This window comes from Sturnira hondurensis, unplaced genomic scaffold (assembly GCF_014824575.4).
Source record: "Sturnira hondurensis isolate 20B ecotype Veracruz unplaced genomic scaffold, ASM1482457v3 Scaffold0016587, whole genome shotgun sequence".
NCBI lineage: Eukaryota > Metazoa > Chordata > Mammalia > Chiroptera > Phyllostomidae > Sturnira > Sturnira hondurensis.
In genome coordinates, this window is record NW_028089218.1 from 1 (window position 1) to 58073 (window position 58073).

At 42.3% G+C, this 58073-nt stretch overlaps 1 protein-coding gene, 1 long non-coding RNA gene, 1 other non-coding gene and 1 pseudogene across 3 annotated transcripts; 1 reads left to right on the forward strand and 3 right to left on the reverse strand.

Annotated features, from left to right (window-relative positions):
- Positions 1-853: 853 nt before the first annotated feature.
- Positions 854-3892, reverse strand: LOC119001093 (60S ribosomal protein L7-like; annotated as a pseudogene).
- Positions 3893-17915: 14023 nt separating this feature from the next.
- LOC119001051 (uncharacterized) lies at positions 17916-37592 on the forward strand. The gene is made up of 3 exons (XR_005069476.1): positions 17916-18042; positions 30566-30569; positions 37567-37592. It is a non-coding gene; the product is annotated as an uncharacterized LOC119001051 (long non-coding RNA).
- Positions 37593-41068: 3476 nt separating this feature from the next.
- On the reverse strand, positions 41069-51029 carry ALOX15 (arachidonate 15-lipoxygenase). Its single transcript, XM_037066199.1, is given in 16 exon segments — positions 41069-41548; positions 41662-41829; positions 41950-42050; positions 42607-42713; positions 42715-42726; positions 42905-43074; positions 43172-43243; positions 45200-45409; positions 46591-46734; positions 47581-47741; positions 47923-48026; positions 48175-48309; positions 48434-48515; positions 48811-49009; positions 50530-50534; positions 50800-51029. Coding segments are annotated over 16 exon segments (1959 nt in total). The 5' UTR covers positions 50909-51029; the 3' UTR covers positions 41069-41368.
- On the reverse strand, positions 43491-43680 carry LOC119001100 (U2 spliceosomal RNA). Its single transcript, XR_005069483.1, has one exon. It is a non-coding gene; the product is annotated as a U2 spliceosomal RNA (small nuclear RNA).
- Positions 51030-58073: the final 7044 nt, after the last annotated feature.

The following is a 58073-nucleotide window of genomic DNA, read 5'->3' on the forward strand; positions in this document are numbered from 1 at the left end:
TAATCAATAAAATATATTTTCAAAAAAAGAAAAATAAGATAAAAGATGTGAACAGTGAAAGGACAGCAAACTCACAGTTATTAACAACTACACCTAAAACAAAAGCAAACTAAGAGGACAGGTAGATCGGGAGCGGAAGCATAGAAATGGAGATGACATGGAGGGTTAGCAACAGGGGAGTGGGAGGAGGAGAAGGGGGGAGAAGGTACAGAGAATAAGTAGCATAGATGGTAAGTACAAAATAGACAGGGGGGAGGGCAGGAATACTACGGGAAATACAGAATCTAAAGAACTGGTGACACATGGACATGAACGAAAAGTGGGGAATGGTGGGGGAGGGGTGTTCAGGGTGGAGGGGAGTAAAGGGGGGGAATAGGACAACTGTAATTGCATAATCAATAAAATATATTTAAGGTAAAAAGAAAAAGGAAAATAGCCAACACCCACACACACAAAAGAAATACCACAATTTATTTATCCACTTACCTGTTGATGCACATTTGGATTGTTTCCAACTTGGGGCTTTATGAAAATGCTGCTTTGAACAGGATTCACTACTTCTATGAACAGTTATCAAGTGTTTGTGTGGATATGTGTTTTCATTTCTCTTGGGTAAGCATTTAGAAGTGGAATTGCTGAGTCACATGGTAATTATACCTTTAACTTTATAAGAAACTGTCAAACTATTTTTCAAAGTAGTTGTACCATTTTACTTTCTTTTTTTTTTTCAATTTTAAAGCAGCCACTCTTTAGTAACTGACCAGACTACAAAAATGACCATGGTAGATGGTTACGATGGTCATTACAAAAATGATGGTTGATGGTCATTACAAAAATGACCATGGTAGGAGTATTAGTTCATACTCCTAATAAGCCTATTGATCTAGTTCCCTGTTACCAGCAAATCCACCTTCTACAAAATGGGTGGTGTTTTTCTTCATTCCACCTCATGGAGAAGATAATTTGAAGGGCCATAGGAAGTTGTTTGCTTTTTTGAAGGGTTTTTCAACAGTATCGATCTCATGAATCAGATCCTCCATGCAGATGATGCCATATTTACCAAGAGATTGAGCAATCAATTCGTTGTCTATCAAGGCAATTCGTTTTTTGTTGATTTTGCCATAACCAAGCTTGTAGATCAATTTGTTTACTGACTTTAGGATTGAGTACCTCCATGCACATATGCTTCCACAGTCTTCAGCATGTTAATCGAAGCCTTGTTGAGCTTAACAAAGGTGCCATTGAAGATCTGGCAAAGGTGAAGAAGCTGCAGCACCTTTTGGACCTTTGAGCTCATATCATTGATACCTCTGATCCTGACGACAAATGCCAAGTTGGGATCTGCAGGTACATAGAAGCTGCCAGCTTTGCTTGCCATTCTTGCCATCTGAATCTTAGTTCTGTACATCTGCCTATATTCCTTGTGATAGTGCTTAGCTTCTCCATATATAAGCTTCCTCCTTGCCTTTTGAAGTATCTTTTGGGCAAACTTCCTTCTCAGGCGCTTGATCATCAGCTCTGTGAAATTCCTCCACTTTTTCTTAAGGGCTCTGGCACATCAGGGTCCTTCTCTTCTTCTCTTCTGCACCCTCCTTGGTTCCAGCCAGAAAAGGCCCATTTTACTTTCCAATCAGCAATATTCCAGTTTCTCTCCATCATCACCAACACTGGGTATCAACAGTCTTTTAAGTCTTAGTCATTCTAGTTTTAATTTGCATTTCCCTGGTGACCAATGATGTTGAACATCTTTTCATGTGCTAATTTGCCATTCATAGATCTTCTGTGGTAATGTGTCTATTAAAATACTTGGCCTCTTTTGTTTTGGGGGGCTGTTTGTCTTCTTGCTGTGGAGTTACAGAAGTTCTTTTTACATTCAGGATACATTTTTAAAAAAATTATTTTAATTGTTGCTCAAGTACAGTTTTCTGTCTTTCACTCCCATCCCATCCCATCCCACCCCCTTAGTGCTCCCCACCTCCCTTCCATTTCCACCCCCTTTAGTTTTTGTCCATATGTCCTTTATACTTGTTCCTGTAAACCCTTCCCCTTTCCCCCTGAAATTCCCTCTGGTCACCATCAGCCTGTTCTGAATTTCAGTCTCTTTGGTCATATTTTGCTTGCTTGTTTGTTTTGTTGTTTAGGTTCCTGTTAAAGGTGGGATCATATGGTATTTGTCTTTCATTGCCTGGCTTATTTCACTCAGCATAATGCTTTCCAGTTCCATCCATGCTGTTGCAGGGATACAATTTTTTATTTGATGGTTTATGTTTTACTAATATTTTTCCCTGTCTGTGGCTTCCCTTTTCAATGTCTCTGAAGTGTCTTTTCATGAGAATTGTTGCTAATCTCTCAGTGGCCTTACCATCCTGTGTTTGGCCTCTCAGCCTTTTCATTTCCTGTATAACCAATTTCCTTTATTTGGTTCAAAAAACCCAGGGTGGTGTCTGTTTTCCTGACTAGTACAAATAAGGAGTTTATTACCCTTAGTCTAAGATGAGTGACTTGTGGAATGGGGGTTACATGGCATAAACGGACAGCATTAGCAACAAGGGCTCTAAGAGGGCAAATTCCTGTCAAAGGAGGAGTAAGCATTGTAGGTCTCCTCCCTGGTTACACAGAAAGGGAATATACAAAAAGGTAACATCTCTGGGTGGTAGAATTTTGGATGATTTTAATATTATTTTTTCTTCTTTTATGTTTATCCAAATTACCTACATTTTCTACAGAGGGCATGGATTGTTTTGGCATGAACAAAAATTGCCAGCATGCCATATTTAGTAAGCAAAGAAAATGGTGAACATGTTGTCCAAAATAAGATATATACGGAAGTGGCTAACCCCCATAAAAGTACTTTGGCCTCCAAATTATTTCAGTTTTATTGAGGTATAATTGACAAGTAAAACTGTAATATATTTGAAGTGTACACCATGATAATTTGATATATATTTTTACATTGTGAAAGGGTTCCCATAACCGAGTTAACACACCCATCACCTCACATAGTTCCCTTTATTTTTGTGTGTGACATTTAAGTTCTGCTCCCTTAGCAAATTTTAATTATGCAATGCAGTATTATCATCTATAGTAATCATGTTATATATTAGATCCTGAGACCTTATTCATCTTACAACTGAAAATGTGTGCCCTTTTACCAACCTCTCCTAAGTTTTGGAAAATTTATTGATTGACAGATTTAAAGGGATATTAAAATATCCCTTTAAATAGTTAGAATTTTGTGGAAAAGTTAAAGAAATAGGAGAGGGAAGATAAATAGAATGCAAGGTTAAAATAAAACTGCGAAGATGGAGACTGACAAATCATTGGACATAAAATAAACTATTGAAAATTATAGCAAAAAATGATCAAATACTGGATATGAATAATTAACAAGCAGTTTTTGCAGAAGGACCTAGGATGGGAAATAGACATTGCAAGTGAGAACACAGCACAAGCCTGCTTCTATGACACAAACAATCCAATATAAACTGGTGCAAAATGCCTTGAAGAGTCAAAAGAAGACAGTTTCCTGGATATTTAACTGTTTTGATGACCATCAGTGAGCCATAGGAAGACTTGATTTCCACCTTATGCCTGCCAGAACCTCTGTTTAATCAGGGTTGACTAGCTCTCTTAAGTGTTTATTTATTGGGCTCAAGAAGTGCTTTTTGTGAGAAGAGTAAAATTGCTAATTTTGTCCGAAGTGAAACATGAATAAATAAATGCTTTAGCACTTTATCATGAATTAGTATGACCTCAGTGTTGCATGTTTAATGCTATCTTTTATGAACACAGAACAAAGTACCTGTTTGTTTTTACCACCACACTGGGAACAGGCTCTATGATGAAGAGGCATCTCTGGGTGTTCTCCCTCCTGGGAGCTCATCCACTCCATTCTTTCCCCTTTCTTTTTCCTTCTAAGTCCTGAGGATCCCCATGAAGCTTGCAATCAGGACAGCAATGGGCAGCAGAAGCTTGTCCTGGGCTCACTCCCCGAACCTGTCTCCAAAGCCCCCCTCTTCTCTGACTTCCCTGTAAGACAGAGCAGCCCTGCCCAGATTCTCTCCTGCTGCTGCTTCTGTCCTAAACCCTCTCTGGTTTCACTGTCCCTAGGACAGTGTTACATATATGTATATTATATATATTTATACACATACATATTTATATATTTTTATGTTATATATGTTTACATTTTTATTGTGATAAACATATAAAACATAAAATTTACAGCTTTAACCATTTTTTTTATTGATTATACCATTACAGTTGTTCTATTCCCCCCTTCATTCCCCTCCACCCACACACCCCCTCCCCCACCATTCTCCCCCCCTTAGTTTATAACCACGTGTCTCAAGTTCTTTAGATTCTATATTTCCCCTACTATTCTTGCCCTCCCCTGTATCTATTTCTACCTAATGTCTATGCTATTTTCTGTAGTTTCTTCACCCTTCTCCTCCTCTCCTCCCACTCCCCTGTTGCTAACCCTCCATGTGTTCTTCATTTCTATGGTTCCACTCCTGATCTAGCTGTCCTCTTGGTTTGCTTTTGTTTTAGGTGTGGTTGTTAATAACTGAGTTTGCTGTCCTTTCACTGTTCATATTTTTCATCTTTTTTCTTATATAAGTCCCTTTAACATTTCATATGATAAGGGCTTGGTGGTGATGAACTCCTTGAACTTGACCTTATCTGAGAAGCACTTTATCTGTCCTTCCATTCTAAATGAAAGCTTTGCTGGATAGAGCAGTCTTGGATGTAGGTCTTTGGATTTCATGACTTGGAATACTTCCTTCCAGCTTCTTCTTGCCTGTAAGGTCTCTTTTGAGAAATCCGCTGACAGTCTAATGGGAACTCCTTTGTAGGTGACTGTCCCCTTATCTCTTGCTGCTTCTAGGATTCTCTCCTTCATTTTAGCCTTGGCTAATATAATGATGATGTGCCTTGGTGTGTTCCTTCTTGGGTCCATCTTCTTTGGGACTCTCTGAGCTTCCTGGATTTCCTGGAAGTCTATTTCCTTTGCCAGACTGGGGAAGTTCTCTTTTATTATTTGTTCAAATAAGTTTTCCACTCGTGGCTGTTTCTTTCCCCCTTCTGGTACCCCTATAATCAGGATGTTGGAACGTTTAAAGATGTCCTGGAGGTTCCTAAGCCTCTCCTCATTTTTTTTTGAATTCTCATTTCTTCATTCCTTTCTGGTTGGATGTTTTGTTCTCCCTTCTGGTCCATTCCATTGATTTGAGTCCCAGTTTCCTTTCCATCACTATTGGTTTCCTGTGCATCTCCCTTCATTTCAATTAGTTTAGCCTTCATAGGAAGGCTTCAGAGGCCTTCAGAGGAACATCCTCTAATTTGTGACTATAATCAACCAATTTTGTGAGCATCCTGATAAACAGTGCCTTGAACTGTGCGTCTGAGAGGCTGGCAATCTCTCGGAGCCCTAGGTGTTCACCAGAGCAGGGCAACTCAGTCGCTGGGTTGTGACGCTGTATGTGGGAATGGGGTCAAAGAGGAGCAATGACATCCCATCTGCCTGCTCCCGCTGCAGCTGCCACCGTCACCAGAGCCCACGCATTTAATCCCACTGCACTTGAGTATGCCACTGCCGTCAGCCCTCCACCACTGGGTTCGCCCTCTGGGGCCTGCGCGGTCTGTCTCACTGTATGCGAATGTGTGACCTCGGTCAGTCTGCCCCACACCTTGACTGGGTCTGGGCTACAAGCACGCCAAGGTCGGGGGATCTGTCCTGCCTGACCCTGCTCTGCTGCTGGCTCCGCCCTTCTTACCATCCAGGTTGAATGGTTCGTTGTTGTCAGACTTACGTATAATTCAATTTTCTGTTCTTTGGCTGTGTCTTTGTTCTCCAAACCTTTGTTGTATTCAAACTTGGTTGTGGGAGAAGGCACAGTGTTTCCACCTATGCCTCCATCTTGGCGGAAGTCCAGCTTTAACCATTTTAAGTGTACACTTTAGTGGCATCAAGTATATCAATATTGTTGTGCAGCCATTGCCACTATCCATTTCCAGAACTTTTTAATCACTTCAAAGGGACACTGCATTATTAAGCAATCATTCCCCATTCCCTTCTCTAGGGAGAATTCGCTCTATCACCTCTTCTAGATTCCTCTTATCAGTGGAATCATACAATATTTGTTCTTTTGGGCCTGGCTTCTTTCATGGAGCATAATGTTTTCAAGATTCATCCATGCTGTAGCATGTATCAGAATTTCATTCCTTTTTATGGCTTAAAAATATTCCATTATATGGATATACCCATTTTTGCCTATCCATTCATCATTAATGGACACAGGTTGATTCCATCTTTTGGCTACTGGGGGAAGCGATACTGCAAACACCGCTGTAAAAGTGATCTGTTTGAGTCTCTGCTTCATTTCCTTTGGGTATACACACATGCACATCTTAAAATATATTTTTCAATTAAAAAATTTTCAACCCTTTAAAAAACTTATATGTTTTTCTTTTAACTCAACATGTCAATCCTTGATGTCAACTGGAACTTTTAGACCATTTACACTTAATGGAATTATTGATACATTTTGCTTTATATACATCCTCTAATTTTTCAATTTGTCCTGCCCATTCTGTCAAGTTTCCCCCATCCTTCGTTACTTTTTTATGGATTGGTTATCATTTGTTAGACGTATATTAGACCCTCTCACTGCTTTTCTCTTTATCTTATATTTTCCATCTCCTTGTTTCCTTTGATTTTATCCATAGTGATTACTACTGTTTTATCTTCTACTAATTCTTTCCTAAACTGTGTCTAACCTGCTGCCAGATCTATTCACTGAGTTTTAATATCTTGTAGTTTTAAATATGGTATATTTGTTTTACTTAGTTGTTTTTAGATCTACTAGGTTACATGATAGATATATGTGGGTTAGGCCTCTTTATGTTTCTTAGGCAAACAGACCAAACTGAAGTTTAGAACAATATTCAATAAAGGGTTTGAGAATATTGGAAAGAAAATTCCAAACATGGAATTATTTAAACCTGCTTCTAGGTGTGGCCATCTGTAGAACCCTCAGGTCATCTTCAAGAGCTCGCCAGCAAAGGAGACTTCACTTGGGGTGGTTAACACACAGTGCAATATACAGATGATGTGTTATAGAATTGGGCACCTGAAACCTGTATAATTTTATTAGCCAATGTTACCCCAATAAGTTCGATAAAAAGAGATCACTAGTAAATTCATCTCTGCTTTATTCCCAGCCAACATGCACCTCAAGGAGACCATGTTAGTCTTATCACAATGCAAGTGTCCACCAGTACATCTGTCTTGTCTGGAATCTGGGTCTTGATAATTACAGGCTCTGAGAGAAAGGAACTTCCCCTGATTCCAAGTGCAGCATGCCAATACACATTTTCTGCTAGATTTACCTTTTCCTAAGAGGCATTTCACTAAACTCTTTATGTAAATCATCTCACTTAATTTTTACAATAAACCCATGAGGTTATTATGTTATCTCCTTTTGCCAGATGAAGAAATAGATGCTCAGAGAGTTTAAGCCAGTTGCAGTGGTGACACAGCTAGTGAGTGATGGGAGAGCCTTGAACACTTCTCTGTCTGATGTCCACACCTAAGCACTTTCCTTTCTCTACCTTCTACAGGATCTTTAGTCACTCTGAGGTTTTACAGTCCAGGTTAGGCTGATTACATACCTGAACTGGAGACAGTAAGAACACCAGTGGTTGCCCAGGCTTGGGGAGAGGAGCTATGATAATTGGAGCACAGAAGGTTTTTAGGGCAGTGAAAATATGCTGTATGATACTGTAATGATGGATACATGACAGTATGCATTTGCCCATCTCCGTAGAATGAATAACTCCAAGAGAGAATCATGATGCAAATTATGGACTTTGGGGCCAGATGGAGTACTTATAGGACAGATAGATCCAGCACCCAGGTCCTGGACTCTGTCTCAGTCCAGAGCAGGCAGCTCCTCTTCAGCATAGCCTAGATGAGAAATACACCTTGATATATTATACTATGGTCCCAGGGCCACTTGGAATGCAGAGAAGAGGGATCTCAAGCTGCTGGAAACTTCTAATCCCTGCTCTACATGTACTCTGTAGTTGCCTCCTTAGAGAGCCAGGTTCCAGCTTTCACCGCTCACTACTTGTGTGCAGTTGATATCTGGGGTCAGTAATGTCCCCTCCCTCTTTTACCCCATCTCTCCTGCATCCTGCATCCCTACCCTACAGTTGCAGAAAGCTGAACAAAGAGAACTGGAATACAAACTTTTCAGGACACTGCTGAGCGAGGAAACGGTGAGCTAGAATGCTGGTGCCCAGCAGGAACTGTGAAAGAAGGATAAGGAGGGATCCTGGCCCAGACCCCAGTGCTCCTCTATACACCCAGATACACCCAGATCCAGGGATCTTCATGCACTCGGCTTACACTCTGATGGGCCTCCACCTCACTGCTGCCTCCCCATGGTTTCATTTTGGGATTCCTACGGCTCAAGGAGGCAGCCTGTGACCCAGCGAGGCTGATACACACAGGGAAATAGGGAGATGGTAAAAGGATCTGCCTCCACCCTCAGCGGATCTAAGCCACCCGATACCACTGAAGTTACACCTGCTGCCCTGCTTCACACAGGTCTTCAAATACAGCAGCCCCTTCCATAAAAGTTTGAAATGAAAACCTAATCAAATGAAAGCCTGGGTTGTTTGGGGGGGAAGAGGCAGAAGCAAAACCATTTCAAGCCCTGGGGAAGGAAAGTGTGACTCCTCTTACAGGAATGTTACGGTGCAGTTTGGGTACAGGGTATCTCCAGGCTGAGAGAATTCAGAGCAAAGGGAAGGGTCCATTAAACAAGTTTGGCAGAACTTCATTAATGGGTGATGATGTAATGGGATTTGAATTGACAGGAAAGAAAGGAGCAGATGTTCTTATGGGTGTTTGGGTGACTGCATCAGCACAATTGGAAGTGAGAAATTGACACCAGGTGGGTCAGGCAGGAGGGAGCCAATTTTCACTTCCTCTCCTCTTCCCACTGGTCTTCCCCTGCACCCTGGGCAGATATATCTTTGTCATCCTTTTTCATTTACTATTGCATCAGGAGTATTTTCCACATTGTTGATGTTTTCTCAATAAACTTTTATTGTGGAATAATGTTATACTCATATTGATTCCCAGTTTGTCATTTGTCTCATCAATCTGCTTTTATAAATGTTGGATTTTGAGTCATAGTTAGAAAACCTTTCATGGTCTCATTTTTACATATAAGTAATTTATTCTTTTGGAATATATCCTGGCAGGTGGTATGAGGTTTGGAATGTGTAAAATTTTTGTTAATTTAGGAGCTGTAAATTAGTACCTTGTTGATATTTTTCTCTGAATTGATTTGATTCTTGGAGAAGTGAAACATTGTTCTCTGCATTTTTTCCCCTGGTTGTATTTCACCTTATGTCCGTACCTACTTTTTCATACATTAATCTTTGGAATCTCAATAATTTTCTTGCCAACTTGCAAGTATTCTTTATATAATGTAGACAGCATTTATGTATTTATTGCAAACATTCTTCCTAGCCTATTTTTGTTGCCTTATATTTATTATGTTTCACAAAGTTTTAGGTTTTTATACATTAAATATTTATCTCCATGCCTCACTTTGATAGTTCCTATTGCTATGTTTTTATGTCTTATAGAATCAAACTAAAATGGAGTCATTTATGTCAGGGACCAAATGGAGATGGTCAATGCAGGCACATAAAGGAAACAACCTAATCTTACAGGAATGCACAGCTCTCCTCAGAAATTGTCAGAGGACACCAGCCAATCCTCAACTACCAAGTCTCTGGACTTCCTTGTTCTCCTGATTCAGCTACCATGATCCAAATAAGAAAGAGACCATTGGCAACAAATTAGCAGAAAAAGCCAAATAATTTTTCTACTTACCCTATAGAAACCCCTTAGTCTGTGAACAACTAGGAGCTTTGCTCCTGTTGCCAAGTTTCCTGCTTGCAGGTCGAAACCCTCTCAGAATAAAATCTTTCCGTTTGTTTTAATACACATACAGTCTGACATGGCTCAGTTGGTTGGAGCATCATCCTCATGTGCCAAGGTCACATACAGTCTGACAATTTCATCTGCTGTTAATTGCATCTAGTGAAGTGTTTGTTTCAGATGTTGTATTTATCATCTCTAGAAGTTCCATTTGGTTATTTTTATACCTTTTACTTCTCTTCTTATTGTCTTGTAATATATGTAATAGCTGTTTTAAAATCCTTGTCTGCCAATTCCATCATCTATGTCATTCCTCATCTGTTTATACTATTTTCTTTGGATTATGGGCCACATTTTCCTGCTTCTTAGCATTGTTAGTAATTTTTTATCAGATGTCAGCTATTATGAATTTTATATTGTTGAGTAATTGATTGTATTGTATCCCTTTACATCAGACCTTATTCTATCAAATAGTTAATTTACTTGGAGATCTCCTTGATCTTTTTGAGACTTGTTTTTAAGCATTTTGGGGACAGAGCTAAAGTAGCTTGTATTCAAGGCTACTTTAGTCCCACTACTGTAGGAAACTCCCCTGATGTCTTTGCGGAATGCCCCATGTACTTAATGAAGCTCCTCCACTCTGGCAGATGGGTGCTTGAAAAATTTCCAGTCCTGCAAGAGCCCAGGGAATTTTTAACTTACATATCCACAAGTAATTGTTCTCTTTCTGGCAACTGTTTTTTCCCAGCCTCATGAAATTTCACCCTTGGTCAGACTGTGTTCAGCCCAACACTCAGGAAGACCCTGTGCCGATTTCTGGAGCCCTCTCTCAGTGAAGATCCCTCCTCTCTGATGTTCTGCCCCCTGGTTCTGCACTCACCTCCCTGAACTCTGATCTCTGTCCTCAGTTCATTGAAGCTCTGTTTGAGATTCCCCTCCATGTGCTGCAGCCCTGAAATTGCCTCTAGGCAGAAAGCCTGGGCAAGTATAGGGTTCGTAGCACTTGTTTCCTTTTACAATCCCACACTATCTGTTTTCTGATGTTTGAAAATGGACACTGCAACCATTTTGTTGCTGTTATTGTTGTTTTTAGTGGCAGGGGGAGAAGTCACATACTAGCTACCAAATCTTCAGCTTTTTGTATGTTATCTTATTTGTGAGTCTTTCTAATATACAAATCTGAGAAAATGTCCTTCTCTCAGAAATATAATAGCCCTTCCAAGAAAAAAAGAGATGATTTAATAGTGAGAATGAAAGAGTGAATCTAAGAGATACTGTGAAAGGAAGAGTATTAAGATATAGTCTCATGGTTCACAGTGTGTGTGTGTGCATACCTGCGTGAGAGACAATAACAAGACATCAGGATGACCTAATGTTCTAACAAAGATCACAGTGCAACTGAAAATAAGGCTTTCAGCCAAATGAAAGAATCTTGTCCTCATCCTGAGACAATGATATTTTATTGTTTTACAGTTTGAGTAAGAAGGTGAAGGTACATTTCCAAAGAAGACATGACAATGTTTTTAAAAAGTAACAATAAATACAGCCAAGATGGAAATGTAGGTAGACATATTGTGTCTCCTCACACAACCAAAATAAGGACAATAACAACTTAGAAACAAAATAACAACCAGAACTGACAGACAATTGAACTGTACGGAAGTCCAACAGCCAAGGAGTTAAAATAGACACAATCATCCAGACCAGTAGGAGGGGTGGAATCAGGCAGCTGAGCGAAGAGGGGTTGAGGCAAAAAAAAAAAAAAAAAGCAGTGGCACTGGTGCACAAGTCGGCAGCAGGTGGACCCTGGGTGCAAGGTGGCAGCTGGCAGACCCAGTGAGGCAGCGATTGTGAAGCCAGGCATGGTGCGCAAGGCAGATGGCTGACGGAGCGGTCCCACAATCGCATGCAGATAAACCAGGTGAAACTGGGAAGCAAGACAGACCGCACAACCCAGGGTTGAGGGAAATAAAGCCTCAAAACACCTGTGGGGATTCAGGTGCTGGGAGAAACTCCCAGCCTTGCAGGAGAGTTCTTTGAAAAGAGCCACAGGGGCCTAGAACGTACACAAGCCCACCCACACAGGAATTACCACCAGAAAGGCCTAATTTGCTTGGAGGAAGAGGCGGAAGGAACTGAAATCTGACACAGAGAGAAGCAAATGCCATTGTTTCCTCTCAGACCCCCCCCCCCATACAGCATCACAACCCAGAGACTGGGTTGACCCACCCTGGTGAACACCCAAGGCTCTGCCCTCATACCTAACAGGCATGTCAAGACAGAAAAAAAATGACCCAAATGAAAGAACAGATCAAAGCAAATACAACCAAGCAATGAGGAGATAGCCAAGCTTTGAGATGCACAGTTCAAAGCACTGGTGTTTAGGATGCTCACAGAATTGGTTGAATTTGGTCATAAATTAGATGAAAAAAAGAAAGCCATGCTAAGTGAAATGAAGAAAAATGCACAGGGAACCAATACTGATGGGAAGGAAACTGGGACTCAAATCAATGGAATGGACCAGAAGGAAGAAAGAAACAACCAAACAGAAAAGAACAAAGAAACAAGAATTCAGAAAGATGAGGAGAGGCTTATGAACCTCCAGGACATCTTTAAATGTTCCAACATCTGAATTATAGGGATACCAGAAGGAGAAGAGGAAGAACAACAAGTAGAAAAGTTATCTGAATAAATAATAAAGGAGAACTTACCCAATCTGGCAAAGGAAACAGACATCCAGGAAGTCCAGAAGCTCAGAGAGTCCCAAAGAAGTTGGACCCAGGGAGGAACACACCAAGGCACATCATAATTACATATCAAAAATTAAAATGAAGGAGAGACTCCTAGGAGCATCAAGAGAAAAGGGGACAGTAACCTACAATGGACTGTCAGCTGATTTCTCAAAAGAGACCTTACAGGCAAGAAGGGGCTGGAAAGAAGTATTCCAAGTCATGAAATCCAAAGACCTACAGCCAAGATTGCTCTATCCAGCAAAGCTTTCATTTAGAATGGAAGGGCAGATAAAGTACTTCTCAGATAAGGTCAAGTTAAAGGAGTTCATCATCACCAAGCCCATATTATATGAAATGTTAAAGGGACTTATCTAAGAAAAATAAGATAAAAAACATGTATAGTAGCCCTGGCTGGTGTAGCTCAGTGGATTGAGCTTGGGTCTGTGAAGCAAAGGGTCACCGGTTCGATTCCCAGTCAGGGTACATGCCTAGGTTTCAGGACAGGTCCCCAGTGGGGGACCCATGGGGGATAACCACACATTGATGTTTCTCTCCCACTCTTCTCCTTCCTCTCTCCTCTCTCTATAAATAAATAAATAAATAATTAAAATATTTTTAAAAATGTATAGTAAAATGACAACAAACTCACAATGATCAACAACCACAGCTAAAACAAAAACAAAAACAAACTCAGCAAACAACTAGAACAGGAACAGAACCACAGAAATGGAGATTGCAGGAAGGGTTAGCAACAGGGGAGTTGGAGGAGGAGAGATGGGGAAAAGGTACAGAGAATAAGTAGCATAGATGGTCGGTAGAAAATAGACAGGGGGAGGGCAAGAATAGTATGGGAAATGTAGAAACTAAAGAACTTATGACACATGGACATGAACTAAAGGGGGAGAATGTGGGTGGGAGAGGGTGTGCAGGGTGGAAGGGAATGAAGGGGAAAATGGGACAACTGTAATAGCATAATCAATAAAATATATTTTTTAAAAAGTAACACTATATAAACAATGAGATGTTACATAAAAAGCACTGAACTGCAAATAAAAATTTTTGCATATTTGTTTCTGTTCTACAATTTGTTGGCTATGCATCCCTGTAGCTTATCTGAGTGTTACTTTCTTCATTTGTTTCATGGGGAAAATATCTGTTATGCTTACCTCCCAGGAGAAGCTCAAACAAAATAATGCAAGTGAGAGTGCTTTGTAAACCACTTGCATCATCCAGAGGTAAGATATCACTATATGGTTATTATTTTGCTCAGTAAAGATCAAGAAATGAATGTCAGAGTAAAGCTTTGATCAAAGCCAAGTAATCTTGGAGGTCTTCCTGTAGAGGTGTCATTAAAGATAGAAACAATAACTAGGTTATAAGGAACCGATATAGGAACCAGCATAAACAAAACCTCAGAGACAGAAGCAAACTCGCTTTTTATGTGGGTCCCTGGGACAGTTTATTCTCCTCTGCAAAAAAGTAGCTGACCAACACTTTGAGGAAATTAGAGCAGAGAGTTTAAAGGCTGGAGTGGGGAGATTAGGGGTGTGCTAGGGACAGGCAAGGACACTAGCTGAGAAGGAGCTAAGACGGATGGCTGGAGAGGTAGATATAAATATGTGGGAGAGAAAAGTGGTTTATCACCACTATTCTTTGTCTGGAGTGGGAGTGAGTTGTAATTATAAAAGTAATGCCAATTAATTGTAGAAATTCATGTACAACAAAAGGGAAAGTCCTCAACTCTTTTTCACTTAGAAGTGACTGATCCTACTAATTTGGTGTGTGTCCTGTCATGCTGTTTTCCATTGCACACAAAACAAATGTAATACAAACTTACAATGGTACCAGATGACAATGACCTCTCTGCCGTTTGCTTCTTAGTCCTTGCTCTGGTTCTCCTCCTAACAGCCCAGGATGGCTTTCTTCCCTTCTCTTCCTCACTCCTAAGAGCTGTATCTCAAAGCTCAGTCCTTGGATTTCTGCTCTTCCCTCTTCATTCTTTGCTCTTGAAGATCTTCTTGCAGCAGAGTGTCAAGTCTGTATTGCCTACTACCTGCTGGACGTCTTTCTTGATCCCTCATCCACCACGTCTCACTTGGACCTAGTTTATAGCCAAGGTCAACCCTTTATTTAAAAAAAGATTCCTTCTTCAAGCTTCCCAATTTTTATCATTTACATACCCACAAAGACCTGGTGGGTATGTAAAGACCTGGTGGGTATGTAAAAACTCAGAACTCTGGTATTATCTTTGACTTTTGCCTCTCACTAACAACCAGGCCCAAATGTTTCTTTTCCCATAATATTTTTTTGCCTCTAACCCATCTTTTCATTCTCAGTTTTCACCGCCTAGACCATGACAAATAGCTCCCTTCTCTAGTCTATCTCTTATAAGTTTCCATGCCAAACTTTATTGTTTCTCTTCAATAATTAAACAACAATATTTATTGTTTCCCTTCAATGTAGAATTTCTCATCTTACTTACCTGCCACTGTCCCAGTTCCTCATTCTGGCAATTACACCTCTCACACTCTAGCACCAAATTATCTTTCCAGTCTCATCTCCATGACTTCTCTATACCCACTTTCCATTCCAGCCCAAATAATTTAATTATTATTCTTTTATAACAATGTGTATCTGCTGGATCTTTGCTCAGGCCACTAATTCAATCTGATATTCTCATTTCCTTTTTTAATTAAATCATTTTATTGTTATTCTATTACAGTTGTCCCAATTTTGCCTCTTTTGCCTTCCTCCACCCCTCCACCTGCTCCCACAGTCAATTCCCACACTGTTGTCCATGTCCGTGGGTCATTCTATATGTTCTTTGTTTAGTCTCTTCCCCTTCTTTGAACTTGTTCAAGAACTTTTCTTCCCATGTAAAAACTCATTCAAGCCCTATCTCCTCCAAGAAGCATTTTCTCACTGCCTCCACTGTCTGTGACATTGTCCATTCCAAAGCCCACAGACATGATTATTGAAAAACTAGAGTGGTCTTTACATATTATCTCTTTAGATACATGTTTTGCCTCCCTGAGTTTCATGTGTGTTGGGACCCTGCCTTATTCCTCTGTTTGCCTTCAGTGCCTGGCACAGGGCCTGGGCATCATACATGTTCAATAGATTTTATGCACAATAGTTATGCTCAAGAACAGGATGGTTAGGTTTATGGTTTGGAGACAAAGAAGATAAAGTTTGGGAGAGGAAGAAAGGGGAGTGTGAGAAGAGGTAAATAAAATTGTGGCAAGGGATAAAGGAAGCAAGTGGAAGGAGAAGCAGAGATGGATGTTTCGAAATGAAGGTTAAGAGCCTAAGACTGAGTGAAGATCACTCTCCCACCTGGTATTGGTAGGGCCTGGGATTAGAAGCCCTATCTACATGTATGTGGTCCTGAGATGGTTGAGTGAGGACTGAGACAGGCCTCAGGCTAAGTAAAATTAGGTTGACTTCAGTTCCTCAAATCTACTTAGGCAGGCAACCAATGAATTATTTAATTTATTTCTTTCAGAGTTTAAAGAAGCCCCTGCTGGAAAGGCTGGTTGTGTGCTTCACAGAAAAATTAGGGTAAAAACTGGATTCAGCTTCCAACCAAGATGGCAGAATAGGTCATTGCTATGCTCACCTCCTTCTACAACCACATCAAAATTACAACTAAACTACATAACAACCACCATGGAGACCTGCCTGAAGTCTTGTAGAACAGAAGTCCTATAACTAAGGATATGCAGACGAAGCCACGTCAAGACAGGTAGGAAGGGTCACAGAGGGTGGAATGAGCAAGTCCCACACCTGGTGAAAAATCAGAAGAGATATCTCAGCTGCTGAGGTATCCACAGGAGTGAAGCGTACCAGCCCCGCACAAGCTTCCCTAGCCCTGGGTTCCAGTGCCAGAAAGAGGAGTCTTCATAACTTATAGCTATAAAAACCAGCAGGGATTGTGGCTCAGGGGATTGATGCTGAATGAGATGGAGGGCTTCTAGAGACTCAAGTGGTCCTCTTAAAAGACCCACACATGAACTTAAACTTGCTGATGGACTCAATTGCTCGGACCTCCAGTGCTGGGTAGCAGCTCAAAAAGTGCCAGGACATACAGAGAGAAACTGAGTTGTATTGTCTGGTCAAGGCACAGGCTGGAGGGGCAGCTTCCTCCTAAACAGGCGTGCTGGCAAAAGCCATTGGTCCTTTGTTGAGCCAGCCTCCAGGTACAGAAAGGGTCCAAGTCAGAATCTCTGTCAACCTGGCGAACACCATCTCACCTCCTGCCTCCTACCTTAGGGATTCCCTGAGACCCTGTCCAACCCGACCAGTGGGTCCACTTAAGATACTTCCAGTGGCTTTTCCATACAAACATTCTATCTTGGCTTATGCTGCAGACTTTCCTAAAATTTCTTAAAGTTTCACAAACCCCAAACAAGCAGCATCTGTCCTTAGCATGCCCCAGTACCTCCTGTCCCAAACCCAGTACTAGTGGCAGCCAGCTTCAGTTTGCAGCTTAGTCTCTACCAGGCACCTCCAAGCCCAGCACAAGCAGCAACTGTCTGCAGATCACTTTGTAGATCATACCAGCTGGCCCCAGGCAGCAGAAGACCTTGGTCTGCACCAGAGCCACTCCCAAGAGCTCCAGAACCAGAACACCTGGTGGTCAGCATCAGACCACACCAAATGCCACCCAACCACCACTATAAAATGACATGCCCAAAGGGTGGACTCAGCAAGCACCAAAGCCCCAGTAAATGGAATCCTGCTCCATGGGGTCAGCCCTACATAACAGCTCCTCTGCTGTGGTCTTGGCCAGTCCTCATAGCCTGAGGGTCAGTCCTTCCCACTGATGAGCCAACAGCAATCAAGGCTCACGTACAGCAGGATGTCACATGCAAATCACGCAAGGGACATATCTGAAGCAACTGGTCAGGTGACTAGGGAGACTGTGCCACTGGGCCCACAGTGACACCTACTACCTTAAGCCACTCTACTAAGACTCAGAGACATAGCAACTCTACCTAATACATAAAAATAAACACAGGGAGCCTGCCAAAATGAGGAGACAAAGAAACATGGCCCAAATGAAAGAACAGAACAAAACTCCAGAAAAACAAAATGGAGACAAGCATTCTACCAGAGATAGAGTTCAAAGTACTGGTTATTATGATTCTCAATGAACTTAGGGGAAACGTAGACTTCTAGCCAAGATGGAGGTGTAGGTGGAAACACTGTGTCTCCTTGCACAACCAAGTTTAAAGACAACAAAGTTTTAGTAACAAAAATGCAGCCAAAACACAGAAAATTGAACTGTACGGAACTCCAACAACAAAGAACCCTTCAGCCAGACTAGTAAGAGGGGCGGAGTCAGTGGCAGAGCGGGATCAGGCGGGAAAGATCAGCCGGACTGACTCAGGTGTGCAGGCAGAGGTTGGCAAATCCCAGGCGTGGGGTGGCAATGGGTGGACCCAGTGAAGATGCAAGGCGTTGGCTGACCATGGTCATACATTCGTGCATAGATAAATCAAGCAAAGGAGCGAGCAGTGAGACAGACCATGCAGGCTATGGCCCCAGCGACAGGAATTAGAGCCTGAAAGCACCAATTGGAAAGACTTTCAGGATCCAGGTACCAAGAGAGGGTCCCAGGCTCACAGAGAGTTTGTTGGAGAGACTCACAGGCTCCTGGAGGGTGCACAGGCCCATGCACCCGGAAACCAGCACCAGAAAGGCCAAATTTGCTTGTGGGAAGCAGCAGAGGGGACTGAAATCTGGAAGAGAGTGGAACAAACACCATTGCCCCTCTCTGACCCTGTACAGCATCACAACCCAGCCACGTGGGTTGCCCCTCCCTCGTGAACAACTAAGGCTCCACCCCTCACACATAACAGGCACAAACAGACCAAAACATTATGGCTCAAATAGAAGAACAAATCAAAGCCCCAGAGCCAATACTTTTAAATGACCAAGAGATAGCCAACCTCTCAGATGCACAGTTCAAAACACTGGTGATCCAGATGCTCACAGAACTGGTTGATTTTAGTAACAAATTAGAGGAACATATGAAGGCTAAACTAATTGAAATGAAGGGAAATGCACAGGAAACTTGTGTATTATATTTAAACTTCTCCTTTAAATATAAAGCAAAATAATAGTGATGGAAAGGAAATTGGGACTCAAATCAATGCAGTGGACCAGAAGGAAGAAAGAAACACCCAAACAGAAAAGAAGGAAAAAACAAGAATTCAAAAAATGAGGACAGGCTTAGGAACCTCCAAGACATCTTTAATTTCTCCAACATCCGAATTATAGGGGTACCAGAAGGGTAAGAGGAACAGCCACAAGTGGAAAACTTATTTGAACAAATAATAAAGGAGAACTTCCCCAATCTGGCAAAGAACATAGAATTCCAGGAAATCCAGGAAGCTTAGAGAGTCCCAAAGAAATTGGACCTGAGAAGGAACACACCAAGGCACATTATAATTACATTAGCCAAGATTAAAATGAAAGAGAGAATTCTAGAAGCAGCAAGAGATAAGGAGACAGCTGCCTACAAAGGAGTTCCCATCAGACTGTCAGGTGGTTTCTCAAAAGAGACCTTGCAGGCAAGAAGGAGCTGGAAAGAAGTATTCCAAGTCATGAAATCCAAAGACCTACAGCCAAGATTGTTCTATCCAGCAAAGCTTTCATTTAGAATGGAAGGACAGATAAAGTGCTTCTCAGATAAGGTCAAGTTCAAGGAGTTCATCATCACCAAGCCCTTATTATATGAAATGTTAAAGGGACTTATCTAAGAAAAAGAAGATAAAAGATATGAACAGTGAAAGGACAGCAAACTCACAGTTATTAACAACCACACCTAAAACAAAAGCAATCTAAGAGGACAGCTAGATCAGGAGTGGAACCATAGAAATGGAGATCACATGGAGGGTTAGCAACAGGGGCGGGGAAGGAGGAGAAGGGGGGAGAAGGTACAGAGAATAAGTAGCATAGATGGTAGGTAGAAAATAGACAGGGGGAAGGGAAGAGTAGTGTGAGAAATATAGAATCTAAATAACTTGTGACACATGGACATAAACTAAAGGGGAGATGGTGGGGGAGGGATGTGGAGGGTGTAGGGGAATGAAGGGGGGAAATAGGACAACTGTAATGGCATAATCAATAAAATACATTAAAAAGAAAAAAAACAAATTAGAAAAAGTATGCTGGATGAAGCAGAGGTTCAAATGAGCAATTTGGAAGACAAAGTAGAAAAAAGCACCTAATTAGAGCAACAATATGCAAAAAAGACTTAAAAAGAATAAGTATAGTTTAAGAGAATTTTTGGGAGAATATAAAACATAACAATATCCTCATATGGGTACCACAGGGGAAAGAAGTGAGAAAGGGATAGAAAACCTGTTTCAAGAAATAATGATATAAAATTTCTCTAACCTGGTGAAAGAAAAAGTCACACAAGTTCAGGAAGCAAAAGAGCCCCAGTCAGGATGAAACCACAGAGACCCACACTAAGATACATCATAATTAAAATAGCAAAGTTTAAAGATAAAGAATCTTTTATTATTATTACTATTATCATTATTATCTTCATCCAAAGACATTTTTTCATTGCTTTTAGAGAAAGAGAAAGGGAGGGATAGAAACACTGATGTGCCAGAGAAGCATCAATGCAAAGTATATGGGTTGCTTCCCATATGCATCCGGACCAGGGACAGAACCTAGGTATGTGCCCTGGCTGGGAATTGAGCCCACAACATGTCAGTTATGGGACATGCTCCAACCAATTGAGCCACACCAGACAGGGCTTAAAGAGAGAATCTTAAAGGCAGCAAAAGAGAAATAGTTACCAAGAAGAGAGCTTCCATAAACTTCCAGCTGATTTCTCAACAGAAACACTGTAAGCCAGAAGGGATTGGCATGAAGTATTCAAAATAATGAAAAGCAAGGACCTACAGCCAAGACTACTCTATCCAGCAAGGCCATCATTTAAACTGAATGCAAAATAAAGAGCTTCCCAGACCAAGAAAAAAAAAGGACATAGGAAATTATTACTACCAAACGAGCATTGCAAGAAATGTTAAAAGGACTGCTTTAAGGAGAAAGAGAGAGAGAGAGAGAGAGAAAGGAGCATAGGTATAAAGGAAAACTGGTATTAAATAAGTACCTATCAATAATAACCTTACATGTAAATGAATTAAATACTCAAATCAGAAGACCTAGGGTAGCTGAATGAATAAGAAAATATGACCTGTAAATATGCTGTCTATAAGAGACCCACCTCAGAACAAAGGATACACATAGGCTGAACGTAAAGAAATGGAAAAAAAAATCCCATGCAAATGGAAACAAAAACAGCTGGAGTAGGATTACTTACATTTGACAAAATAGACTTCAAAATAAAAGTCATAACAAGAGACAAGGAAGGACACTCTATCATACTAAAGGGATGGATCCAACAAGAGGATTTAAACCTTGTAAACATATTTGCACCTAATATTGGAGCACACAAGTATATAAAAAACTTTAGGTGGACTTTAGAAGAAATACTGACAGCAAAACAGTCATATTAGGGGACTTTAACACCCAGGCATCATCATTGGATAGATCTTCCAGACAAAAAAATCTATGAGGAAATAATGATCTTAAATGACACTAGATCAGGTTTATTTAATTGATATTTACAGGACATTTCATCCCAAAGCAGCAAAATATACATTCTTCTCAAGTGTGCATGGAACGTTCTCAAAGGTAGACCACATGTTAGGGCACAAAATAAGTCTTAACAAATTCAAAAAGATTAAAATCATATCAAGCCTCTTCTCAGACCAAAATTGTGTAAACTAGAAATCAACCTCAATTAAAAAAACTGAAAAACATCCAAACACACAGAGGCTAAATAGTAGGTTTTTAAACAATGAATGGGTTACTAGTGAGATCAAGAAAGAAAAAAAATTACCTGGAAACAAATTAAAATGAATACACAACAACCCAAAATCTAAGGGACACAGCAGAAGCAGTCCAGAGAGGGAAGTTCATAGCATTACAGGCCTACCACAAGAAGCAAGAAAAATCTCCAATAGGACTTCCGCCAAGATGGAGGCATAGGTGGAAACACTGTGCCTCCTCCCACAACCAAGTTTGAATACAACAAAGGTTTGGAGAAACAAAGACACAACTAAAGGACAGAAAATTCAATTATACGGAAATCCGACTACATCTAACCATTCAATGGGGACGGCAAGAGGGGCGGAGCCAGCAGCGAGCAGGGTTGGGCAGGACAGGTCCCCCGACCTAGACGCGCCCAGGCAGCCCGGAACCAATTGGGGTGCGGGGCAGACTGACCGCGGGTGCACATTCACACACAGTGAGACAGACCACGCAGGCCCCAGGGGGTGAGGGCTGATGGTGGTGGCACACTCGCATGCAGTGGGACGAAAAGCGTGGGCCCAGTGACGGCAGCAACTGTGGCACTGGTGAAGGCCGAGGCGGCAGGCGGCAGACAGGACGCCATAGTTCCTCTTTGACCCCGCCCCCACATACAACGTCACAACCCAGCGACTTAGTTGCCCTGTTCTAGTGAACACTTTAGGGCTCTGATCCTGCTACAGAACAGGCACAAACAGCCCAAAAGATGGTGCAAGAAGAACTCAAAGTCCCAGAGCCAATAACTCTAAGCGACTGAGAAATTGCCAGCCTCTCAGAAGCACAATTCAAGACACTATTTATCAGGATGCTCACAGAACTGGTAGATTATAGTCACAAATTAGAGGAACATAGTCACAAATTAGAGGAACATATGAAGGCTAAACTAATTGAAATGAAGGGAGATGCACAGGAAACCAATAGTGATGGAAAGGAAACTGGGACTCAAATCAATGGAATGGACCAGAAGGAAGAACAAAACATCCCACCAGAAAGGAATGAAGAAATGAGAATTCAAAAAAATGAGGAGAGGCTTAGGAACCTCCAGGACATCTTTAAACGTTCCAACATCCGGATTATAGGGGTACCAGAAGGGGGAAAGAAACAGCCACGAGTGGAAAACGTATTTGAACAAATAATAAAGGAGAACTTCCCCAGTCTGGCAAAGGAAATAGACTTCCAGGAAATCCAGGAAGCTCAGAGAGTGCCAAAGAAGTTGGACCCAAGAAGGAACACACCAAGGCACATCATAATTACATTAGCCAAGACCAAAATGAAGGAGAGAATCCTAGAAGCAGCAAGGGATAAGGGGACAGTCACCTACAAAGGAGTACCCATCAGACTGTCAGCGGATTTCTCAAAAGAGACCTTACAGGGAAGAAGGGGCTGGAAAGAAGTATTCCAAGTCATGAAATCCAAAGACCTACAGCCAAGATTGTTCTATCCAGCAAAGCTTTCATTTAGAATGGAAGGACAGATAAAGTGCTTCTCAGATAAGGTCAAGTTCAAGGAGTTCATCATCACCAAGCCCTTATTATATGAAATGCTAAAGGGACTTATATAAGAAAAAGAAGATGAAAAATATTAACAGTGAAAGGACAGCAAACTCACAGTTATTAACAACCACACCTAAAACAAAAGCAAACCAAGGGGACAGCTAGATCAGGAGTGGAACAATAGAAATGAAGAACACATGGAGGGTTAGAAACAGGGGGGTAGGAGGGGGAGAAGGGAGAAGAAGGCACAGAAAATAGCATAGATGGTAGGTAGAAAATAGATAGGGGGGGCGAGAATAGTGGGTTAAATATAGAATCTAAAGAACTTGAGACACGTGGTTATAAACTAAGGAGGGGAGAATGGTGGGGGAGGGAGGGTGCGGGTGGAGGGGAATGAAGGGGGGAATAGAACAACTGTAATGGTATAATCAATAAAATATATTTTTTAAAAAGAAAAATGTCCAATAAACAATTTAACACTACTCCTTGAAGAATTGGAGAAAGAACAACAAGAAAATCCCAGAGTAAGCAGAAGGAAGAAAATAATGAAGATTGGAGTGGAAATAAATGACATAAAATCTAAAAGATACAAAAGATCAATGGAACAAAGAGTTGGTCCTTTGAAAAGGTAAACAAGATTGATGAACCTTTAGCCAGACTCATCAAGAAACAGAGAGAGGGGACCCAAATAAATAAAATAAAAATAAAAGAGGAGAACAACTGACATTACAGAAATAGAAAAGATTGTAAAAAAAAAATACTATTGCCCTGGCCAGTCTGACTCCATTGGTTAGAGCATTGTCCTGTAACCAAAAGGTTACAGTTTGATTCCAGGCCAGGGCCCATACCTAGGTTTCAGGTTCATCCCTGGTCTGGGGGTGTGCAATTCCCAGCCCTGGTCCAGGCGCGTACAATCCCCTGTTGGACGTGTACTATTCCCCATCTGTGTGCATATGGGAGGCAACCAATTGATGCCTCTCTCTCACATCAATGTTTCTCTCCCTTCTCTCTCCCTTCCTCTCTCTCTAAAAGCAATGGAAAATGTCCTTGGGTGAGGATTTTTTTAAAAAAAGAAAAATACTATGAACAACTATATGCCAATTAATTGGACAATCGAGGAGAAATGGAAAAATTCCTAGAAACATACAATTTTCCCAAACTGAATCAGAAAGAATCAGAAAACCTGGATGGACTGATAACAATTAATGAAATAGAAATAATAATAATAATAATCAACTCCCAGCAAGTAAAAGTCCTGGACAAATTGGCTTCACCGGCAAATTTACCCAAACATTCAAAAAAGAACTAACACCTGTCTTCCTCAAACTATTCCATAAAATTCAAGAGGAGAAAAGATCCCCAAGGTCTCTTTATAAGACCAGCATTATCTTAACTGCAAAATCAGACAAAGGAAGAAAAGTGTAGGCCAATATCCCTGATGAACACAGATGCTAAAATCCTCCACAAAATACTAGCAAACGAAATCCAGCAATACATTGAAAAGATCATACACAATGGTATAACATGATGAACCATGAAGACATTTTGCTAAGTGAGATCAGGTAGTCACAAAAGGAAAGATACTGCATGTTTCATTCATATGAGGTACCTAGAGTAGTCAAATTTATGGATAAATAAATTTGAGATAAAAAGTACAGTAGTGGTTGCAAGGGCCTGGTAGGAGGGGAAAATGGAGAGTTTTTTGTTTAAGGGTACAAATTTTCAGTTAAGGAAGATGAAAAAGTTCTGGAGATTGGTGGACCCATGACTGTCAATATACTTAATGCCACTGAACTGTACAGCAAAAAAATTACTATTTAAGATAGTAAATTTTATGCTATCTATGTTTTACCAACAAAGGAAAAAGCAAAAATTTCAGTACTTTATAAAATAAAAAATTTAAGTCAAATGATAAATTAGACTAACCCACAAGAATCCAACACATTAAATGATGAAATGGTAAAGAAAATCAATGAAATAAGAAGACAGGGAAAGCATGCTCATACTAACTCAGGAATAAAATTCTGAACATATGATTTGACATGATTACAATAAATCAGTACCATACTGACTCCTACATACAACACTCGAGTTTTAGAATTGTGAATCAAGTTTATCTTTCCTAATTTCATAAGACCCTAGAATCTTTTTGTATCTATTTCAAAAACATATATAACAGGGTAAAAGCCCAGACCATGTGGAATATATCACATCAGAGCTATTTATTTTGTGATTGTAGGTTGGGTGGTACAAGGATATGTACTGTATATTCTCATATTACTCTTCTAAGAATCGGTTAGTCAAAGACAGGAAATAAAACATGTTGGGATTTGGTGAAGGCTGAAGGAGAGATGAACTTGTAGACAAACAGTTCCTCTGTTCCCTGAACCCCAGCAGCTTCACATGAAACAAAAGAATGGCCAGAGGTCAATGAACTACAACAGGAACCTCTACCAACAGCACAGGTGAAAGACAAAGACAGCATCAAAGGTTTGACAACCGTGATTACCAAGAAACCCTTGGGATTTAAAAAATCAGTAAGTTATGCGAACCACAGGATCGCGGTTCGATTCCCAGTCAGAGCACATGCCTGAGTTGAAGGCCAGTTCCCAGCAGGGGACTCACAAGAGGCAACCATACATTGATATTTCTCTCCCTCTCTCCTTCCCTTCCCCTCTAAAGATAAATAAATAAAATCTTTAAAAAATAAGCGAATAATTACCTCTTTAAAAAAAGAAAAAAATCAGTAAGTTATGAAAAAGCTTAAGAAGTTTCAGTAGCAAACTAAGGGTGGAAGCCACCACCCACCCTCAGGGTCTAATCAAGAATGGGTGATTATGATATAAATCAGCAAGTGTTGATGACACCTGCATTTTGGGTAATTTGGGGGACATGTCATCTCTTTGAACTTGAATGTCTTTATTTACAAAAGGTGGTATAGCAACAGTTACCTCACTGAGTTTTTGCAAGGATTAAATGAAAGTCATTCTATATTTTTGTCTCACCAGAAAACTGAATGTAGCCACTTTTCTTTGAGAGTGTTGGTGGTGCTTCAATTATACAATTGGGAGAATCAATCTGTACTTCCCGCTACTTAAAACAACTGCTGGGAAAGAGATGATGACAAAGAATTGAACATGTTAATGGTCAGTCAAAGTCTCTGCATTTACTTTATGCTGCTCAAACAATAAATGGTCAAGAGATTTGAAATCTTCTGTAAAATAAAATAGGAAATTTTTTTGCTTTCCATTAATAATTGAAATGGCAATGGGGAGACGAGGAGCATTGTGAGAGTGACTAGAATAAACAATGAGAAGAAAGAGTGAGAGACCTGAGCAACATGGCCTGTGTGTACACACGTGTGTGTATATGTGTGTGTGTGTGTGTGTTTGTGGTAGGTAGGGGGAGTACTGGAAATATAGACAGCAGAGTGAAATCCAGCTGTCAGTAATAACCATAAAACATTTCACAATATAAATGCCTTACAGTAAGCTCTACTGTCCTGGCTGTATTAGGTGATGAAACAATCTTCACTCCATTGTGCCAACTTTTAGAAAACTTGTGTGTGTGACTGCATGAGCAATAACATTCTGGGAGAGATAACTTTTAAATTTGGTTTATCAGGGCAGAGCAGAGAACAGAACCAGTAAGCAAGTGACGAGTTAGGTTGAGAAAATGATGGAAAGATATTAGAACAAGAGCTAATGAATTGGTAAAGGGAGCAAGAAAAGAAACTCATGGACACAGACAACAGAATTACCAGAGGGAAGGCAGGTCAGGGGCTGGTGGAAGAGAGCAAACGGGAGATTATGGTAATGAAAGGAGACTAAACTTTGGCTTTTTCTTTCTGTTTTTATTGTTCCTTTTCAAATGCCTTTTTAAATTATATTTTATTGATTATGCTATTACAGTTGTCCCAATTTTTTCCCTTGCCCCACTCCACCCAGCACCCCTAACTCCCTCAGCAGTCCTCACACCATTGTTCATGTTCATGAGTCATGTGGATAAGTTCTTTGGACACTCCCTTTCTTATACTGTATTTTACATCCCTATGGTTATTCTGTTACTTCTTTTTTTTAAGATTTTGTTTATCTATTTATCTTTAGATGGGAAGGAGAGAGGGAGAGAAACATCAATGTATGGTTGCCTTTCATGGGTCCCCTGGTGGGAGTCTGCCTGCAGGGAACCAGCCTGCAACCCAGGCATGTGCCCTGACTGGGAATCGAACTGCGATCCTCTGGTTCGCAGGTCTGTGCTCAATCCACTGAGCTACACCAGCCAGGGCCATACTTGTACTTCTTAATCCCCTCACCTCTTCACCCATTCTCTCCCACTCCCCTCCCATCAACCATCAACACCCTCTCCATATCCATCATTCTGTCTCTGTCCTTCTGGTTTTCTTAGTTTGTTTTTTAGATTCAATTGTTGATAGACTTGTATTCATTGCCATTTTATTGTTCATAGTTTTGATCTTCTATTCTTAAATGAGTCCCTTTAACATTTTATATAGTAATGGTTTGGTGATAGGTGAACTCCTTTAGTTTTTTCTTGCTTGGGAAGCTCTTTATCTGCCTCTCAATTCTAAATGATAGCTTTTCTGGGTAGAGCTATCTTGGCTGTAGGATCCTGCTTTTCAAGACTTTGAATAATTCTTGCTAATCCTTTCTAGCCTGCAAAATTTCTTTTGAGAAATCATATGGCAGTCTTAATGAAAATTTCCATTTAGGTATCTAACTCCTTTTCTCTTGCTGCTTTTAAGATTCTCTCTTTAAATTAACCTTTGGCATTTTATTTTTAAAGTATATATTATTGATTATGCTATTACAGCTTTCCCAATATTTTTCCTTCTCTTTATCCCTCCTTTGCACTATACCCCCCACCCTCTAGCATCCCCCCTTTAATTCATGTCCATGGGTTGTACATATAAGTTCTTTGACTTCTCTGTTTTCTATACCATTCTTAACCTCTTCCTGTCTATTTTATGCCTACCTATTATGCTTCTTATTCCCTGCACTTCCCCCCTCCCTACTTCCCCTCCCTCTCCCTACTGAAAACCCTCCATGTAATCTCCATTTCTCTTGTTCTGTTTCTGTTCCAGTTGTTTGCTTAGTTTTTGTTTTTTTTTTTTAGGTTCAGTTGTTGATAGGTGTGTTTTTTGTCATTTTACTGTTCATAGTTTTTTATCCTCTTCTATTTCTTAGATAAATCCCTTTAACAGTTTGTATAATGAGAGCTTGTTAATAATGAACTCCTTTAACTTTACCTTATCTAGGTAGCAGTTTATCTGCCCTTCCACTCTAAATGATAACTTTGCTGGATAGAGTAATCTTGGATGTAGGTCCTTGCCTTTCATGACTTGGAATACTTCTTTTTAGCCCCTTCTTGTCTGCAAGGTTTCTTTTGAGAAATCAGCTGACAATCTGATGGGAATCCCTCTGTAGGTAACTGTCTCCTTTTCTCTTGCTGCTTTTAATATTCTCTCCTCTTTAATCTTGAGTAATGTAATTATGAGGTGCCTTGATGTGTTCCTCCTTGGGTCCAACTTGTTTGGGACTCTTTGGGCTTCCTGGACTTCCTGGAAGTCTATTTCCTTTGCCAGATTAGGGAAGTTTTCCTTCATTATGTGTTCAAATAAGTTTTCAAATTATTGCTCTTGTTCTTCTCCTCCTGGCACCCCTATGATTCTGATGTTAGAGTGCTTATGGTTGTCCTGGAGATTCCTAATCCTCTCCTCATTTTCTTGTATTCTTGGTTCTTCATTCTCTTCTGATTGGGTGTTCATTTCTTCCTTTTGTTCCAAATCATTGCTCTGAGTCCCAGTTTCCTTCCCTTTACTGTTGGTTTCCTGTATATTTTGCTTTATTTCACTTTGGGTAGCCTTCATTTCTTCCTTCATTTTGCCAAGAGCTCAATCATTTCTGTGAGCATTCTGATTACCAGTATTTTGAACTCTGCATCTGATAGGTTAGCTATCTCCTCATTGTTGGCTCTTTTTCTGGAGTTTTGATCTATTCTTTCTTTGGGGTCATCTTTCTTTGTCTTGGCACACTTTGTCTTGTTATGTTGTTAAGGGAGGGGGCCTTTGGTATTTGCCAAGGCAAATCTTATGTGGCAGTAGAATATTTTAACATGGTATTGTGATTGATGAAATGACACAGAAAAATTCCTACAACTATAAATAATGAACGAATGTCATGCAAGATGGATATAAGGAAGTCATGTTGATTATAGAGAAAAGAAGGGTCAGAAAGCAGCAAGAAGTGTGAGAGATCAAGGCAGGAATTCTCTCTAGATGGAATAGGTTGAGGATATTTGGATGGCAAAGAATTAGTAAAGAGAGAAACATTTAAGATGCAGGACAGGGAAGGTGTAACTGAAGAGGGGACAACATGATGGGGTGGGAGGATGAAATTCAAACCATATATGTAAGAACTGGCTTTGGATGGATAGGGAGACTCTTCCTTTCTAACAGAAGGCAAGGCTTAGAAAATCCTGTGTAGGGATATTGAGGAGGTTCCCATCTCACAGTTTCTATGTTCACTCCACTCCTCCTCCTAGGCCCTGGTGCTGGATGTAGTCTACTCCTCAGGGACCCAGGTATCACAGTCCCTAGAGCTGAGCCAGAATGGCAGCAGCAGGCTTTCTCAGATTTCTCTTTCCATATTGGACAGGCAAGGTTAAATTCCAAATGGCAATGAAGCCCACGTGGGCTGTAGAGGAGAAAAGACTACCAGATTGGGGGCAGAGGTCTCTGTTTATGGTTCTAAGCTCTATTTACATTTATTTTATTGGCTTTTAAAACAATTATAAAGGTTTCAAGTGTATAATTCAGTAACGCATCACATTGCATTGTGCCCTCACGCTCCAAAGTCTAGTCTCTAGGGTTTCTGGCCAAGATGGCAGCATAGGTAAACATAGCTTGCCTCCTCACACAACTACATCAAAATTGCAACAAAATTATAGAACAATCATCACTTAGAACCATTAGAAATTGAGTTGAATGGAAGTCTGACAACTACGGAATTAAAGAAACCACATCATTCAGATTAGTAGGAGGGGCAGACAAGTGGGATGGGCTGGTCCCACATCCATGTGTGGTGGGTAAAAATTCAAGAGGGATACCTCAGAAGTGAGAAGTCCCAGCCCAACACAAGTCTCCCCATCCCAGGGTTCCAGTGCCACAAAGACAAGTCTCCATTACTTCTGGCTGCAAAAACCAGTGGGGACTGAGTTGGTGGGAGAAACTTCTGGAGTCCCAAGCAGTTCCCTTTAAAGAACCCACACACAAACTTACTAACACTCACTATGAGCTCCAGCACCAGGGTAACAGTTCGAAAGGCACTGGTGGCATACAGGGAGGAACTGAGTGTCTGTCATCAAGGCGGGAAATAGGGGTCAGGTTTCTCCCAGACAGAAAGGCAGGCAGAAATCACTGTCCCTTTCTGAGCCCTCCCCCAACAGGGTCACAGAGCGGGTAGGTGAGTGCCATATCGGAGACTCAATCAGCCTGGCTAACACTGTTTACCTCCACCCTGAAGATCTCCTGAGACTCCAACCCACCCAACTCGCAGCCAACCCAAATGTTATCTGTGACTTTTCCACATGAATGGCTGGTCTTGGCTCCTGCTTCACAACTTCCTAAACCCCTCAAACAAGCAACAGTTGGCCTCAGTAGGCCCCCAGCCCCCATACCTCTTGCTAAATGTCCCCAAGCCAAAAGTAGCAGCAACCAACTAGATTCATTCACAGCTTGGCTTCATCTGGGAATCTCCAAGTCCAACACAAGTAGCAGCCATCACATATTGCTTTGTAGCTCAGGTAGGGTGGCCCCTGGCTGAACACAGGTCAGGGCTGATCTTGACCTGCACAACCCAGGAGACCCCAGATTCTATTTACCCAGTGGACAGCTACAGACCACATCAGAACACTACCACCATGCTTCTGCAAAGCTGATCTTCCATGGATGGTGGAGGTTGGTGGCTAGTGGTCACAGCCAGTCCTTGCAGCTGACTGGTCTGGATAAATTCCTCCCATTGGCTTTCCAGCAGTGATCAAGTCTCAACTACAAGAGAAAGGTGTACTTAGCATACATGAATGGCAGACCCTGAGTACCCATCTTGGATTATAGGGGAGGCTATGCCGCTGGACCCTACAGGACACCTACTATATTAGGCCAGGTTACCAAGACAGGGAATCATGGGGGCTCTACCTAATACATAGAAACAAACACAGGGAGACTGCCAAAGTGAGCAGACAAAGAAACATTGCCCAAATGAAAGAACAGATCAAAACTCCAGAAAAAGAACTAAACGACAGGGAAATAAGCAAGCTACAGATGCAGAGTTCAAAACACTGGTTTTAAGGATGCTTATAAGGATGCCTAGTGAGGACCTCAACAGCATAAAAAAGATCCAGTCAAAAATGAAGGATACACTAATTGAAATAAAGAACACTTTAAAGGGAAACAACAGTAGAGTGGATAAAGCTCAGAATCAAATCAATGATTTGGAACATAAGGAAGCAAAAATCAAGCAATCAGAACAAGAAAACAAAGAATCCCCAGAAAACAAGGATAGTGTAAAGTAGCCTCTGGGACAATTTCAAGCATTCTGACATTCACATGATATGAGTGCAGAAGGGGAACAGAAAGAACAAGAAACTGGAAATATATTTGAAAAAATAATGAAATAAAACTTCCCTAATTTGGTGAAGGAAACACATATGCAAGTTCAGGAAGCACAGAGTCCCAAACAAGATGGATACAAAGAGACCCACACCAAGACACATTATAATTAAAATGCCAAAGTTTAATGGTGGGAGAAACTCCCAGTCTCACATGAGAAAGTTCTTTGGAAAGTAGGGCTACAGTGGAGCAAGCGATGGCATTGTTCCCTCTCTGACCCCTCCCCCACAGATAGTGCCACAACACAGCAAAGAGGTTTTTTTGGTGATGCGTGTTTTTTTTAACATGTTCCTTTATCCTCTGTACTTCATATACATTGGTAGTTATACCTATAGATAAAATGAGAATCACTAACAGTTTTATGTTTCAAGATGCCTTCATAGTTGGTGCAAAATATTTCTAACAGAGGCACATAATCATTGGCAATGTCCCCTTTTTGTGAATTTAGCCACCATAGATAACTATTTATTAAATGTGTTATTTTATTAGGGGTTACAAACTCTTGGCGTGCCAACTGCATCATTTCTGCTTCATTTATTATCTTGAATATATCTAAGAAGCGAGATATGACACAAACATGTCTAGACTAGAGGTTTTTGAGAATGTTGAATTGGATATGGGTTAAGGTCATTCTGCTGCTGAGTTATCAAATGTAAGGTATAAGGGGTCAGGCATAGAGGTCTGGTGGAGTGAAGTAGCTGTAGTTCTATGTTGAATCCTTAGCCTTGTGGAGGCTTGCTAGATATTTGGTAATCTCTGTACTCACACAGGGTGAAGACCCAAGAGGGCAGAGAAGCTGGGATAATAGGCTTGCTGCTACAGTATTAGATTCATGGAAAGATGTAAGGCATGCTCTATCAAAACTCAAAGATTCACCTTCTTACTGTGTACATAAATTTTTGGTGGGCCACATTTGTGTGCTTCCCTTTCCTACATATTTTATTATCATTAATACTGAGAGCAGGTTTCACTGTGGCAGCCACACCATGATGAGATGCTTAGGTTTTCTTTTATATTCATTAGGAAGCTCCTAGAAGGAGTTAAGCAGCTAACACACGTCATTCTATTGGAATTAGCGATCTGTTATGGACTCTGAGTGACCCTAGATCTTCCTACTGGGTATGCCAGAAATGCAGAGCCCTGACAGCTCTTTACTTGAGCTATCTATTCAACATTGTTTTTGCAGTGAGCAACCATGAGGCATGTAGTGGTACATTCCTGTAGGCAAATAATGGCCATGAATGTGCTGACCACAAAAGTGGTGAGTGCCCCAAACTCAGCAGTCCTCTCCTGTAATGCAGCACACTGTATGTGCTATCATCCGTCTAGACCCACCTGCATCTCATTCTGAGACTTGGGAGGGCATGAGAAACTGATGGAGACATGAACTCTGGCTATTGCTTTTGCTATGAATCATAAGGTTCCCTTTGTTACTGAGCTTGAAAATTACACATATCTTGTTGGCAAAAATAGTGGTTAAGGGATATATCAAAGTTCAAGCATAGAGGTCTAGAGGAGTGAAGCAGCTATAGTTCCATACTGAATCCTTCTTCTTGCAAAGGCTTGCTAGATGTTCAGTGGTAACTGTACTCAAAACAGAGTGAAGACCCACCAGGGCAGAGATCTTAGAATAATAGGCTTGCTGCAATAGTATTAGATTTGTGGAAAGGTGATAACTTGCTATGCTGCTGGAGATGAAGAGAAAGGGGCCCTCTGGCACCACACTATTGGGGAACAATTTGACAATAATATACATTGGGTTATACTTATTGGAAAACTCACTGAATTGTATACATCAAATATGTACAGATTTTACATGTCAAGCATACCTCAAAATAGTGATTTTCAAAAAATAGCATCTAATATAAAATATATACATTATTTTAGTCTGAAACCTCATTTCTGGGAACCTGTCCTATAACCATAGGACATAAAAGGGTTTATATACAATGGTGTTCATTAAAGCACTCATCACAGTTAATACTGAATGTCCATCAAGAGGGTAATTGTTAAAGCTAGCAAAGGGAATATTTAGATCTCCAACTATTGATCTGAAGATATTCTCATCATATATTGTTAACTGTGGAAAGCAGCTTCCAATAATGTAAAATGTATAGTGTGACCTCTCTTTGTGGGAGAAATTACCCAAACCAATGAAACAATCTTATTAACAGAAAAGAGTGGGCAAACAGAAATAGTAAATATTGTCATTACTCATTTGGGATGGGTGTGTGGATAGAAAACAAAAGGGAAAAAAGGAACACTGTTTAGGTGCATGGACACCAAAAGTTATATTATGAGAAATACTCTAACTTATCCCTGCACTCTGAAGGGTCCCTCATAAGGGCCTTTTCTGGCCCACAATGACAATGGGACTTCCCATAAGACTATCAACTGATTTCTCAAAAGAGACCTTGCAGGTAAGAAGGGGCCAGAAAGAAGTATTCCAGGTCATGAAAGGCAAGGACCTACACCCAAGATTGCTCTATCCAGCAAAGCTTTCATTTAGAATGGAAGGACAGATAAAGTGCTTCTCAGATAAGGTCAAGTTAAAGGAGTTCATCATCGCCAAACCCTTGTGCTAGGAAATGTTCAAGGAACTTATCTAAGAAAAGATGATGATCAAAACTATGAACGATAAAATGACAACAAACTCATAACTATCAACAACTGAACCTAAAAAAAAAACTAAACTAAATAGAAACAAGCTAAGCAGACAACTAGAACAGGAAGAGAGTCACAAAAATGAAGATCACCTGGAGGGTTATTAGCAGGGAGGGGAAGAGGGGAAACGGGGTAAATGTACAGGAAATAAGAAGCATAATTGGTAGGTACAAAACAGATGGGGGGAGGTTAAGAATCATATGGGAAATGGGGAAGCCAATGAACCATATGTATAACCCATGGACATGAACTAAGGTGGGGGAATGCTGGTGGTGCAGGGCAGAGGGGAATAAAGGGGAGAAAAAATGGGACAACTATAATAGCATAATCAATAAAATACATATTAAAAGTGTTGCTATTGATGAAAAGATGGAAGTATAGATCAGAATAGAGAGTTCCAAAATAGACTCACACATTTATGGCAAAGTGATATTCAACAAAGGTGCTAAGGCAACCCAACTAGGGGGAAGAAAAGATCCAAATAGTGTTGGATAACTATAAAACTTCTGCAAGAAAACACAGGAGAAAATCTTTTGCTGGAGTTAGGCAATGATTTCTTATTTGGAACACAAAGAGCATGAAATAATTTTTTTAATTGATAAATTGGAATTCATCAAAACTTAAAACGCTTGCTCTTCAGAAGATGCCATTAAGAAAAAGAACATGCAAACTGGGAGAATATGCAAACTGAGATATATCAGTCATATGACTTGTATATATAATGTGTCTAATATATAAAGAACATTTAGTAATAAATAATAATAAGATAAACTTCTTCACTTTTTTTAAGATTTTATTTATTTATTTATTTATTTATCTTTAGAGGGGAAGGAGAGGGAGAGAAACATCAATGTATGGTTGCCTTTCATGCATCCCCTGCTGGGAGTTGACCTGCAGGGAACCAGCCTGCAACCCAGGCATATGCCCTGACTGGGAATCGAACTGCGATCCTCCGGTTCACAGGCCCGCGCTCAATCCACTGAGCTACACCAGCCAGGGCTAAACTTCTTCACTTTTAAATGGTCAAAAGATCTAAACAGATTTTCTATATGAAGATATAAAAGTGGCTGGTAAATACATGAAAAGATGCTCAATATCACTGGTCCCTACACAGCTTTGTTTGGCTGAAATTACACAGACTCACCATACTAAGTGTTGGAAAGAATGTGGAACAGCTGGAATTCTCAAACACTGCTTGTGGGAATGTAAGAAGGTGCAATAACTTTAGAAGAAACATTAGCAGTGCCTTAAAATGCTAAACATATACGACCATACAACCTACTCTTAGGAATTTACCCCAAAATAAACAAAAATATATATCCACACAAAGATTTGTATATGAAATTTATTTGTCCAGACAGCCCAAACACAGAAATAACCCAAATGACTATCATCCAATGAACAGATACACAGATTGTGGTATATGCCCCAAAAGGTACATTATCCAGCAATAAAAAGAAACTGCAATATGCAATAACGTGGATAAATATTAAACTCGTTATGCTAAATGAAAGAAGCCAAGCAAAAAAGAGTACACATTGCATGATTCCATTTTAATAAAATCCTGAAACATACAAAGTAATTTAGCACAGAAAGCAGATGATGGTTGCCTGAGAACAGGGGTGGAGGAAGGGATGAGTTACAAAAGGACAAAAGAAGCTTTTTGGGGATGATGAGAATGTTCACCATCTTGATTGTAGCAATGGCTGTGTGGACATATACATGTGTCAAAAAATAATCAATTTATACATTCTAAATGCATACAGTTTATTATTCTTTAATTTGGGGGGTTCTGTTTGTTTTTTAATAGAAAAGGGAAGGGAGGGAGAAAGAGAGGGGGAGAAATATCAATGTGTGGTTGCCTCTCACACACCCCCAACTGGGGTCCTGGCCCACAATCCACACATGTTCCCTGAGTGGGAATCAAAACTGTGACCTTTTGGTTTGCAGGATGACACTTAATCCACTCAGCCACACCAGCCAGGGATGTACTTTAATTTTAATTCAGCAAAGTTATACTACCAAAGTGGGAAATTTTTTTAAAGAAAAACTAAAGCTTCTTCTACTTACCTTCCGAACTTGCATTATACTTGATGTTCTTTGGGGAAAGGCAAGCTACAGAAAAACAGTAGGCTATTAAGCTGGTCAAAACAAATATATCCACATAAAAATATCAATTTCTGCTCAAAATAGCCCTGACAGTTATTGTTATTATTACAGTTATTATTATATCACTGTTTACTGGCAACAATTATATTAGTGTACTGTGAGCTGTAGATATCAAAATCATTAAGTGCAGGTTTTCTGGGACCTAAACATATTTCAAGGCTTCCTTCAGGGTAAAAACTGAGCATAATTACTTTAGATTATATTAGAAAAAAACTAAAAATGCATTTTTTAAAATTAAGGGTAATATTGGGAGATATACAGAAAACTAAAATTGGACTTGCCTTTTGACCCAGCAATTCCACTGCTAGGATTGTATCCTAAGAACCCTAAAACACCAATCCCAAAGAACATATGCACCCCAATGTTCATAGCAGCACAATTTACAATAGCCAAGAATTGGAAGCAACCTAGGTGCCCGTCAGTAAATGAATGGATCAAAAAACTATGGTACATATACACAATGGAATTTTATGCTGCAGAAAGAAAGAAGGAGCTTCTACCTTTTGCAACATCATGGGTGGAACTGGAAAGCATTATGCTGAGTGAAATAAGCCAGGTGTTGAAGGACAAATACCATATGATCTCACCTTTAACAGGAATCTAAACAACAAAACAAACAAGCAAGCAAAATATAACCAAAGACACTGAAACAGAGAACAGGCTGACAGTGACCAGAGGGGAGAGGGGAGGGAATTTCAGGGGAAATAGGGGAGGGATTTAGAGGAACATATATAAAGGATACATGGACAACAACTGAGAAGGGTGGAAATGGGAGGGAGGGGAGATGATGGAGGCCAAGATGGAGGTGTAGGTGGAAACACTGTGCCTCCTCACACAACCAAGTTTAAAGATAACAAAGTTTTAGTAACAAAAATTCAACCAAAACACAGAAAATTGAACTGTATGGATGTCCAACAACAACGAACCATTCAGCCAGACAGGTAAGAGGGGCAGAGCCAGCAGCTGGCGGAGTGGGGTTACACAGGAAAATTTGGCCAGACTGACCCAGGCGAGGGCAGCAGTTGGTGGATCCCAGGCATGGAGTTGCAACAGGCAGACCCAATGAGGGCGTAAGGTGGCAGGCTGACTGTCGCCACACATTTGCGTGCAGACAAACCAGGCGAAGGAGCGAGCAGTGAGACAGACTGCACAGGCCCCAGTGGTAGGAAGCAGCAGAGGGGGCTGCCATTACCCCTCTCTGACCCCACCCCCACATACAGCACCACAACCCAGCCATGTGGGTTGCCCCTCCCTGGTGAACACCTAACACTCTGACTCTCATACTTAACAGGTGCGAACAGACCAAAACATTATGGCTCAAGAAGAACTCAAAGCCCCAGAGCCAATAACTCTAAGCGACCAAGAAATAGTCAACCTATCAGATGCACAGTTCAAAATACTGGTGATCAGGATGCTCACAGAACTGGTTGATTATAGTCACAAATTAGAGGAACAAATGAAGACTAAACTAATTGAAATGAAAGGAAATGCACAGGAAACCAATAGTGATGGAAAGGAAACTGGGACTCAAATCAAGGGAGTGGACCAGAAGGAAGAACAAAACATCCAACCAGAAAAGAATAAAGAAACAAGAATTCAAAAAAATGAGGAGAGGCTTAGGAACCTCCAGGACATCTTTAAATGTTCCAACATCCAAATTATAGGGGCACCAGAAGGGGAAGAGGAACAGCCACAGTGGAAAACTTATTTGAACAAATAATAAAGGAGAACTTTCCCAGTCTGGCAAAGGAAATAGACTTCCAGGAAATCCAGGAAGCTCAGAGAGTCCCAAAGAAGTTGGACCCAAGAAGGAGCACACCAAGGCACATCATAACTACATTAGCCAAGACTAAAATGAAGGAGAGAATCGTAGAAGCAGCAAGGGATAAGGGGACAGTCACCTACAATGGAGTACCCATCAGGCTGTCAGTGGATTTCTCAAAAGAAACCTTACAGGCAAGAAGGGGCTGGAAAGAAGTATTCCAAGTCATGAAATCCAAAGACCTACATCCAAGATTGCTTTATCCAGCAAAACTTTCATTTAGAATGGAAGGACAGATAAAGTGCTTCTCAGATAAGGTCAAGTTCAAGGAGTTCATCATCACCAAGCCCTTATTATATGAAATGCTAAAGGGACTTATCTAAGAAAAAGAAGATGAAAAATATGAACAGTGAAAGGACAGCAAACACACAGTTATTAACAACCACACCTAAAACAAAAGCAAACTAAGTGGACAGCTAGATCAGGAGCAGAGCCACAGAAATGGAGATCACATGGAGGGTTAGCAACAAGGGAGTGGGAGGAGGAGAAAGGGGGAGGAGGTACAGAGAATAAGTAGCAGAGATGGTAGGTAGAAAATAGACAGGGGGGAGGGCAAGAATAGTAGGGGAAATATAGAATCTAAAGAACTTGAGACACCTGGTCTTAAACTAAAGGGAGGAAATGGGGGAGGGGTGTGCAGGGTGGAGGAGAATGAAGGGAGGGAAATAAGACAACTGTAATGGCATAATCAATAAAATATATTTAAAAATAAAAAATAACCAGGTTGGGATGAAGTTTCCTTCTTGCCAGATGTATAATTATTCTATTGCTTATTATCTCCAAATTGTGTACTGGAGGTTTGTTTGTGAGAATTTCCCTTGCGCCATCCTGAGAAGGGTTTATTACTAACTTCTATGTTCTGTAACCCTCAATCTTAAGTCTAAGCTTCCTTTGATTCTTAAAAACTTACTGTATTTACATTTACTGATATGTATTATAAGAAAATACATTTGTTAGAATACGTCTGTTGCAAGAAACTAAATTTATTCACCTCAAACAGTGTAAGCCACGATGACCTCATTTTTTATTTTGTAACTTCACTGGAACTTATGGAGTATATTTTCCTTTGTTAGAGAACATCAATACTGTGTGTCGTGGTTTTCTCCCCACAAGCCTGTTTTTTAAAAAAATGTCTCACAAATGCACTTCCAGAAAGCAATGAGATTTGACGTTTTCTCTCTCAGGGACTGAAGAGAAGTGCCCTCAGAATGAGAAGATCCAGCAGGGAACAAATAAAGAAGGTGTAACTCTCCAGGAGAAGGAGTTTTGGCTCCCAAGGAAAAGAGGGTGTGGCCTCCAAGAAGAAGGGGTGTGGCACGCAAGGAGAAAAAGGGGTGTCCTCCAAGGAAAAGGAGCTGCCACTGTGAATGTCTGACTTACAAGACTCTGTCATACCTTTACTTGAAATCCTTCAATGCCTGTTTCCCAAAGGTCAAGTCTAATTTCCTGGTAGGAAACATGTTCTTCCTGATACTGCCCTTCTCACTACTTCTCTCCTAACCCTCATTCCTACCCCCACCGCACCATGTGCGAAACTGCTGGATTTCTGGTGTGAAGACTGTAGTATGCTCTCTTACCTCCACTGTGGGGTCTCCTAAATCCCAGAATTAAATCCTACTCCCACCTCTGAACTATTTGTTTCCTGTTCTTCCTTCAAAAATCAGACCAAGCATCACCCATATGTCTTCTGCCAAATTAAATAGAATCAGAGTCAAGAAGCAACTTTGTTAATAGTATAAAACAACTTTGTCTTATGTGTACTTCTGTCTTCTGTTTTAAAATACCCACATACAATGCCCTCGCTGGTGTGGTTCAGTGAATTGAGTACTGGCCTGTGAGCCAAAGGGTCGCTGGTTCAATTCCTGATCAGGGCACATGCGTGGGTTGTGGGCCTGGTCCCTAGTGGGGGTTGTGCAAGAGGCAACCACACATTGATGTTTCTCTCCCTCTCTTTCTTCCACCCTTCCCCTCTGTCTAAAAATAAATAAATAAAATCTTTAAAAAATAAAATAGCCATGAGATTTTTACTATTTTTCCTGTATTTTTAAAATCTGGAGCCTCCCAACTGGTAAACTGCAAATGGGTTATAAATATGGATCCCTCAGACTGAAGCCCCAAGTTCAACTACCTCCAACTGAAATCAGCTTCTTCAGTTTAATAAGTTTACTTCCATTTGCCATTTTCTAAGTGAGCCACAAAGTAAAAATCTTGAGAACTGCTGTGTCAGTGTTTTGCTCTGTGCTGTGTTTGGATTCAGAACATGTTAAATCCCATCACTTAAAGACTTGATACATGTTTTTGCCAGTGTTTGATTTAGGATAGTTTGATCTAATTTCTTTTCTTTCATTAGTCTAAAATACCATTTTATTGTTGTTAAACTCAGACAAGTTTCAAAATCATAAGAAACATGGAGTAGTATGTATCATTAGTTTAGTCCATTCTTTTTTAAAAAATATTTTATTTATTTATCTTTGGAGAGGAAGGGAAGGAGAGAAATATCAATGTATGGTTGCCTCTCATGAGTCCCCTGCTGGGGACTGGCCGGCAACCCAGGCATGTGCCCTGACTGGGAATCAAACCGCAATCATGTGGTTTGCAGGCCTGCATTCAATCCACTGAGCTACACCAGCCAGGGCGAGTTTAGTCCATTCTTGAAACAGCTTACATAAACGTGATTATCATCTGCCCTTCAGGAGACCCCAGTGATGAGGGAGGGAGGGAGGACAATAGGAAAAGTGGGAGAAATAAAGGGGAAATGAGGTCCCTAGGTGGTTTGTCTAGGGTAAAACATATTCACTGTGGGCATACCCAAGGAAAAGGTGACTCTCTAGGGAAGGTGGACATAGAAAGCAGTGTGATTGAAGATGGTGAGACTAAAATCACCAAGGGATGGGGTTGTGGGTTGGATGGAAGGGGGCCGAGACCATCGAAGGTTGAAGGCACTCACAAGGCCACACTGTTTTCCACTATACTGGGTTGCAAGTACTTGTAGGGCATGTCCAGCTTTGCACTGTGGATCTTGATCTCCTCACCCAGGGCAGCCAGCTCCTCCCTGAACTTGTTCAGCACAGCTTTGTTCTCAGAGCCAGAAAAATACTCCTCCTTGTGCTGGCCCAGAGCCACCTGGGGACAAAAAAGAAATGGCAACTGAGAGCCTAGGACCCCCTCCCCCTCGCTGGGTTGCCACATCTCCCACAGCTGCCCCCTCCTTGGAGACCAGACCACCTGGGTCTCACCATAACTTGCTGGAATCTGCCCAGTTGCCAAGTAAGGGACATCTGGAGAGAAGCCTGATGAAAGTTAGGTGGAGTTGCCATCACCGTCTCCGTGGTCACATCCTTGGTGGTTGGTGGAGGCAGCCACATCATGCAGGGTCCATCAGGGACCCAAGCATACCAGTCCAGCTAAGGAGGGACAGATATCTAAATCAATGTCTGCTAAAAACAAAAACTCCTTAGTCATCTGCACACAGTCCCCTCCCCCACTCCAGGTGCAAATGCCCATTGTCCCCTTGTAATAACTACCTGGCCCAGGTGGACTGAGAAGTGCTGGCCAGTGCAGATAAAGATGCACATGGTGACAAAGTGGCAAAGTTGGTCCTGGGACTCCAAGGAGGTGGGAAACCCTGCAAGAGGTAAGGAGAGTTAGAAGCTGTGAGGCCAGGAATAGAAGCAAAACTCAGAGAGCCTGAGCAGGAATAAGAGAGGGAGAAAGGTTGTCAAGGACTCTCAGGAACTGTAAGAACTGACATGGGTGTGAGTTGGGATTGGGAAAAGGGGGAGATCTTCTGGGAGGGCCCCACTCAGTGGGGTCCTGGTATGGCTGATACTGGCTCTCAAAGAGTCAATTATATTAAATGTTCAGGTATTTAACAAGCTGGTTGACATCAGAATGGTAGCTATGGTGGAAACATTTACACCATGGAAATGGGCAAACACCACAAATCAGGGCTCTTTCCCCCCCAGGGAGCCAGTTGTTAAACATATATGAGCAACCACTGGTCCCACAGCATCTGGGACCTAGAGGGGTTCTTATTGCATAAGAAACTGAAAGGGCCTTTGGACATTTTAATAGGGGTTGCACATTCTTCTGGGAGGTTTCATAGAAGCAGGGAGGACTCTGAGGGATGTTCCAAGGGGGAATCTCTCAGATTGGAGGTCTCAGTACAGGGCTCAATTCACCTTGGTCCTGGGCCCCTTGCAGGCCAATTTCAGTGATCTCTCAACACCAGGCCTGCAGTTCAAGATCCTGTTTCACTGCCTCATCTGTTTTACAGTGAAGGTTCAGTTCCTTCCACATAGCTGCCGGCCAAGGGGTTGGACCAAGAGAACTGAAGCTGACAGTGAGCCTCTTTTTGCCCTTTGCTCTTTGCCTACATGATCAGGTCAGGGCTCCCAGACCCCTAACACAGACCTCCTGTTCTCCCAAGCCTCTTCCTTCCTGCCCACCCCCACCAGCCCTGCCTTCCCCCTGCCTCACTGAGAGATGATTTCCCAGAGCCTCAGAGCATCATGGGCATAGAAGGAAGACTTGACTCCCAAAAGCCCCCGATCAGCCAGGTCATCAGGAGGGCACAATGATCTATAGGTTATTAAGGGTCCAGCTCACCTAAGCAGCTCCACATGGCCTCCCCCACCAGTGCTTACCACCTGTGAAGCAAGGATGGGCAGGATCAGGCAGGTCCACCTGCCACAGGCCAGAGCCAGAGGGAGCATATGCTCCAGATTCTCCCTTCTCTCTTCATACCTGATAAAAAACGCCCATGTTACAGATCAGCCCAGTCCTTGCCCACACATTAACTTGGTGGGGGATTATTAGCTGGAAGGAGAGAGCAGGGAAGGGCAAAATCAGAAGAGAGCTGTGGCAAGTCCCTGTAGGAAACTGGAGGAGTTGAAGGGCAGAAAAGATACAGGGCCCCCAGGCAAAGCAGAAACATGAAGTTCAGTGGTCTCTTGACACGAAGAGTGTTCAGTTGGTTTGTAATTTATTCCACAAACCATTGACTTATTGCTCTCTGATAACTGGTAGAAATCATTCTCCTTTCCTTTGTGTGTGTGTGTGTGTGTGTGTGTGTACTGTTCCTGGGAGTACTGCAAAACTAGGTCAATTGTGGAATAGTCTGAGCAAGCTCCTATTCCATCTCCCAGCTCCAAAAATCCATTTAAGATAATGTACTCAAATAAAGAATGTACCAGATATTAAACTGATAAGAACAGATACTAAACTTGATCTTAGCCAAAAGGCTGAGAATCCATCCTCTTCTTTTCGCATAAGACCGTTAGAGATCTAGCTCAATGCTTCAAAACCCTTTTCCATTATCGTTCCAATAAAGAGCTTTTCCAGTTATTTTTCCTTTTCTCCTCTCGTGAGATTTTAATGCTACAGATATACTGTATCTGTTACGTACTGTGTGTGTATATGTGTGTGTATATATATATATATTTGCACTGTGTGTGTATATATATATATATATATACACACACAGAAAGCCTGATAAATATATATATATATATATATATATATATATATATATATATGCTTTATCCATAAAAATTATTCATTTGTCCATGGTCCTGGGTCCACTTTAGCCCCTTGAGGGGCATAATTGCCTTCACTGAGAATGCATGCTCTAACCTGCCTACCTTCTGAACTCCATCTCCTACCTTCTTCCTTTTGTCCCATTATGTTCACCTTTGTACTGTTTTTCAAGCATGCCAAACTCGTTCCTGCCTTGAGACCTTTGCACTCTTCTAAGCTGGTCTCTCTGCTTGGAACAATGTGTACTTCGATCATCTCAGGGCTGGGTCCTCATGGTCTCATTCTCTACGGCATCTCATCAAAGGAGCCTTTCCTGGCCACCCAATCTAAACTCGCATCACATCACTCTGCTTTCATTCCCTGCATTGTACTTATCACAGCTGATTCGGCATCGTGTAATCTTTATTGCCTGTTAGCCCTCATTGAAAATGAAAATCCTCAAAGATCAGGACCTTGCCTGTCTTGCTTATTAACACAGGCATCTGGAAGGGTTCTTGACCAATTGGAGACACCCAAGAAAAATAGTTACTGGGTGAATGAATACTTGGTTCAAATGTCTATAAAACAACAACAACAACAAATTTTAAAAAAAACAGGCCACTGTTGTTGACCTGAACCTATGTGTTACTATTTTTTAAGATTTTTATTTATTTATTTTTAGAGAGGGGAAGGGAGGGAGAAAGAGAGGGAGAGAAACATTGATGTGTGAGAGATACATTGACTGGTTGCCTCTCTCACACCCTCAACTGGGGACCAGGCTCACAACCCAGGCATGTGCCCTGACTAGGAATCAACTGGCAACCACTTGGTTTGCCGACAAACACTCAATCTACTGAGTCACACCAGCCAGTACTATGTGTTATGACGTTAGAACCAGTCAAAACTGGCTGGAAAAGTCTTTTATGTTGACAAGGACCCTTTTTTGGGATGGAACCCTTGGTCATTTGTTTGTACTGTTGATATACTGTATGCTCATCTATCTGTGCTTTATAGTTAAAAAGAGTAAGACTTCTCACTCCTCCTCCCCACACCCTCACCTTGCCAATGAATCATTTTCACTCCTCTGGAGGTAAAGTCACCCTGTTAAAGATGCAGAGCAAGCCATGCTGCCTCATCTTTCACTGGTTGACTTTCCCCACACCCTGAGATTCCATACAGAGGTTGTCTCCAGAGGCAGGACTGTGCCATGGGGCAGAGGGCAGTGGGCAGGCAGGAGAGCAGGTGATAAGGTATTACCTTGAAGACAGGATGTATTGATGGAAGGTATCTCATGGTGGCCACAGCAATAAGTTCAGCCATCAAATGTGCCCTCAGAAAATGAGACTGCAGTTTGTGAAGCTGAAAGTCAGAGCTACAGACCCAGCATTTGGCTAAGAGCCAGGCCATCAGGGGATCCTTGGGTAGGCAAAGTGGTGGTAGGGGCAAGTCCTCACTTGGCAATTGGAGCTGGAGCAAGGATAAGAGTGTGGGGGAAAGAGGGATGAGTGCCAGTTGCTCAGCACATTCCCCCTCCTTCATATATTTAACCCCTCTTTCCTCCCTGAATTTGCTTAGCTTTCTCCATCTCACTGCTGCTACTCCCAAAGCCACTGTTCCTTCTCCTCCCTTTCCTACCTACTCAGTGCATTAACATTGTACAGGCTGCTCTATCCCTGGACTTCTGTAGAAACTCCTCTTCCACTGACTTCCTGGCCTTCACTTCCCCTTTCAGTCTCCTCAATGTGAACAAGATTCAGATGCTCTGCTTCCTTTATGCCACATTTTTCTTCAGAAAGTTCAGCATCTCTCTCATCTTCCAGTACTGCCAGTACTCAGCTAAGTCTCCAGTTCTCAGCTAGTCACTAGCTGGATGTGACAATTTGAATGTCTCCCCATTACCCATAGTTGGCCAAACAAAAGCCCACCTGAGCATCTTTTTCTCTTTTTCATCCTATTTCTGCAGGTGTCTTGCCTAACTCTACATTTTCTCTCTCCTTAAATTCAGGCCAGTTTAATTTTCTTTTGTATACCTATCCATCTTTCCTCTGCACCCCACAGGTATTTCCCACATGTGAGCCCAACACCTGTATCTTGAACAATTGCTGTAGCGTGTCACCCTAACCTCTGTATCTAGCATCTCCCTTTTCTGATCTGTCCTAAACTAAATGACCCATAGAATGCACCCACAACATCTTTCATAACAGCCTACACCAGCTTCCTGTGTTTATACTCCTTGGCTTGGCATCCATGGCTCTTTACAGTCTGGGCCCTCTCACCTCACATTATTCCCCACCACTCCAGTCCAACTGTCCCCTGGTAATCTAACTTCTCACACCTCAACCTCTCTGCCCAATCCACCTTCCCCTGCTAGAAGGTCGTGCCTCTCCCACAAAGCTCCCATGGGCCCTCCCCAGACTGTCTACATACTCAGGAATTTCCTCAGCACTGGAGGGTATTTAGATTTTTCCAATCTGTCTCTCCAGCTAGACTGTCCTTTCCTCTTTTGTCCATTTCTTCCTTTAATGTCATCCCCAGTGCTTAAGCACAGGTGACTGACTCCTCAGTGAATCTGGGTGAGGGGCTGAGCTGAGGGACTGAGCTGTGAGGCAGAGCTGAGCATGGGGAGCAGAAATCCTGGGTCCTTTCACCTGGATGACCATGGGCAAGAGTGTCCCATCAGGATGCAGTTTCAGCATGACCAGAGGGGCTTCCAGGTACTGCTGTTTACACAGGATGACATTAGCCTTGATCCCACCCAGCAGAGAGAAGTCGGCTTCAAACAGTGTGCCTCCCTGGATGGGGCAGAGGGCAAGGGTTACCAGCATAATGCATCTTCCCACCTTGATTCCCCAAAAGAAGAGGAAAAAGAAGGAAACTAATTTATCTCCATCACATACTTTCTACCAGGTAATGAGTCACATGCTGATTGCCTCACATAATTCTTTTTTTTTAAGATTTTATTTATTTATCTTTAGAGGGGAAAGGAAGGAGAGAAGGAGAGAAATATCAATGTATGGTTGTTTCTTGTGAGTCCCCTGCTAGGAACTGGCCTGCAACCCAGGCATGTGCCCTGACTGGGAATCGAACTGCGATCGTCTGGTTCGCAAGCCCATGCTCAATCCACTGAGCTACACCAGCCAGGGTCATAATTCTTAAACATACTTGAATTAGCCCCAGTTTTATAAAAGAGGGAACAGATGAGAAAAAAAAAAGATAGGCATCATGCCTGAAGTCACGCCACTTAAAACAGTGGAGCCAGGGTTCACACCCAAGTCTGTCTCACCCTATAATCCATGAATATTATCTCCAAACTGATCCCTGTCCACTCTTAAGAGCCCCGCCCTTGACCTGGTTCTCTTACTCCACACTCCCTCAATCCCTGGCATCAAGGCCCAGTTATTTCTTCATTTTGACTATCTCTATTACCCATCACACTCTTCCTCCACAATATCTGTTTCTTATTCAAGGAGGAATGCCATGTGGCTGCACATCTCCAGGATCACTCAAGATTTCCCCTGTAGAATTCTCTCTTGCCCTCCCTCGGCAAGCTGGGCTCACAGTGGACCTCGAAGCAGCACAAGCACTGACCGCACTCCCTTTTCACTGTGTGGCCTCCTGTGGACTGTTTATGTCCATACCTGGAGTTCCTTCTGCAGCTGGGTCTACAGCTCCCCCATCCTTGGAGGAAACACTAGGCAGGCAGGAAGGTGACTAGAGCACCTTACCAACATGGGGTTGGCACCATGGAGAAACTGGTACCCAAATAAGGCATCTTCCTTCCAGGAGTCCCACGCCTGAACTGGGGATGGCAGTTATGGAGCACGTTGTGAGATCAAAGCTCCTGGTTCTTCCAATTCCCACCAAACTATCCCTTTTTGACCCCAGCTTACCAGAGGGACCCAGACCTCATATCTTCCAGCTCTGGCTCCCTAGATGGGTGGTAAGGGTCCTGGGAGAAGTACTGGGGTAGGTATACCGACCAGCCAGCTTGCTCTGACCACACCAGAAAATCCTGTTGAAGTCATCCAGATCATTCCACTTAACCAGAACATTTAAAGAGTCTTTGACAACTAGTTCAGCCAAACTTCAGGGAAGGATAAGCAAAGTGTTTGAGTTATTCTGAGTCAAGATGACAACCATAAGCACCCACCTGGGACTAGTCCAGCCCTGTGCAGTCCATAGGATTCCCTTGGCCTCCACTGGACCAGGACACCTCCTTCTCATCCAGTCACCCTTGTTCTCATCCCTTGGCCATTGAAGTCTCAAAGTCAATTCTTTTGTCCTCCAGAAATCTCTCATCTAGTGGGAGGTCAGATAAATTTGCTCTGAGCACATTCAGGATTAATCCTTCCTTCCACATACCCCATCTGTGGTGCAGAAATGATATCAGGTATTGATTGGAGGAAGGGCCAGGACTCATCTCTGGATGAGTCTCCTCCATCTCATCTCCTCCATCTCCAGGAGGAGTCGCAGGGTAGGGGTGATGCTAACCGGTACAGCATCTTTCTGTCTTTCAGCTCCTCCTCCCTGTATTTCTTGAATAGGCCTTGAGGGTCCCCTACCAATGTGTGACCTAGAAATGGGGAGGAAGGGATGGACCACGAGGCTTCTTCTGAAAGCCTCTCCCCTGCACCTACCAGGAGTGCCTTCTCAGACCATCCTTGACAGGGAAAGGGTCTGACCCTTCAGCATCGGGCCCCTCCCCAGGTTCCATGCTGCTGCGTGCCAACTCCAGCAACTGCTTCTTCCCAAAACCAGAAAGACCAGGCCCTCCTGTTTTTGCCCCAATGCCCTGATTCCTCTTCTCCTCTCCCCCACCCCCAGCTTCTCCTGTGCCCCAGAGGCCTCACACCCCAACCTGTACTCACCAGTGCCCTCTGGTAGGCTCTGGACGCCATCACCCACCACCCAGAGGGAATAGGGGAACCTGAACTCATTCCCACTGGCCCCAGGGCCCTGCACAGCAATTCAGTTGCAGAACCAGTTGTCACCCTTTAAGAAGTACCGCTTGCACGTTTTTACGAACAGTAGTGGCCCCAGGTACTCCTTCACATCCACCTCGAATTCCTTCTCCTGCAGGCGACAGAAGAGGCTCGGTCAGCATCCCTGACGATCACTGGAAGGGGTACTGGAACTGATCTCAGGGCCCGCCCACAGACCCATCCAGGCCTTTCTGCTGGGACTCTGGGAAGGTGGCGCAAAAGGAGCCAAAAAGAGAAAGGGGGCTCAATGACCAGGGTCGACTTCATCCACCCGGGGTGAGACGGAGGAGGGAAGATGCACTCCTTCCTGCCCTTTTTCCTCTCTGTACTCGTTGATTGTACCAAGCGCTGAGCTGGGCGGTGGTCACCCACGCCACACGCTAGGCGAGTGCGCAGTTGTGCCTCGAGATACACTGTGGACCAGGCAGTTACAGCGGTGAGACCCCGGCGCCCCCCCCCCCACCTNATGACCAGGGTCGACTTCATCCACCCGGGGTGAGACGGAGGAGGGAAGATGCACTCCTTCCTGCCCTTTTTCCTCTCTGTACTCGTTGATTGTACCAAGCGCTGAGCTGGGCGGTGGTCACCGACGCCACACGCTAGGCGAGTGCGCAGTTGTGCCTAGAGATACACTGTGGACCAGGCAGTTACAGCGGTGAGACCCTGGCGCCCCCCCCCCCACCTCCTCCAAGGCTGAGTTCGATAAAGGCCCCCACCTGGCCTGGGGGCAGGCTTCCTGGAGGACATTCTGTCTAAGTGGAGACCTCTAGATGCGAAGGATTTAGCCAGGGAAAGTGTGAGAGAGGAAAAGTTTGGTGAAATGCGTGCCTTGGAGAGGAAGTGAGAAAGCAGAGGCTGAGCGAGGGCAAGCAGCGATGTGGAGCAGAGCACAGAGCGTGTAGGGGATGCGCACAACTAAATCGGGGGCAGTATCGAAGGTAAAGCCAAGGCTTTGGAGTTAGTCCTGAAAACAAGCAGAAGCCATTCAAATGTTTTAGGCAGGAGGGGTGTGTTAAGGATGGAAGATGTCTGGAAGAAGTCGTTCTAGCTGCAAGAAGGGCTTGGAAGGGCAGAAGAGGAAGCGGTAAGGTGGGGGAAGGGGCTGAAGGAGGCGTGGGCTCAAGGGGACTCTGGTGGTCGGGGGTGGGTCGGACATCTGGAAACGGATGCCGGAGATGTCCGGGGTCCAGATTCTTGGTTGTCTAGGGGCGAACAGAGTGGGAGGCGCGAGTGACACCTAGGGGAGGCAAGGAGAGAGGTGTGCCAGGTGGGACGACGGGAGGACCTCGCTGAGGCGTGTTCCTTTGAGGCAACTGTGGGGCAGACATCTGGGTCGGGGGAGTTGGAGAGAGCCAGATGGGCAGTGGAAATTTGGGGATGGGAATTTCGGAAGAAAAAAGTAACAGGAGCTGGGGCGAATACCAGGTGGATGTGACGCGAGAGAAGAAGCCGATCAGGAATTTCAGCTCTTAGCTTCTCGCTGACCCCCTCCTTAATTCCTCCACCCCACTCAGCCCCAGTGGTAAAGTCCGAGAAGTCGGAGATTTAGCAACAGCAGAGGAGGTTTGAAATAGCTTTTAAGAATAAAGGAAACAGGAGAAGTACAGACTCTCCAGGGTCCCTGAGTTTCAAAGAGAGAGCGCTCTGTGAATAACGGGCCTGCAGGAGCGCCCTTCCCCTCCACTCCCAGGAAGCCAGTGGCTGGAGCCTTTATTGAACACTTGTGGCTTGCCACGCGCCACCCCAAGCGCTCTGCCCTGCGGTCTCCAAGCGCTCTTAGCTCAGGGGATGTTTCCCTGCGCCCCCAACCCGCCCCGGTATCTGACGGCCTCCGGGTTGCGGGGCGCAGTCACCGCTGGACTCCGGCCAGCTCACCTTGCCCTTTTGCTGGCCGAAGGGGCGTCCCGAGGGAGGCAGCCACCTGGTTGTTGGAGCCCGAGTAGTTCGAGAACCCAGTGGACACACGGACGTGGTAGACACCCATCTTGTCCAAAGACGTTCCGTTTCCTGCCTTCTGACCTTCTGAAAGGGGAGAAGAGTGGATGGGCCTAATAAAAGGGCTCAAGACCCCGCCCTTCGAAACCTTGCTGGGGTCCGGGATGTGGAGGTCTCCAACCAAGCCTCCTGCCCACAAGCTCTGAACGGAGGGGCCCTGGCTGGGATACCAAGTACAGACTATTGTCTTTGTGGGAGGAGGAGGGAATGGGGAAGTAGAAGAGGATATGGGCAGAAAACATGCAGAAAGAAAGGAATTGTCGCCTAAACTAGCAGGCAGATGGGGTGCGCATGTGTGTGCCGGCCTCACAGGTTGGTCAACCCCTGCCAACTGTCACGGCTGTAGGGGTGGATGAGGAGACAAGGAGGCCTGGTCTGCAGCAGCGTTTGAGGAAGATACAGTCAGGCCACCAAACCAACTTGGCTGAGTTTGAACACCTGTCTATTCCCTATGTAAAGCTCCGGGTTCATTCCTTTCTAGCTTTCAAGTACCTGTCTCTCTGTTGCCTGCAGGATGAAAATCCAAACTTTTTGTCATTCAAAGCTCTTGCTAACCTGGCCTGCCCTCCACGTCATCCCACTCTACCCCATTCTTATCTCCGGCCTCCCCTCTTTGGGCTGGAGCCCTGTGCTTCCCAGAACCCACCATGTTGCTTCCTTGCAGTCCTTGTTCTTAGAAAACTCTATTCAGCCTTCTAAACCCGAGTTAGGCTCCAATTTTTCAGAGAATTCTTCCCTGGCCATTCCACCCCTCCCTGCTGCCCTCAGCAGGACTAATCAGCTTTCTTTGTACTGCTCTCACACTGCGCATGCTTCTCTAGATAATATTGCACACTTAATACTACAGTAATTTGTTGGTATGTCCATACCCACACCAAGAAGAGATCCTCCAAGGCAGAGAACACATTTCCAGCACAAATTACTCACTTTTGTTTATCCTGGATTTATCACAGCATCAGGCTTGCGAGTGTCAACCTTTGCTGAAACATGCTGCACTGAAAGATCAGTTATAAGTAAGTCCTTCCCTTGGAGAAAACAAAGGTAAATAAAAAAACTCCCAGACAATGTAGATAATAAGAGAAGAGTGAAACAAACTCTGGTACCACCATGGTATAGAGTACTACCAGTATGCTGAAACAAATAAAGTTGATGGAAAATGTCTGTAATGCCCATTTTCTTGATTGTTTTTTTTGGGGGGGTGGGTTGTGGGGTTTGTGCGTGTGTATGTGGTGAAGGGGAAAACATTCAGTGGATTCAAAGGCCGCAAAATACAAAATGCTATTCACTGGCATCTCCCTCCCTCTTGGCCCCAAGTCTCCCAGTTCCTCCACTTCACAAGCTGTGTGTATTCACAAGCAAGTACATGCCTATCTTTTCTGTCATTTTTCTGCACATGGTAGAATACTTTACATATTGTTCCATGCTTTGTTTTCTCCACATTGCAATACAAATCAGGAGATCATTGCATATCAGTACATACAGAGCTTCCTGTTCTTAAGGTTGCCATTGAATCTTTTCTAACTATTAAAAAAAATGTTGCTGAGCCCTGCCTTGTGTGGCTCAGTTGGTTGGGTGTCATCCTGCAAAGCAAAAGGTTGTTGGTTTGATTCGTGTTCAGGCCACATCCCTGGATTTCAGGTTCTGTCTCCAGTCAAGCGTATGCAAGAGGCAACTGATTGAAACACATCAATGTTTCTCTCCCTCTTTCTCCCTCCTCACTCCTCTCTTTATGAAAATAAATCTTTTTTTAATTTGCTGAAAAAATCACCTGGTATATATATCACTTTGTCATATGTAACTATAACTGTAGTACAAAATCCTAGAAATGGAACTTCTGGGCCAAAAGCATGCGTAACTTTGGCAGAAATTGCTTTAACTGCTCTCTGCAGCGGCTGTACTGGCTCACACTCCCTCAGTGTGTTTGTTCACCGATGTATGAGCACACCCATTCTGCCTCACTCTTGGCAATAGTTTGCTGAAAAATAGTTCTACGTTAGTCAATCTGATAGGTGAGAAATAGTACATTAGTGGAACTTTAATTGCATCTCTTTTGTTATGAGTGAGGTGAAGCATCTTTCTGTACTGTAGGAGCCATCTGTATTTCCTTTTCTGTGAACTAGCTATTCCATTTTCTGTTGTATTTTGGTCTTTTTTTATTGATTTGTAAGAACTATTTATACATTAGGAAAATGAGCTCTTCTCTGGCTCTATCATTACTAAAAGAGTCCCAGTAGCAATGACAGTCCTTTTTTCCTACATTAACTCCTTAGCCAAAATTTTGGTCTATAATGTTATTCTCCACTAAAAGAATTCTGGGCTCCTTAGAAGGTAGCTGGTGCCATGTCTTGGGGCAGGTAAAACTCTGGATAAGCCAGAAACATGCTGTTGTTCCTAAAATAGTAAGGGTGTTCTCAAGAAAGTCACAGTTCTGATAGGGCAAGATGTCCCACTCAAGGGGCTCCCATCAGCTATGTTGTGACTTTTTGAGAAGCAAAGACTGAGTAATAAATAGGGTTCATTGAAATAGATAAATGTATCAGTTAGTAACCAATTGGAACCAATGAACCAAAAAATCAATTGGTTCATTGTTTCCAGTTAGCCAAAAAAAATAAATTCAAAATGGCTCAAACAATAAGGAAAATGTATTATTTATTAAAAAAAGCCCATAAGATATGTTGGCTCTAAGGTTGTTAGTTCATGGCTCAACAGCATCATCCAAAAACCATGGTTTGTTTGTTTCTCTGTCAACAATGTGCATAGACTCTATCAACAATAAACATTGAAAAATACCTAAAAGGATGTGCCAGAGGGTCAACAGAGATTATTTCTAAGGAGTGGGGGAAGATGAGAAAGAAATTTTTGCTGTTGTTGTTTTACATACTTCAGAATTGTTTAAAGTTTTACAAAAGTATGAGTAATTTCTATAACCTCAAGCTTTTAATCTTTTTTTATTTTGTGGATAATATCTTTATTACACTGTCATCTGGGATGGCTCAAGACTGCTTTTACCACCTCTTGGGGTCTGAGCTAAGAATGCCTGGCTCAGTTCCACCTGGAAGTCCACCACACATACTTGTTGCTGCTGGGATCATCTTAGGTACAGCTGACACACTTGGTTGTTCAAGCAGGCTGTCTTTCTACATTGGACTTGGACTTCCACCCTGGTATGTTCTGTTCACACCGTTCCATAGTCTATCTCAAGTATAACTGTCTCCATCCCGCTCCACTGCACTGTGAGTGGCTTCTCAGGACACCAGGTATCTCTGAGGCTTCTGTGCTCAAGTTTTTAATCTGTAAAAAAATTCAGGGGGTGGGCAGGGTTGGGAATATAAGACAGAAAGCTGTACTTGAAGAAGAATTAAATAAAAAAAATATTTAAAAAAATAAAAAATGAAAAAAAAACTTTTAAAGATCAAATTAGCTGCCAGATTTTCTTCATGCTTTTCAGTTCCCCTTCAATTTAAATATTATGGGCTTTCTCATTATGCTGAGTGAAATAAGCCAGGCAGTGAAAGACAAATACCATATGATATCACCTTTAACAGGAATCTAAACAACAAAACAAACAAGCAAGCAAAATGTAACCAAAGACACTGAAATACAGAACGTGCTGACAGGGTCCAGAGGGTAGAGGGGAGAGAATCACAGGGGAAAAGGGGATGGACTCACATGAACAAGTATAAAGGACACATGGACAATAACTAAGGTGGGGGGCGGAGATGGGAGGGAGGTGGGGAGCACTGGGGGGGCAGGGCTGGGAATACAAGAAAGAAAACTGTACTTGAACAAAAGTTAAATAAAAAATAAATAAATATTATGGGCTTTCTCTTAATTAAAATAATTGAGGAGGGCATTATTTTCTAGGCTGTTATAGTGGCTAAAGCACTCTCGTTTGTCATCAGCCTTTGTTGTTGACATTTGATTTACATGCCTTACTCTCAGTTTTATTTCAAGCCTCTAAAATCACAACTATAAAATCATACTGGGAGGAAAATGGTATAAAAAATAAAATTCTACTGGACCCTTAACAGTCCATTGGGTACATGTAGTGCAATCCTGAAGACTCAAACTCGATTTTGTATTTATGAAAATTTAAACACAAACACATACTTATGTCTCTGCCCACACTTGTATGTAATCCATTAGGTTATTTGTAATAAGAAATCAAGATATAAATAATCTAAAGTGGCAAAAAATTGAAAATGTATGTGCAGTAATGTAGAGTTCATTGGAAACAAAGTCTTTAACCTTTGCCTCGAAGCAGTCCTACTTTGTATTTTTTATGAGGTATAATTAACATTCAGTATAATGCATATATCCTAAGTATTCAGTTTAAGGAGTTCTAGTAATTCTATACAATGTAACTTCTACCAAAACAAGCTAGAAAACTTTTTAGAATTTTGTTTATGTAAAAAATTATTTTATTGATTATGCTATTACAGTAGTCCCACTCCCCCCTTTATTCCCCTCCTCCTTGCACACTCCCTCCCACCCACATTCCACCCCACCTTAGTTCATGTCCATGGGTCATACATATATGTTCTTTGATTTCTACATTTCCCGTACTACTCTTAACCTTCCCCTGTCTATTTTGTACCTATCATGTATGCTACTTATTCCCTGCACCTTCCCCCCCATCCCTCACACCCCTTCCCTCCTCTTCGCCATTTCCTCACCTGCCCTCCTGCAGAGGCAGCCCCCTTGATGCCATATTTCTGATATGATTGATTTGTTTTGCCTAGTCATGGACTTCAAATAAATGGAGTCATACAGTAAAAAAAAATTCAAAGCTATGGATGCTGTCATAAAAGCATTAACTATAACCAATTGTGGCTGTAAGGGAAACCCCAAACTGAAGTTCAAGTTCTGTGGGGCATTAAAAATGAAATTCAGAAAGATCAAAATACAATGCATAAAACTCATTATTTGTAGAAATTGCACAAACCTAATAATTTTCTCTCTTTTATTTATCTGTTTCTAGAGAGAGGGGAAGGGAGGGAGAAAGACAGGGAGAGAAATATCGATGTGTGGTTGCCTCTCACACACCCCCAACTGGGGACCTGGCCCACAACCCAGACATGTGCCCTGACTGGAAATCAAATCAGCAACTGTTTGGTTTGCAGGTCATCACTCAATTCACTGAGCCACACCTGCCAGGGCAAACTTAATAATTTTCTTATGGGCCAAAAGTGTTATTGAAGAGTTGGGAAAACATTTAAAAGTCACTCACAGCAACTTGTGGATAGTTTCAGTGAGGTTAGGTTATGGTGCATTGCAACCTTGAGAGATAAAACCCAGACCATTTTCCCCCCTTTTGAATAGGAATATCTATAGTGGTTATCCTATGCCTGTGCCACCATTGTATGTTGGGAAGAGGGAGAAGATGGCATCCTCTTCTATGCACAGGTCTTTGGACAGAGAGGAATTTCACTCAAATGTGTCCCTAAGGAATAGCTGTCCAAAAGGAAATGCACTTGAGGAATGTCATTCATACCTGGACCTAATTTAGATGCTAAAATTCTGGACTTCAGGCTGATGCTATGAGAGAATTAAAGTTTGGGGTTTCTTGAGAAGGGGATGAGTATTTTTCAGGTAGGACAAACATGAATCATTGGGGGCCAGGGGCATACAGTGATAACAGTCTTTAGAACAGCCTGCAGTGACACCCTACCTCATGGTATTCATGCCCTTGCATAGTATACTCCCAAACTGTATTGCAGTTGGTCTGTAAACCAATAGGAAATGGCAGAAATGATGGTATGTACCTTATTTTTGGGGTCATAAGATGCACCTAGGTTTTAGAGGAGGAAAATAGAAAAAAATTTGAAGCAAAAAGTGTGGTAAAATATTTAATAACATATTTTACCATTGCAAATGTAAACAGAACTCAACAGCAGCATTAACAACCATTATTCATCATGTATTGTGTGATGACCTGTGAACCAAAAAGTCGCTGGTACAATTCCCAGCCAGGGCACATGCCTGGATTGTGAGCCAGGTCACCAGTTGGAGGCGTGTGAGAGGCAACCACACATTGATGTTTCTCTCCCTCTCTTTCTCCCTTCTTTCCCTTCTGTCTAAAAATAAATAAAAAAAATATTTAAGGAAAGGGAAAAAAAAGACTTCACAAAGTCCATGGAAGTGCTGTTAAAAAACAAATCAGACTTCCGACCAAGATGGAGGCATAGGTAGAAATATTGTACCTCTTCACACAACCAAGTTTAAGGACAGCAAAGATTTAGAAACAAAAACACGGACTTCCACCAAGATGGTGGCGTAGGTGGAAACACTGTGCTTTCTCCCACAACCAAGTTTGAATACAACAAAGGTTTGGTGAACAAAGACGCAGCCAAGGAACAGAAAATTGAACTATACGGAAGTCGGACAACAACCAACCGTTCAACCAAACCAGTAAGAGGGGCGGAGCCAGCAGCGGAGCAGGGTTGGGCAGGAAAGATCCTGACCCTAGGCACCCAGGCAGCCGGGATAGCAGCGCAGACCCAATGAGGGCCAATGGACTGGACCAAATGGACCACGCAGCCCTGGCTGCGGGAGGTGGCAGAGGAGACCGCCATTGCTTTCCTTTGACCCTGCCCCAACGTACAGCATCACAACCCAGCAACTGAGCTTCCCCACCCTGGTGAACACTTAGGGCTCCACTCCTCATATGTAACAGGCATGAACAGTCCAAAATATAGCTCAAGAAGAACTCAAAGCCCCAGAGCCGATAACTCTAAGCGACCAAGAAATAGCCAACCTATCAGATGCACAGTTCAAAATACTGGTGATCAGGATGCTCACAGAACTGGTTGATTTTAGTCACAAATTAGAGGAACATATGAAGGCTAAACTAATTGAAATGAAGGGAAATGCACAGGAAACCAATAGCGATGGAAAGGAAATTGGGACTCAAATCAAGGGAGTGGACTAGAAGGAAGAAAGAAACAACCAAACAGAAAAGAAGGAAGAAACAAGATTTCAAAAAAAATGAGGAGAGGCTTAGGAACCTCCAGGACATCTTTAAATGTTCCAACATCCGAATTATAGGGGTACCAGAAGGGGAAGAGGAACAGCCACAAGGTGAAAACTTATTTGAACAAATAATAAAGGAGAACTTCCCCAGTCTGGCAAAGGAAATAGACTTCCAGGAAATC